Genomic DNA, 72,089 nt, shown 5'->3' on the forward strand with positions numbered 1-72,089 from the left:
TCTATTCCCAGAAGCTGGGAGTTAACGACAAAGGATGGATAACTTGATAATTGCCCTATTCTGTTCATTCCCATTTGAAGCACCTGGCATTGGCCACAGTCAGCAGACAGGATACTGGGCTAGATGGACCGTTGGTCTGATCCAGTATGGCCGTTCTTATGGATCTGCATTTATAGTTATTGTGCCCTAAAGCCACTAGCCAATTGTGGTAACTCTGTGGTTCAGGTAGGTGTACATTTGCAATTGCACACTGAAACTGACTTCAAATCTGACCTTGTGTGCCATTGGCCAAGATGAGCCCTGTACTAGAGGGGTGAAATCCTGGCTCCATAGAAATCAAAGGGAATTTTGCCATGAACCTCAATGGAGACAGGTTTTCACTCAAGGGGTTTATTCCTGGATTTTGGGTGTCAGAAGAAGATAAGTGGTTTCCCCATTTTTGACCCATTAATTCTGAGCTTGCATCTGTGGAGCATGTATGATAGGAGAAGGCTGATTGCTTATCCATGGTTGCACTAGGTCAATCCTGAGCTTCAGAGAGCAGAAGGGAGGAGAAATTCACAGTAAACTGGGTCACCTGTAAAACTGAAACTCACACTTGCCAAATAAGGATCCAGACCCATATTCCTTGGCAGTTCAAAAGTCCTGTTGACATCAGAGGCAGTTCTGAATGTTCAGGATTGGGCCACAAGGACTTGCCTGTATTGTGAAAATTGCAACAATTTAACTAAAATTATTTAAAATTGATACAGTGCAAACCCCTAGTAGAGATGCACTTAAACCTGTTCAACCTTTGCTTAAATGGATGTAGCTTAATTTAATACTTTACAGACACAAGCAAAGGAAAGGGGATGGAACAAAGGGATAGCTCAGTGGTTTGAGCAGCAGTCTGCTAAAGCCAGGGTTGTGTGAGTTCAATCCTTGAAGAAGACATTTACAGATCCAGGGCAAAAGTCTGTCTGGGGATTGGCCCTGCTTTGAGCAGGGGGTTGGACTAGATGAGGTCCCTTCCAACCCTGATATTCTATGAAATTATATAAGTGTTAATGCAGTTTAAATTTGTCTACATGGGGGGGTGGGGTAAACAGGTTTACCCACATTGATTCTATTAAACTGGTACAACTCTTCTAATGCCTAAATCTTTCACAATTCACAATGATGGCTTTTCAAAGGTAACGTAACATGGTTGAATGTTTTAAACCTCCGTAGATAACCACAGACTGTTACTAATCTACATGACAGACTAAAGACCAACTACATACTGGTTTAAACAATGATGCTCTTTATTTTTAATTACAGGATTGGAATAAAGCATCTGAAACTACCAAAAAAAGTCAAATTCTGTTTCTCCTTCTAATTAAAATAAATGACCAGATAAAAACAGCCTTAAAAGAGGAGAAGGTGGCTATTGGAGATACTGACTGAGCCTCTCTCTGTTTTGTTAGGGTATCCCCATAGCATTAGCGGAGTAATGGAAGGGAACACTTAGGTGATACATCACTACATGTGCATAGTCCTCTCATCACCAGTTCTTGCTCTTTGGGGAGAAATCTGAATTAAAGTCAGGGGAGACAATTGTACATGTATTGTAAAGGCTCTGACCTCACCCAAAACATCATAAAATAAGCAATAAAAACCTGGGAGCAAAATGTCTGTGTAAATAACACATACTGGAGTCTACCTGAAAAATTAAGGCAGGGCAACATCATGCTGGAAATGCTACCATATATGGATTCCAATTCTCTGAGCTGGAAGGAAGCAAATGGGGTCAGATTCACCAACTTGGAGAGCTTTGGATAGTTGCTCAGTGGCAGAAAGACTGGCAGAGAAAGAGGCCAGAGGGGCACAAAGAAACAGCATCCTCACATGCCCTTTTAGTGGAAGGAGAAGTTCATAGAAGGCTGATTCTGTCCTAAAAGTGACACAGGGCAGTTCTGTCCAGGAAACCAGTGTAGCCAGAAGGGCCGGGGAATGTGCTGGTTTAACACAACTCCATCAGAAGTGTCCGCTGACTTGGTTTCTACAGAGTCCTGGCCATTTTCAAAGGCAAATATTGATAGAAATTAAAACTAAAGCAGTCTTGGAGATGTCAACACACATGATCTATTAACTTCAGTGCTATAAGTCTCCTGAAGATTATGGCATGTTTAGCAGCACTGTACCTCCCAATACCATGAATGACTGGATCAGTAGAGGCTCTAATGAACCCCTAACACTGCTTCCTCATGTACAGCACCCTGGATCTCCCACCCAACTATTGAGCAGACCAGCTCCCCCCATTTTAGGGACTCTGACAATTTCACAGGGGCCTCATTTTTGTAGTTTAGCATCAATCTAGTCAAAAGGGTTTTGAAAATCAGAGTGACGACATGTTATTTGCCACAGCTCCCATGTTGTATCATGCTGGCCTGCAATAAATTGAAGTCCCTATTAATTTCACTAGACAAGAAATGAAAACCAGAACTGACATCTTTGTTGTTTTTGTTATTAGGGACAAGATGATACATTTCCCTAGGCAATGTGCATTACAGGATAATGCCAAGCTATGCGCAGTCATAAGCCCCATATGTCACAGTGATCTGGTACATTTCAAATCCGGATATGCTGGCAGATTCATTCAGTGAAGTAGTTAGAAGGCTCTTGCCAAGAGTTGTTAAACTTTGTCCTCTTCTCAACAGCCATGGCATTGGCTAGTCCATACTGGACTCAGTGCTTCTGGTCCCAATAAACTGTTAGGAGCAGCTAAAATTAGACAAAGCGGGCTGGATTCTCCCCTACCTTCCACCTCAGTTACACCAGGGCAAAGTAAAGGCAAACTAGGTGTAACACACTGTGCTCTTCATCTGTTAGTGCTTTATATCCTTTCTGCACTGGTGTAAACACCACAAGGTGAAAGATAATAGAGAAACAGACCCCATATCTGCAAGCAATTTTACAACTAGCACACGATTCCCTGGAAATTAGAAATGGATCAGTAATTGTGTATGGATTAGTTCCATTCCTAGCTTCCCCTCCACCCCCTCCTGCTTCAGTTCTCATCACTGTACCCAGAATACAATACTCTCTTCAGAGAAAATTCAGTTTAACAGCTCCAACTTCACAAGAGGTCATCCTGCTTATTATCTGTCATATGGCAGTACCTGGGACCAGGACCCCCATCCATTAGGGGCTGTCCATACCGCTAAATAAAATAAGATGGTCCCTGCTATATGGGGGACAACAGGTGGACATGACAAACAGATGAGAGAACCACTGAGTAACAGCAAGACAATGATGACTGGTGTAATCTGTCTATCTAAGCTTACTTGTATGATCCCTTGTCACAGCACATCAGCTTTTCATTAAATATAAATATTGATATCAAATATACTAGAAGATATTGGGTCAAATCCAGCTCACCTTACACACGAGTTAGCCCTTTGGTATCAACCGGATTACACAGGGTGTATGAGAACACAGAATTTGGGCCTAACTCAGATTGTTTCTTATTGCAGTCTAAGGGTTGGATTCTGGCAGGTTGTTTTGTGAGAGTACAGGAAGTGAGGCATGAGGGAGAGTATTTGTTGCACCTGCTGGAAGGGTGTAGGAGCTAGTATATCTCCCCGAACATCAGGAGACAACAAGAAAGATTTCTCCTCTAATACAGTCCAGTGGCATATAGGCACTATTCAGCTTTAAAGTACCTAGACGTATTCATGGTACATCTCTCAGGGCTAGATGATGAACCTCTTATTCATATTGCTAAGCAGTTACCTATACGAGTAGTCCCAGCGAGGTAAATGGGACAATTCGTGAGCGTAACTGCTCACCTATGTGCATAAGATGTTCCATAATCTGGTCCCATGACAGCTTCTGTGCTGTTATGGAGTGGCTGCACCCAGGCTGAGATTTTCATATTTTTATTTGAATTCTCATTAACTGGAACGGAGAATTTTACACCCACTTCAAGGCCCTTTTACACTGGCAGAGTTGGCCTTAGCATGAATGAGGACCAAGCCTCTCTCTTCCTCTGTATTGTAAAGAACCATGCCCACTGGCAGTGGTGCCAGGTCTGGTTCCAGAGAGAAAACTGAGCTGAGTTTTGCACTGAAAGCTGGGATTCAACCACTTTGTTATATCAGAAGACTCCAGTGTCTCTTCCCCAACAAGAGGCTCTTACTCTTTGAGAACAGAATGAACTTTCTGAGCACCAACAGTTAATTAGTTTACGAGTTAAAATTAAGTTAAAAATGCATCCTGTGGGGAAGCTGGGGCTGCATTTCAGATCTTTTTTTGGCCTTAAAAACAACACAAACTCTTAAGACTTTTCTTGTAGTTCAGATCCATTGAAACTTTGTGTATGGGCTGCATTTGAAGAATTAGTTAATAAATTACCTGAATTATGAATTATCATTGTGTTTAATTGTTATGATTATGTAGACTGCAGACGGGGCCAGGCTAACAGCTCAGCTATAAAAAGGAGCAGAGATTTGAATCTTGACTAGATCTGGTGCAACAAGTAGTTTTTGAGAAAGAAATACAAATCATAATGACAGGCAAGATTATAATTTTTTAAATATCTTTGAATTTAAACTATAGTTATTTGAATGTAGTCATTCATTTTTTAAACTATCGAATGACCCAAGGAAAGAGGTGCCTTTTTGCCTTCATAACAAAGTTAGTGACTGAAATTAGTGATTTAAAAGCCTATTCTGAATTCCTTTTTTATACTTCATTTAGTTTGTTTCAGTTCATTACAAGTATTTTCCCTTCTGGGTATTGCTCAAGCAGATTTTTTAGCAGCACTTCTGTTTGACATTGCTGTTTGACCAACCTGCTATTTTACAGTGGGTTACAGCATTGTATCAGATATGAACAAGTGAGTCTAAAAACGTTAATGTTTGATTAAAGCATCCTGAGAAAATGTATGTTGTGTGAGTGACCTCACTTACCCTTTTTTATAATACGCTTTCCACATTTATCCTGCTCATGAGCCTAAAAAGATCTCAAGTTACAGTGAATTTAAAACAAAAGCACTTAAGAGGCTTCTTAGACCTATTTTACATTTTAAAAAAAGTTATTCACATTGCTTTACCTGAATGAAATACAAGGAACAGAACTTACAAACCAAATGCAACGTGAAGAGATGATTCAGTCATTCTGACTAGCTAATGTAAAGGTAATTAATTCTCTGGAAATATCTGCACATACCAAACTGAAACTGCAACACCCATTAAAAAAATCCATACACCTATATTATTTGTCTATTTTAAAACAGTCCTCCTTAGGTGTGGGGCATTTACTGGGACAGTAGTGGCCAGCGGGGTGTAATGGCTCTAAACCAGGCTTTAGGCCATCAGTACTTAATCCCCAGTCAGTCCTCCCTGCTGAGGACATAGTTGCTCTCCCATCTCCTTGAAGGCACTTGTCACACCCCAAATCCTTCTGCCTCCATTGCAGCACAAGGGGTTGCTAAAGCACTGAGTGACAATCATGCAGCTACTATGGGCAAAAGAGATCTGAAATAGCATGACCCGACCCCACCCACAGAATAGAACCACGTGGAGGCTGCAGGGTAACTTTTTTCTTCCTCCCACCCTGGTAGCTCAGTTTAGGGACCAGGACATGGGCAGTCTGAGCTAATGGTCAGAGAAGGAGCAAGGGCTAATGGTTGGAGAAGGAGCCAGGAGTCATGAAAAGAACTGAGGGTCAGAACCAGAGTCAGAGGTTGGACGCCAGGTCAAGCCAGAGTCAGAGCAGAAATCGGAGCCGAAGGTCAGAACTGGAGTCAGTGGCCAAATACCACAGCCAAGGTCAGAGCTGGAATCAGAGTCAGAGAGACAAGCTGCAGGTTGGTGGTGAATCTGAAGCTGAGAACAGGAACAGGAACCAGGAGCAGGTGAGGGAAGCAGGAACCAGGAGTAAGGTAAGAAGTCAAGGTCCAACATAGCAGCCATGAACTAACCCACACAGACAACTTCCTGTGTTTCTTTTCGGCTTAAATAGCATAGCCCAACCAAGCAGTGGGGCCGGGCCCTTCTCCAATCAATACAGCCATGTGATGCCTCTGGTGGGGCCAGGGTTCCAGCCATTCAGCCCACGAGCTACTAGCAAACTCCCAGATGGCATCTGGGATGTTAAGGTTGGCAGCGGACCTGGGTTCAAGACCTGTGGATCCTCACACACTGCTGGTGGTAGGCCCTGGTGTTGCTCTCTCTCTCCCCCAAATGACAGCTGTTTCAGAGACTTCAGAGAGAAACTCTACATCTAGGTTATGTGACCCTTTGAAATCCTCTAGAGGTGCCGGTCAGACAGACAATGCCCATGCAGAGTACCTGGGCTACCTACCATCCCCCAAGGGTGGTCAGGAGAAAAGGTCGAGTGGCCACATAAAGCCAGATTTTCAAGAGCTCAGCTCCCATTTAGGCCCCATGGATGAATGGCTTGATTTTCAAACAGTGCTTGGCACCCAAAACTCTGAGCTCTTGCCAATCCAGTCAGACCGCCGAGCCCTTTAAGTGCCTACATGAGAGCTGAGCTCTTCTGAAAATTTGGCGTTAGTGGTAGGTGCTGAGCACTTGAAATTCTGGCCCAGAGCTCCCTTGCACATCTAACCCATTGTGGTCAAGCAGCACAGTTAAATTGCAGAGTGCAAGAAGTGATCTGAGCCAAAGTGGCTTCTTCACCTACCAGCCTAAAAAGAAGAGCCTTGCAGCATGTCCTAAATGTCAGATGAGTCAGGCCTTATCTTTCCTGGGGATTTGCCCTAGTCCTGTCCAGCTGTTGCCCAGCCAGCAGTCTGTCTGCACCAGTGCAAACCGCCTTGTGCAGAGAGGAAAAGCTCCCATTTGTGCTGATGGAGCTAACCCCTGCTGGAAAGTGGGGTAATTTGTGGTTACCCTGTCTCCAGTAAGGTTTTGCACTGGAGTGGCTACATCGCTCTTAGACTGTTCAAGGCACTCTACATTCAGAACAAGAGGCTTATAATTGTTTGATCAGTCGAGCAAACAGCTCTAAGTGCCCTATTAATTTTGATGAGAATCCACTACACATTTGTATAGCCACAAAACATCTGGTTGTATAATGAAACAGAACACTACAGACTGTCATAGCAAAGACACAGGGAGATCTGTTTGCTCCCCCGGAGAGGAAAACAAACAATTGGCTTCATACAGGAGGCTGAATTTTCTGTATTAACACGAACGAACAGAATGTCGATTGTTACAAGGTAGCTGGAATCTTTTCAATCATCTCACCTGCCAGTCAAACAGTTGAGCTACATTAGATGAGCCTTGGCAAAAACGACCACATAACTCTCCAGTCCGTGACTGTTCCCAATGGAAATCCATGAACCAGATTCTGAGAGACACAAAGTAAAAGGAAACAGAAAATCTTGTCACTTCCCCTTCCTTGTCACATGCGTTGCTGTCTGCTTGGAGATGCAATTGGGGACAGAGTAGGTGAGGGAATAACTGTGCTGACGTATCACAGCTTCGCAGGCACTGGGGTGACTGTGCCTTAGAGAGCTGGGAAGTTGCTATCAGTCTCCCTTACTCGTGCTGAGGAGGTATCAGCCCCTCTGCACAAGCACTAGGTGGCAGAGCAGGCAGACAATGTAGGAACAAGGCTGTGACCAGAGCCCATTGGGGTAAATTGCTCTGTGTGGTCCATGATGCACACAGAGAAGAAGTATGGTACAGTGGTTAGTGCACTAGCCTAGCAGTTCAATCTCCTGCTCTGCCACAGATTTTCTGTGTGAACTTGGGCAAGTTATTTAGCCCCTCTGTGCCTTACTTCCCATCCGTATGCTGGGGATAACAGCTCCGCCCTACCTCATTGGGGTGCTGGGAGGATGAAGACATGGATACTGTGGTGACGAGGGCCATATAAGAAAGGTAGAACCCAACCCACATGCTGCTTGGAATTGCTTTAGCATTTGCTCCACAGCCTCCCAGCATGCTGGAGGGATCCCCGGAGCGCAGCTGCAGTCTGGCAGCCCAAGGAAAGCATAAGACAGTGGTGACTCCATGGAAGCCAATGGAATTACACCGATGTAAAGCTGTGATAACTGAGAGGAGAACTGATCTGGTGTAAAATCAGGACACTACAGCAGATCTGCAGTCATGTTGGTGAAAGCAAGAGAGAGAGACTAGAGGCCATATACACAACTGGGGTCAATCAGTGTGATTCCACTGAAGCCAAAGGAGCTCCACTGATTTATCCCAGCTGAGAATCTGGCCCTGCTTTGGTGCCATGGCTACAGTGAATTACTGATAGGTCCAATACAGCCTCAAGAGTGAAAGGAGGGTCGTATGATTGGCAAACAGCTTCTTGGGGCTCGAGGCCAAGGACAGTACTTGTCCTTTAATGCTATTCTAACTGCTGCTGGATGAATGACAGGTGTATACAGGCAAAGCCACGCCCCCCGGGGAGCTTCTAGAGAGCTGTATCGGCTGCTTTACAAGCAGCGGGGATGGATAATCTAGAGCAATGGCTTGTAGACTCAGTCACTGTTAGTGATTGCAGTCCTGAGGCTTTCCAGTGCTCTCCCAGGCTGCCTGTTGCCAACAGGTTGGGAGTGTTTCCAGCTGGCTTGTGGGACAGTGTATATCTTGGCATTAGCTGTTTCTTTAATTAGCATTAGAGGATATTACTGAAAATAGTATTAATGATACTGAGTTAACTTTTTCCTCTCTTGCCATCGCCTTTATATGGCATCTGGGTTCAGCAAGCAAATAAAAAAAGCAAGGCAGTTGGGCAAGTAAATAAACTTATCCTCAGCAACTCAGCTAACAACAGCATTGATGTAATAGCAGCTATAGAATTACCTGGTGATCCCTGTGTTTAGAGGCAATTACAGGTCCTGATCCTGCAAGGAGCTCTGAATAGACAGTCCTACGTACCTGCAAACAGCTCCATTAAAGCCAATGGCCCAGATCCTCAACTGCTGTATATGTGCATCTTTGACTTTAGTAGAGTTATGCTAATTTACACCAGCTAAGGATCTGTCCCACATTCTGGATCTCCATCTGGGTGAGAAGGTCCACCAAGATGGAACACATTACAGGATGGGGGGCCGCAGGGGTTCAGCTCATCTCCCTGTTTTTTCCTTCCTCTTGATCTGTTTGAAATGCACTTTCGTTGTGTTTATTTTTTTTCCTCTTGCATGTCAAATTTCTGTTCAGAGCCAGCCCATGAACAGAGGAGCAAAAAAATAAGCAAGAGGGGAAAAAAAAAGAGTTTTCCCCGCTGCTTGCAAAACCTTCTCCGCTGACTGCAAAACCTAGAAAAATATTAATAATATTCCTGATCCAAAATGGAAACAAATTCTATATTTGGCCTTGATTTTTTTAAAGCTGAATTTTATTTTCTGAACAACCTGTTGTTTCCTATCCCCATGTACATTCTTACGTTTCAAGTGAGCCTCACCCCTTCCTTTATGCTGCATATTTTCCATTTTAAGATTTCCTGTTTGAGCTAAAGGGCAAAGATCTTTTAAATATCAGCACGAAACTGGGATTACTCTCAGTGTGTAAAAGGTAGATTCCAGCTCTTGCTCTGCCTGTCGCACCTCCCTTTATCAGGAGAACCTGAGTCCCAAGTTCACTGTCTTCACCCTCTCACTGAGTTGTTAGGTTAAAGTCCTGGCATTCCGTGCAGTCAGGTAGGAGACACTAAAATCTCCGCTCTGTGGCCTTTAGGGTATAATAGCTGGCAGCAAACACACAGACTCCTGTCTTTTGGGAGTTTCCCCCCCTTGCTATCTTCCTGCTTTTTTTCCCTTCTCTCCTTGCCTTATTCTCTACCTGATGTGAACAAATGCTGGTGTCAGAGTGCGAGCGATGGGAGGGAGTAGAGCTGACGAGGTAGAGCTGATTTCATATGTGGGTGTGTGTGCAGAGCAGCTGCAACAATAAAATCTTAATTCATGCTTCAGCTGTCACACAAGCCCCTATCCAACCAAACACGTAAGCACGTGCTTAGCTTTAAGCACATGAGTATTATTATTTAACATTTAATCAGATCCCCCCCATTGAGGTTGGTGCTGGACAAATGCATAGTAAGTGACAGTCCTGGAGCAGTCAGTGGGGCTACTCATATGGTTAGAGTGAAGCATGTGCTTAAGTGCTCTGCTAGATTAGGGCCATAGACATTCTGCTGAGTCCAGGGATTTCCTTGGATTTCACTGGAGTTACACCAGCCTAAAATTGGAGTAACGTAGAGCACCAGTATTTCTATTGAGCTAATGACAGGATAGAATATGATCAAAACTCATACCACATCCCTTGGTTCTGCTTACACAGCCAACATTTTTGAGACCTGCAAAATGAGCTGGTAAAGCTTATTACTGGATGCAAACAAGCAAGAGACCCTTGATTTATGCCCAGGCTCCTAGTAGACTGAGAATCCTATATTACCTTAAGTTCACATTTCTTAGTGGCATGCAGGTGCCTAATGGCAGGACAAAAAGGAAAGAACCCGATAGCATGACTGCCCAACACAATGACGAATGGTGAGGGTGGGCCTCATTCTTCCTTGCTCTAAGGTCCTTTATGCCATTCTGGCAATGGAAAGGGATTTTAGTGTGAATGAGAATCAGGCCCAGCGTCTACTGAAAAATTAATATATCAAATACAAACCCACTACAGGTGTCATGGCTCTCCCTGCACCTACATGCTTATTGCGGCATACTTTGGCTATTTCCCTTCCACGAAGTACTGCGCTCAATCTGCCCTGGTTACTCCCACTTTGAGTTCAGACATTAGAGTTATTCTGACTAGGGTCTGGCCATGCTTAACATCACAACCAACCCTAATCTAATGAAGATCATGTTAAATGAAACCAAATTCATTAGGAAAAAAGAATCCCCAGAGAACTAATCATAAAAAAAAGATAATTCAAAGCAAATATATCTCAGGTTAAATCAGCTAAAAATATCACTAGATTTCGAGAAAAATAGAGTTAACTAGGGGCTAGATCTGGTCCAAATGATTCAAAACATTTTTTGACAAAAAGTGGGATTTTTTTTCCTAACTGAATTTTTTTGGTTGAAAACCCCAGTCCTCCCTTGGAGTTCATGACTGCAAGGCAGCTTTGCACAGGCCCAGCATTCTGCTCAGCAGGCAAGATGGGGGCAGTCTGCTTTCTGTTCTAGTGATCACAGGTACCATTTGTAATAACTGTGTATTATTCTCATGGCCCCAGTGCACCATTTTGGCAGTCCAAGAGGAGCCTTGGACTGAGTGTCTGTAATTATGCTTTACCACTCCTTCATATTTCCAGAATGGTGTAAAAGGAAAAAAAGAATCAGGCTCAGAAGCGATAAAATGATGGCAGAGAAATACGATTGTTCACATTGCCGGTGTCCTGTCAAGCAGTGTAGCAAACTAGCTGCCATTTTAAAGCCAAGATAAAGTGAGTGTTATAGCTTGAATTCCTATAGTCTACCTTCATAAAGAGGAAAAGAGCTTTAGAAGAGCCAGCAGACTCCCCTTATGCTGAGCATGTGAAAGGAAATAGATCTGATAGGGAGAAATAAACTCTTCAATAGACACTAGGGAAGTGGTAGGGAACGTCAATTGATCATTGATTTTCCTTTACGGCACAGGGCTATCTAGGACTGCTGATAAGGTAATTGTTTTCCTCTGAGTCACTGTCATCAAGCTACATTCACAAATGTACATGATTAAGAGGCAAGGGAATCTCGTTTTATCTTAATTTTTTTTTATGAGCCCTTCTCCATTGTATTTACCTCTGTTTCTGTCTGTGCCCATAGTGCAGCTGGGCAGAAAGATCTGCCCAGCACGCTGCAGACAGGCGTCCCTTATCAGGGATATGCTTGGCTTTGGGACAGAGCTGTTTTCCGGATGTTGTTCCAGCCTTGCTGAGACACTCAGAGACTTTGACTGCCATCTCACTGCCAATTTTACAGAGGTTTTAGAGGAAGAGGAACAATCGCCAGAGGAGGGAAAGGGAGACCAATTTCTTCAGTCTCTCTCCTCCCCACCCCAATTAGTATTGTTATTTGTATTACAATAGTGCCTTAAAGACTCCATCCAATATGAGGTCTCCTTGTGCTGAGTGCTGTACATACATGTATTAAAAGGCATTCCCTGCCTTGAAAAAGATTACGGCATAAATGGACAAGCAATGGAGATGGGGAGCATTACAATCCGCATTTTACAGTTAGTGAATTAAGGGCCAGAGAGATTAAATGACTTATCCAAGAGCACACAGGGAAGTCTGTAGCAGAGCTAAGAACTAAACCCACCTATCTCCCAAGTCCCAGTCCACCGCTTAACAATAAGGCCATCCTTCCATTTGCATTAAGAAAGCTAGAGAGGTCCCACTTTATATTAAGGTTTCATTTGCAAATAGTTAATACATGGTTAATGGCTATTACAAGCATATGATAGATAGGAGGGTATTGCACTGTCGGTGGTTACAAGGCCATCAGTGCAAGGTATTACAGATGGTTATGAGCCGTGGTTATAAGCAGCCTACTGATTATTGGACTCTTAACAGCTGAGTAAGAATTTATTAATGGATCCTTAATAGAAAAAGTGACCAATCAAAGCTTACTTGCACTGGCATTGCTTCCCTCTCCAGCCTTTTGGCGACTGATAGGGTGCCATGTGATCAAGTCGTTTGCATGTCCCTGAGAGCAACTCGGAATGTTATTGTAGTTCAGGTTAAGGTTCTGTCCTGGCAGATTTAATTTGCTCTTCCACCACAGAATAACACGCCTACGTTCTTTTTTTTATCATGATTCCATTAATTTTGATTGGAAGCTGTTGTTTTAATAAGCTCATACTTTGTTTTGTAGCCGATTGAGTTTGAAAGACCTTTGGGTTGGCACTGCTCATTAGCGCAACTCTGGCAAGTGCCCAGTAAATAAAGAACGCTTGGTGAACTAGATAGCATTACAGCACGGCTGCATTTGACTCAGTACATATTCCACCCAATGCAATACTGAAGATAAAGGGAATTTCAGTGGCCTGCCTATTTTTGTCCTGCGATAAGATGGTTTTCTGCATAACATAACCCCATGTAAAACTCACCATAAGATAGATAGCAAATTTCTACTTGCATTCAGACAGGCAGCTCCAGCATTTACTTTCCCTTTTGTGGCATCCATGTACCAATTCAAGGTGCCAGAATATGAAACGGACAGGGAGCCTGCCAATGGCAGGCAGCACAGCATGGGAAAGTAAACGGTCCTGTCTGCCAGAATTGGGGGCTGGGAGAAGCACAGAGGATATTGGAAGACTGGCCTCAATTCTCAGGATGCATGCGTTTGCCAGGACATGTCCCCCCACTCCTTCAGTCTTTCCACTGGAGTACCATGCAGTATGGGTGACATGGCACCACTGTGCTCTCTTCCAAGGCTGGAGCATCCATTGAGTCATTTCTTTCCCTCTGCATATTTTGTTTTACATGGGAGGCCTGATTGCTCTGGAATTTCAAATCAGTGAAAATCCATTTTTGTGTGGGCCTGGGTAGTGCCTTCTCTTTGCTCTGTGGCTTGGTGGGGAGGCAAATGGCACATGCCTGTCTTTAGCTCAGTAAGAAATACAAACCCCTCTGAGTTAAGTTTACCCTCATAAATTGAATCCTTTGGAATCAGCTTCTGCCAAGGCTCTCTCTTCCTCTAGGATGTGGAACTCAAAGCCAACTATTAGCTTGGAACTTCTTGTAACCCAAATCTTTGGGCCCAGATCTGACATTCGATATGAACTTATTTCACCTTTTCTGTTTACACAAGTCTCACAGTTTTATTATCTGAAAATATTAGATAATCTCTTCTTAGGGCTCAACCTACCTTTGCGAAAGCCCCCCAAGCTGCCATAATTCCAGTTTCTTTATATGCAGCTTTTACATTTCTTGAGTCTGCATCCCAGTGGGGTTTCCTTCCAGCCTAGCATGATTCTGGAGAATCTGTTTCTAATATACAGAAAGGATGTTTATAGAAGGTAAGCCATTATGAAGCTGGAATTCAAAAAACAGAACTAGAAGAATCAAACAAAAGGTTGTTCCCGGTTCATACCTGTGTATTGCTGGGCAGAAGAGTGGGCTGGCGTCAATGGAGCCTTCCTCTTTCCTCTCCTCCCCCCCAACACACAGGGGAACAGATGTTCACCAAGACCAATTTTACTTCACTGTCAATACATTCATTACTCAAACTGGTCCAAAAATGTTTGATGAAACTTTTTCCCAGTGGCAAATGCCATTTTGTTGAACTGGAAGTGTTTCATGGTTTTGATGAAATTTTCATTGGGAAAGTTTCTCAGGTCCAAGATAAATGTGTGTGTGTGTGTGGGCACACTACAGGGCAGCCCAGAGGATTCAGGGGGCCTGGGGCAAAGCAATTTCAGGGACCCCTTCCATAAAAAAGTTGCAATACTATATTTTTTACATTTCCAAATACATGATACTAACCAGTGAAATACATTCAAAACTTAATTTGTAATAATTGAAAATACATGAAATACATTATTTAAAAACATTAAATGCTTTAATGGCATGTATACATTTGCAATTACATAATGGGTATTTGCTGGGTGATGGTGAGTGCCAATGGGCTGGGTGGTGAGCTGGGCTCTGGGGTGCCTGGTTGGCTCAGAGCCAGGGTTGTGGTGGCGGGAGTCCAGCTCAGAGAGGCTTACAATACTGTTTACTCCTGCCTCCCCCTCTCCCAGAGCCTCAGTGTGCCACCTCCAGAAGCAGTTCTGGACAGAGCTAAAGTGGTGTGGCTCTACAGGACTTGAGTTCCTGCCACTCCACTGCAGCCCTGCCCCATAGAATATCTAGTCCAAACACCTGCTCAAAGCAGGACCAATCCTCAGACAGATTTTTGCCTCAGATCCTTAAGTGGCCTCCTCAAGGATTGAACTCACAACCCTGGGTTTAGCAGGCCAATACTCAAACCACTGAGCTATCCCTCCCCACAACCTGGCTCCAAGTGGGAGGAGCTCAGGCCCCAGTGTCACGCTGCTTTAGCTCTGTCCAGGGCCGCTCCTGGACGCCGCTCGCTGAGGCACTGGGGTATGAGGGAAGGCGGAGGCAGGGAAGAGCCTCCTACATTCTCGTGGGGGCCCCTGTGGGGCCCAGGATCTGGAGCAAATTGCCCCACTTGTTCCCTCTGTCCCTGGCACCCCATCCCAGAATAGCCAATCACCCAGTGCCAGGGCACTCGTCCTGGTTATAGGAGACACCAGTGCAAGTCCTTGCTCCACTTGATGCAAAATTTTTCATCCCAGATCACTCTGAATCAGTCAGAAAGGGGACTTGAACCTGGGTCTCCCAGGTAAGTGCTATAATGATCAGGTAATTCTGGGCACTGTCTCTTAGTTTTGTTCTCTCACAAACTTTTGGTTTCATTCCGAAATTAAATGAAACCCAATTTTGAAACATTTTTCATGAAACGACCTTATTCATTACTCCCAGTTCACACCAGGAGAATTGGACCTACACATGTGTGCAACCCATGTGAGGGTCAAGCAGAAGTGCAGTCCCTGTGATCAGAGAAACACAAGTTCTAATCCCTTCATGTGCTCCCAGGAGAGTACAGCACCACCACAAATGGGGCCAGGGCAAAAGTTACTAGAATGTGCCTGTCAAAAAGGCCTGGAACTGGACTCGGTGAACCAGGAGGTTCTCATCTGTGTAACTGGGAGTGTTGTTTGGTACCTGCTAATTGCCAGATTCATCCTTTCTCTGTGTCACTGCTGGGGTTCTGCCAGCTGACACAATGCACCTAACTAGACGGTGGTGTCTTTACCTGGCATAATGGCTGTGTGATTACAAATCTCCCTCAGAGCTCTTCTGCAATTAGAGCTCATCATATCCTCACAACCCGACAGGCATTAACAATACAATCAGAGGCTACTAGCATTATTTGTCTTGCACCTGAGGCAGGGGGGAGGAGAGGGAATTACTGTGGGAGGGGGTGCCTAGTGCTTACAAGTGTACCCCCCCCAACAGATCTCCACAAAGAGCTGTCTGCCAAAACAAGGCTGCTCCTCATACCATGATCCCAAGCCTCAGATTCAGAGATCTTCAGGCCAGAAGGGGCTATTTTGATCATCTAGGCCCAGATCTGTCAACTGTACTTAGGTGCCTAAATCCCTTTGAGGACCTGGGCTGTAGGATGATCTCCACAATTTCAGCCACCGTTTCCTGCATCAAGCCCATAACTTCTGGTTAGCAGCTACCTTTTTGGCAGTCTTCATTTAAAGACACGAAGAGACAGAGAATCCGCCGCGCCCCTAGATCAGCTGTCTCAGTGGGTAATTACCCTCAAGGTTAAAATGTGCAAAAATTGCACTTTAGTCCCGGCTCAATAATCTTCCCCCTATTTGGGTACTTACAGACAGTGATCAGCCCCCTCTTAGCTTTATCTTTCATCAGCTAAACAGAATGAGATTTTTAAGCCCGTAAGACAGGAGTTCTCAACTTTTTCTTTCTGAGGCCCCATGCCGTAAACATTCCACGCTCCATCTGTGCCACAACAACTGCATTTCTGCATAGAAAAGCCAGGGCTGGCATTAGGGGGTAGCAAGCAGGGAAATTGCCTGGGACCCCACACCACAGGGGGCTTCGGCTTCAGCCCCAGGCAGTGGGATTTTAGCTTTCTGCCCTGGGCCCCAACCAGTCTAATGCTGGCCCTGCTGGGCGGACCCCCTGAAACCTGCTCGCAGCCCCCCCAGGAATATCACTGTAGCTACCCTGAATGGAAGGTGACCCTGTAATTAGTTTGAACCACATATTCTGGGTCTCCTGCTTTGGTTCATATTCCGCTCTCTGTTTTAAAGCTTTTTTCACTTCTCTTTTCTCTTGCCTCAACCTCTGATTCATCCAGAGATAGAATCATTTGAGTGCCTGAAAGCTGTACTTTCCTTTCACTAAACACACACACCCTGCCCCCAACCTCACAGAACAATTATTGCCTCACTGGTATCCAAAATAAAGTTTACTCACATGGTGGAAAATTGTGAAACTCTGCTCCTAGCTCTTTGTGTTTGACAAGGCTCAGCAGCACGACTTAGACATTACAAAGGGATTCTGCCATGCCTTCCAGTTGGCCACTTATTATTAGTTGTGAACATTGAGCAAAGTGACTTGATCAGCTTTATTACTAATATTTCCTCCCACCCAACCATCCTCAATCTGGCGGCTCTCAGCTGTTGAACCTAGCTGCTGTGAAAGAATGATCATCTCCAATCTCACCTTGGAAGCGCTGTGTAAATCTGAGTATTGGGGGGTCTCTCTTTTAATTGGATGGCAGAAAGAAAGCCATCTATGTCTACTGTTTGCTTATCTCTCTCTCTCTCTCACACATATATAAACACACATGATGGCTTTGCCATTTTATTTTGCTTATTTAAAATGTACAGCATGCTCTGTTTTTCTCATTCTGCTCCTAATTGAACTGGGCATATGCTTATGTGGTATCCAGCTGAGCAGGAAGTTAGCATACAAGCATATTAAGTTAAACTCAGTGTAAATAAAATGAAAAGCCATCTAATTTAGGAGGATGCATTGGTCCATTGAACACTGGCTTATCTTGCTACAGACCCGGCTAGTTGATTAATTCAAGACCTCGCTAGGTTTAGATGAATTATATTTGGGTACCAATCCTGCTAAGAAAGCATTAGCTAGGAGGCTGCATACTCTGGGCCTCTTTCTCTTCAACTTACACTGGTGGAAAATCAGTAGTGGCTCCCCTGAAGTCAATGAAGTTGCACTGCCACAAAACCAGTGGAAGTGAGAATAAAGCCCATTATATTATTATTAGCAGAATCACAATCTAGGCCTGAATGTGGTCAGGCCGGCTCCAAGGTTTTTGCCGCCCCAAGCAGCAAAAAGAAGAAGGAAAAAAAAGCCACGATTGCGATCTGGAACTCTACTGCCGTCGCTTCAGTCTTCAGCGGCAATTCGACTGAGGGACCCGCCCCCGAATTTCTGCCCAAGACCCAGACATGACACCCCTCACTGTTGGCCGCCCCAAGCAGCTGCTTGCTGGGCAGGTCCCTGGAGCCGGCCCTGGTTGTGGTAGGTGCCATACATAGCCATAGTAAGAGACAGTCTCTGCGCTTAAGAACTTACAGTCTAAACTGACAGACCAGCAAAGGATGTATTATTACCCCCATTTTACAGATGGGGAACAGGGGCCTAGAGATACAGGCTAGGCCCAGAGCCTCAAAGGTATTCTGGTGCCTAACTCCCACTGCATCTTTGAAGATACGTTTGAGGATCTGAGCCTTAGTACTGGTCCTCCCCTATGCGTAACCAAAGCAGACAAGAAGTGTGGTCAGGCACATATGAGAAATCATGGCGTCAGCACTTTGGAGTACATCTGCGTTCCCACTGATCCTCTCGAGACTGCACCCGATACTACAGCAACATAGAGTCAGTGTTATTATGAAGAGGCACAAGTGTGCCAGCAAACAAACATCAGACTAAAAAGTTCTCCCAGCTGCATACACTAGGAAAAAAATTGTTTTACTTAAACCTCTCTCTTAGCAATGACAAGTACCCACGAAGTACTATAAACACCCAGAGATTGCTGTCTCTGTCTTGTAAAGGGAGGTAGGCCTCACCATGTAAAATACCATGTGACACACACTACTCTAGCTCTAGCAAGGGCCAGCCTGACTCATTAAAGGTCAGATTCTGATAGCCACTACCTAGCACACTGGGTTACCGCAATACAAATAAATAATAGACCCTTAATCGATGAGTGACTAATTACATTGAAACCAATGTGACCATGCACCTGGCAAAAAGCTTCTCAGACTAAGAGCATCTGGCCCTGTTTGAATAGGCAGATCCCTGGATGGTGTAAATTGTCATAGGTGCAGTGGAGATCTATTTACACAAGCTGAGGATCTGGCCACAAGTAACCTTGTGGAACAGTTCTGTTGCATTTGGATCACTACGTTTTTTATTTTTGTTTTTTTCTTTTAAGCAAAAGGTTTTGAATTCTCTAGGGCTAAATTGCCACCCAAGCATCAAACTTTAGCATATGGACATGTTTCAGAAAGGAAACTCCAATTCACATCAGTTCAGAAGCAGAAGGAGAGATCCCAGCTGAATAGAGAGTGAAAAGTTATTTAGAAATATGTCTCCAATCACCTCAGTAACTCGCATTAATCAGTAAAAACAAATCCAATGCTTTTAGATTTTTTTTATTGTTAGCTTCTTCAAACAGAGATGTACAAGTTCTTATTTCTAGTACTGAAGGTTTCCAGAAAGGTTTTGTCCTCTAATGAAACATCCAAAGTTAAACAAACAATCCCCTCATACATCCAGAATGAGAATACCCTAAACCAGCCATTCTCAAACTGTGGGTTTTAATGAGCTCACCAGGGCTGGCATTAGACTTGCTGGGGCCTGGTGTTGAAGCCCAAGCCCCACTACCCGGGGCCAAATCTGCAGACCTAGGGTATCAGTGCTGGGCGGCGGGGCTCAGGTTACAGACCCCCTGCCTGAAGCTGAAGCCTTTGGGGTTCAAGTGGGCTCAGGCCCCCCTCCTGGGTCATGTAGTAATTTTTGTTGTCAGAGGGGCAATGAAGTTTGGGGCAATGTTGTGCAATTAAGTTTGGGAGCCCCTGCTCTAAACTGAAAAATACTAGGTTGAGGTCAGGCTGGAAAATTTCAAAAAATTCGTTTTGAAATTTTCCAATGAAAGGAGAAGCAATACATTTCCACAATTTATTTTGCAAAAACAGTATCTATTTTCCAGCCAGCTCAGAATAGTACTGAAATTTTTAAAGTTGCCTAGCAGGATTTGTACACAGTATAAATGTAATTGGTGTCTAAATCTCATAGGCAGCTTTGAAAATCACAACCATACAAACAGGGAAAGGCCCAAGCTCATTTGGATCAGGGAAGAACTGAAATAAAACTTCATCCACCCTTCAAACTGAACATCAATCTTACATTTCCCCCCAAAAAAATTTGATTATCTTTTTCACTTTCATTTTTGAAACCACTCTCTACTTTCTGGTTCCAGCTGGATCAAGAAGCAGAAATGCCACAAAAAAGCTGTTTTTTCAGCTTAGCATTGCTGCTCTAAAGGAGCTCAGACTGGCATTTTCTGAGTGCTTATCCAAACATTTCAGGTTTTGCTAGCAGCTATTTAATCTGATCTATCTGTCGTATGCATCTAAGCACTCATTGCAATGGTGACTCTGTGCAGAAATAAAGTGGGGGCTGGACTCCCAAACCAAAGTGGTTTCTTCTCACTTCTTCCTGGGGTGCAACTGCTAGTACATGGAATTTTGTTTTCTTTTCACCTCTTAATATATTCAGATAAACGAAGGTATTATTAACTCTTGTCTACTGGTTATTCAGCTACAGCCTAGTGACCTGATCCTCCATCAGCTAACGTCAATGCAGGGGCGGCTCTAGGTATTTTGCCGCCCCAAGCACGGCAGGCAGGTTGCCTTTGGCAGCTTGCTTGCAGGAGGTCCCCGGTCCCCCGGATTTGGTGGAATGCCTGCAGGAGGTCCCCGGTCCCGCAGATTCGGAGGCACGCCTGCGGGAGGTCCCCGGTCCTGTGGATTTGGCAGCACGTCTGCGGGAGGTCCACCGAAGCTGCAGGACCAGAGGACTCTCAACAAGCATGCCGCCGAAGGCAACCTGTCTGCTGCCCTCGCGGTGACTGGCAGAGCACCCCCTGTGGCTTGCCACCCCAGATACACGCTTGGCATGCTGGTGCCTGGAGCTGCCTCTGTGTCAATGCCAAATCTTCTTCATAAGTGCAGGGTCAGGGCCTAGGAGATGATTTGTGGATGTCTCAAAGTGTCAGCCTTCAGTCTCTCATGAGAAAAATGATTCAGTTACTGTGTATTTCATAAATAGATGGACAGATTCTGTGCTATGGTTTCTGGGAGGTGAAACCCAAAGGTAGAAAGGGCAAAGGTAGCTTTGGGTCACTATGATGTTTCTGAGATAGTGTAGTGGCTGAAATAGGCCCTGGTTTAAGTTAGAGAAGCCCTGGGATCACTCTAATTTATTACAGCCTTTCCTGGAATGCACTGCAACCCACATGCTCCGACAGTCACCCTCATCCACACTTTCTTGCTCTCTAACCTATTAATTAATTAATATATGGAGATATACCTATCTCATAGAACTGGAAGGGACCCTGAAAGGTCATCAAGTCCCACCCCTTGTCTTCACTAGCAGGGCCAAGTACTGATTTTGCCCCAGATCTCTCAGTGGCTCCCTCAAGGACTGAACTCAGAGTTCCGCAGGCCAATGCTCAAACCACTGAGCTATCCCTCCCCCGCAACATGTCCCTGACACTGGGGCTTTGGAAGGAGGGATGAACAGGGCTGCTTACGTTGGTCCTACACTACTCCTGCTCTGTGGGAGTTCTCATCTGGTCTCTTGTGGATTACTTGTAGCCCCTAGGTACACCTCTAGAGACATCTGTAGGGGATGCAGCAGAGGCCAGAATCAGCCCTGCAGTTTAGAAAGGGTGTCCAAGCCTGTTTCCATTGAGCAGTCAATGGGAAAACTCCTATTAGTTTCAGTGGGAGCAGAACTGTGGCCTAGCGGACCCTTATCTCTGCCTTAATTTGAATGTAACCATCAGCCTGTTCACGTTGCTCTCAGGTAGGCTGTCCTGGAGAACAGGAAGAAGCTTTCCCTGTGTTAATGAACTCTCCTTTCTCAAAACTGCTCTCAGCCACACCCCGCATCTCCTCTAGGAATGCAAAGAATCTAGTGCTTCCTATCTTTGATAAGGGTTCCCTGAGCAAGAGGAGGTCTTTTGCTGGATTGTGAAAGGAAATAGTGACATGTGAGTTGATATTTGTCCAAACCTGACACAGAGTAGTAAAAATAAAGCCCCTTCTAATATTTCACTCAACTTCTTCACTCCCTGAACCCTTGTCTCAGAACTACCCAATGTGTGGCCTGTTTAGCCTGGGGGAAGTCCTCTTCACAAGGGCCAGAGGTTTGCTTGAAGGTATCCTATAATTATTAGGCTTGTGCCCTTTTTGCTTCTTGCTGATGTATCAGGAAGGCCTGCACTGTTGTTATTACTATTATTTGAAAATAATGTTTCCTTTCTGCTTGTGCTTTTGTCTTAATAACATCAGCAATGTCACGTTGGATCTTCCCTGGCTTTGTGGAAGGATGATTGGGAAGTCCAAGGAATGACTGATGGGAGCTCACAGGCCCAGGTTTTTAAAGGTATTTAGGTACTGCTGCATTCAATGTTGCAATGCCTAACTGATTTACGAGTCTAAAGCTGACCACAACAATGCCTAAATACCTGTAAGAACCTGGGCCTTGCTTTCTCTGTGCCTCAGATCCCCATCAGGTGAAATAAGGATAACAGCACTTCCCTATGACGCAGGCATGTTGTGAAGATCAATACACTGAGATGATGAGGTGCCCCATTACTACAGTGATCAGGGGTGTAAGTATGATAGAAGTCCTTTCCCCTTCTGTCTCTTGGTCACCTTTTAACAATGGAGATCTGCTCTAGATCTCTACCTCAAAACTCTGTTTTAGTTGCATTCATAAAAATCCCCTCCACCCCCCCCAATCATTTTTAATTCTAGAATTTCCATTTGGTTCCTAAGAACCTGAAATCCCTCAGGGCTCATACCCACATGGATAGCAGATCTCATTAGTTATCCTCTATGGCCTACACTGAAGGCCTTTGACCTTAAAAGGATGCACATTTTCTCACTCTTCTTACAGGGCTGCGTGGATATGAATATATTGCCCCTAACTCTTTTGTAGTCTACACTCCCTTCCAATTTTTAACTCTATACAGAAATGTACTAAAATTAATAAATGGCCTATGGGGGTGTGATGGGGGTTACAGACCCCGTGCTAAGGTTCAAAGAGTGGTAGAAGAAGCTCACCCCACAGCAGTTGATAGATATGCTCCCTGTGGAGGACCTGCCTAGAGACGGAGCTCTGAAAGTCAGGCAGGGGGATGAGTGAAGGAGAGGCTGGCTACAAGAAAGCGGACAGGCAGAAGTTGCTGAAGCACAGTGATCTATAGGAAGAAAATGTGGACCATGAGTAAAACTTGTCAGGAGACCGGGGCCTGACCCGACCCCTCTCATCTCCCTGACAAGCGGAACAACTGGACTCTGGGAGCGCGCTGGGAAGCTCCCCCCAGCTGGGCTCTGAATCACTGAGACCGTGCAAGGAAGCGGCTGAGGCCATGCCCAAAACTGAAAGGAAAACAGGGAATTAGGAAGCAGTCTAGGGGAGGCTAATCTAGCGTAGCAGCCAGAAGCGACTGAGCCATCCATTGCCTTTCCCCCCAGGGGCCCTGCGCTGGAACCAGGTGGAGAGGGAGGTCCCAGGTCCCCCTGCACTTCCCTCCTTCCCCTGACCCCCTGAGAGATCCTGGAGAACTCCAGGGGGAGCACTGAATTGTGCCTTGGTCACTGCCCCTGCCCCAGCATGGCCCAGAAGAGCTGTCCCAAGACTTGGAGAGACTATTTGGTCATGGCCTGGCCAATAGGCCTGCTGGCCTTGGCCTGAAGCATGCTACAGGAAGCTAAGCTGCCACATAATCAAATGGGACTCACGTTCAAAGCCCTCCTTGGGACTGGACCAAGTTACCTAAGGAAAGGCCCATTCCTGGCACATTCCACTGGAACAAAGCAGCTGTCAAACACAAGGAGACAGAGCAGTTCTCCGCAGATGTCCGGGAAGAGATCAGAAAGACCACACACCCTGCTGCTTTCAGAACAAAATAAAGGCAGAACTTGCTTAGCTGATGTATCTTCCCCACAACGATAACAAGACGCTAACAAACATCAGACTGCAGCATGCGGGGAGAGGGGGTGGGTGAGAGAAACTCAGCCCTTGGCTACACTACCACTTATGTCAGTATAATTTATGTTGCTCATGGGTGTGAATAAGCCACCGACCTAGCTACCAGCGTTCGTTGGGGGTGGATTAATTACGCTGACAGGAAAGGTCTCCCCCTTCAGTTTAAAGCAGCTCCACTAGACATCTTACAGCAGCTTAGCTCCATGGGTTCAGCTGCGCCTCTGTTATCTCTCTGGCAAAGCCGGAGCCTAAGAAAAAGGAAAATCTTGTGGTCAGATTCTGTAGTGATGAGTATGTTATAAAAACTAGATAGACAGATAGATTGACACAATACATACACTAACCCGCTCTTTATCCAGCATTGTAGGTAGCTTTGTTGTATATTAAATAGACAAATACGCATACAAACAAAAGTAAACCCAGCAACTTCTCCAAAACCAGGAAAGAACAAAACCAAAAACCACCCCAACCACAAATTCCAACCCTCAATGTACCTCTCCTTCCCTAAAAGCTGAGGACAAGAGATAGGTCTGGCAGAAAGAATACCCTGAAGGTCGCCAGACAGAGGTTATTTCAGACTGTCGGCAGGTGGGAATTCCAAAGTGTAAGTTCCCGTGCGGGAAACACCTGCCATATCTCCATCTGAAGTGAACTGATGTGGCTTCAGACCCTCTGTTTTTGAGAAAGGAGTGGTCTCTCAGAGAGACACTGAGCTGCACTGTACCTGTCACTGCTGTATCTGAGCACTGTGCAATCTTGAATGTATTTATCCTCACAATAGCCCTGTGACGTATCTCCATTTTTCAGATAGGTAACTGAGGCAGAGAGAGTGACTTGCCCAAAGTCATACAGGAAGTCTGTGGCATAGGAGGGACTTGAACTTATATGTCTCAGGCTTGCACCCTAACCACTGGGCCATCCTTCCTCTGTCCCAAGATAACAGAACACTAGTTGCAAAGTGTTTAATAAAATATACCTCTGCCTATCCCCGTTGCGCAGTGCAGGGAGGGGATGTTTTCAGTGCTGGCAGCGAGTACATTCATTAATATTAGAGCTGCTTGAAATGTCCTGTTTCCATTTTTTAACTAAAAAGCCACACCCCAGCCTTGACATTCTCATTAACTCATTCACCCCCGCCGGTAGTGTACTGATTTCTTCCTCTTGGATATTCGAGAGTACAGAAATACCCTAATAATTAGAAAAGCAACTGCCCCCTCATTTATTTATATTACAGTAAGAACCCAATCAAAATCAGCTGTAACTAGGGGAAGTTTTTCAGCTGATGCTTTTCTCTACCTAAAAATGCTGATTTGGGTCAAATGAAACATTTTGCAAATTCATGTCAATTTCACCAAATTGACAAAAACCGAACAGAAAGTTCCCCCCTCAAAATCAAAATGTTTTGTTTCTCCATTTTCAAAATGACTTTTTGTTTTGAATCTGACTTCAATTTTATTGAAGAGAAAAAAAACGGTTAAAAGAGCTTGAAAAAGAAATGTTTTGTTTCCTTTTAGATCAAACTAGATGTTTGGTTTGATCCCAAACAATTTTTTTCAACCCTATTTTTTGGTGTGACCACCAATCCTGCAAATCAGTTATTTGCACCGCTTGAGTTAGAGCCTGTTGTACTAGAGGCTGCATATACACATCATGAGAGATTGTTCCTATCCCAAAGAGACAAAACGGACAAAGAATAGAAGGGGAAACAGGAACAGAGATTTGCCCGAGGTCACACAATAAGTCAGTGGTAGGGCTAGGAATAGTACTTCCATCTCCTGACTCCGGGTCCAGTGCTGTATCCACTAGATCATGATGCCTCTCAAACCCTGAATCTCTGTTTCTCACTGAGGGGAAGAAACATCTTACCAAGCCATACTAATGTATAAACACACATATAAAAATTGCCTTGGACAGTCTGGATCAGAGAATTGGAGTTTTGTTGTTGGCCACCCAGGATGTGCAATCGTTGTCTATACGGCCCACTAAATGCTCAAGCCAAAATGTTTACTTAATTTTTATTTATCCAATACATAACAAGATGCATCTGTTCCACTGAGCATTTTAGCGGCCTGGAGGGTTTTTATTATTGGTGGCCGTGGGTGATGAGATCAGGGAGTCTGGTTTTTGTGGCTAGCTGTTGGCCATTGGAAGTGACAGTTTAAAGTTTTTGTTCGCATGCTCAAATAAGTGTTCGAGGGGCACGGTCTGAATCAATCCATCAGTAAGTGAACGGTAATAAGGCAACAAAGGCCGAAATTCCAGATCAATTACTGCAGTGTTCAGATGGCGAAAGTAACCCATTCTTCAGCTTAGAGTCATCTATCAGAAGTGCCTTATGATTGTCCAGAAACGCACTGCTCACTGTGCCTCATTGTTTCATTATAGTGGCTCCATCATACATGATGCTCTTGCTAAAATTGTGCTTGCAGCACTTCTGCTCTAGATCCCCTGAGAAGAGAGGGGGGTCTCTTCTCAGGGGCTTAGTTAGAACCCAGATGTAAGACTTGTTCTGTGTTGATACTTAGCGGATCCCAGCATGAGCATGATACCAGTCAGGGGCAGCTCTAGGCACCAGCAAAGCAAGCACTTGTTTGGGGCAGCCCATTTGCAGGGGCGGCATGGGAGCTGAGGACCAACAGGGGGCTCTGGGAGCTGTAGTTCCTTGGTTAGCTCCCTGCCTATAGAACCAGCCCTGGAGCAGGGAAAGAACTACATTTCCCAGCATTCCTGTGGCCACTACTAACTGGAAAGGAAGGAGGGGGACCCTCATGCAGCAGCCTGCTGTGAGGGCTGTGAATGGGAGGGAGATCATGTTTTACCATTCAAAAAACAGGACACTCCATGGGGAGGGAGGGTAGCCCCACCCTGCCACCATCCACTCCCTCCAACTGCCCCCCACAGAAACCCCAACCCATCCAACCCCCATGCTCCCTGTCCCCTGATCACCCCCTCCCAGGACCCCTGCCCCTAACTGCCCCCCAGGACCCCACCCCCTATCTAAGCGCTGCTGGTCCTTGTCCCCTGTTTGCCCCCTCCTGGGACCCCTGCCCCTAACTGCCCCCCAGGACACTACTCCCTATCTGAGCACCGCTGGTCTTTGTCCCCTGATTGCCCCCTCCTGGGACCCCTGCCCCTTGGGACCCCACCCCCTATCTAAGCCTCCCTTCTCCTTGTCCCCAACTGCCCCCTCCTGAGACCCCCCCAACTTCCTCCCAGGATCCCACTCCCTACCTGTCCCCTGACTAACCCCTGGGACTCCCATGCCTATCCAACTGCTGCCTGTCCCCTGATTGCCCCCTCCGAACCTCCTCCCCATCCAACCCCCCCTGCTCCCTGTCCCTTGACTGCCCCCCTCCGAACCTCCTACCCCTTCTCCAACCCCCCAGCCCCCTTACTGTGCCGCTCAGACCAGTGTGTCTGGCTCCAAGCAGCGCCAGACATGCTGCTGCCATGCTCCCCTGCGGAGCCCACAGCCCCCCTCTCCCACACACACAGCCCAGCACCTGCCTTCCAGATTTGAACACCTCAAAATTCAGGAGTGCTCAAGCTCAGTTTGGGCAGCTCTTACTTCATTTCTCCCAAATCAAACATACTGATCCACTGTAACCTTCTGAAGAAAAAGTAGGATAAAACTGAGCAAGAAATGCTTCCCAGTGGCTATTAGGACTGGAATTACAATTTGCAACAGCCATTGCCTTTGTTTGTTTGAAAGGAAGACAGTGATATCGCATTGGCAAATTCCCCATAGAAAGAAAGAGTGGAACAAAAGAATAATAAGGACACCTCAACTTTTCCTCATTTATGGAAGACAGTTTTATAATATGCATCCAGATATCCTCTAATCACACAAGCTGAAAATTGTTCCACTTTACTGCAGCTCTGTAACCATGTGGGAACCAATCCTGTCGGTGTTTTGTGCACATCCAAAATTCCTGCTGAATGACCTGCCCTGGGAGCGAGTTACGAGTGACCCAGGTCTGCGGCGGAAGGAGGGTGCAGGTGGGAGGGGAAGAGAGCCCAGGTCTGGGGCCGCAGGAGGTGTGTGTGGGGGCACTGGTGGGGAGGAAGGGGAGAGCCCAGGGCTGGGGCGGCAGCAGAGTGGGGGGAGGGCACTGGTAGGGGGGAAAGGGGGAAGCCCAGCCCTGGGGCGGCAGGGGCTGTGGGCGGGGGAGAGCCCAGGGCTGGGGCAGCAGGCGGGTATGCGGGGGAGCCGAGGGCTGGGATGGGGGGCAGCCAAAATTTTTTTCGCTTATGGCAGCAAAAAACCTAGAGCCGACCCTGATACCAGTACATTGGTTGCTAGTTAGTTTTTGAGAGGAGTTCACGTGCTAGCTTAACTTATGTAGGTCTAAATAGCCCAGCACTCGGCATCCAATGAAGTGGATTTTAGCCCTCAAAAACTTGTGCTGAAATAAATGTGTTAGTCTCTAAGGTGCCACAAGTCCTCCTGTTCTTTCTCCAGCTTGTGTGATACTGCGCAGTTGAGATCGTCAAATGTATTTGAGCCAGAACACAATCCATTTAGCGCCAGATTCTGCCATCCTTACTTGATGGAAGAATCAAGTGCTATCAGGAGAGGGATAGCTCAGTGGTTTGCACATTGGCCTGCTAAACCCAGGGTTGTGAGTTCAATCCTTGAGGGGGCTATTTAGGGATCTGCAGCAAAAATCTGTCAGAGGATTGGTCCTGCTTTGAGCAGGGGGTTGGACTAGATGACCTCCTGAGGTCCCTTCCAACCTTGATGTTCTATGATTTGAGTAACTCCTTGCTGTAAGAAAGGCCAGTTTAAATTAATTAATGGAACGGCTCTCAGAGCAAGGTGTAAACTCCCTAGGAGAGTGGTTGGCAGAATCTGGCCTCTCAAGGCTTTGTCTACATGAGAAAGGTGCAGTACTTCAGCTTAGAGAGATTTTTAACCAGGATTTTGTGTTCCTTTATAAACAGAACCTTAATTTAAAGTATGACCAAAATGGTGTCCAAAAATCTTTGGGAGGAGGGAGGAGGGGTGGGGATGGGGGAGAGATTCAAAACTGCAGTGAACAAAAAAATAGAAAATAGAAACCTGATCAGAAGCTTGTAGAAATCAATGGAAACACGTCCATTGACTTCAATAAGCTTTGGATCAGGACTCTGGAAAATCTACCTTGCTGTGTGTGGCTGTGTTACGAATTACATTGATTTAAAGAGTGAAATGTGAGAAGCAGTACGTCCGCACTACAGAGTCATAGGTTCTGATGCCAGAAGGGACCCTTACACCATTTAGACTGATCTCCTGCAGAACATGGGCCATAGACCTTCATCCAGTTACTCCTTCATTAAACCCAATAACTTGGGGTTTGAACTCAATAATTTACTATGTCTTGTTCCTCTGAGTATTTTTTTAAGCATAGCAGAGGTGAGCTACATATTGTTTGAAGGCCACTGAGCATATGTTGGGACTGATCCCCAAAGGATTTTTAGCATGCTTTACTCAATGTCAAAGCCCATATTTACACTGGAGACCATAATAGTTGAGAAAAAAGAAGATATATTTTAAATGGACTGTAATGATGCTCCCTGAGCTTTTTTAGTTAGCACATGAATAATGTATACTTTAGGCGTGCATTTAAGGCATGTGTGCATAATAAACCGAAATGAGCCGTAATGGTCATGAAAGTTTTATAAACGACTTGAAAAAATACTTGCCCAATACATTGTGAAAATTCCAAAGAATCTATGAAGAGGCTATCAGGCCAGGTCACATAGCCTTGCATGGCTAATTCCTCCCCCAGCCCCACCTTCTGTTTCAGTATTGCCAACCCCAAGCTTTTGAAAAATCATGAATCAGCCTCTCCCAAAATTATAACCTTGTCTTAGAAATCAGATTTGTTTAAAAAAAACATATTGTGTTTTTTTGATATGCCTTCTGCTTCCTCACTCATTAGGGGTCATGTTTTCAAACTTTTCTGTGCAGCCATGAAGGCTAAAAAATTCCTATTTTAAAAACTGAAAGCAGAGAGCCTCATGCAATCACAGGACTCCAGGAGCATGGGCTTGATGAAAAACAGCAAATATCATTAGACTCATGATAAAATCACTGCAGTTGGCCACACTTCTGTTTTATGAACAAAACTGAACAAAATTCAAATGAAAACAATGGGAGAACCATCCCAGGCTTACTGGACAAGATGTGTTCAGATTGTGTCAAAAGTGACAAATAACAAAAAGACTCATATTTGAGAATGAAGCTCCAGCCTTTACTTTCTGATGCCTTGCTCTTAACTCCTCAATTCATGTCCAATTACAGTAGCACACACAATAGTCACACTCTGGGCTTTGAGTCACAATAATCACACTCTGGGGCAGATTGTGGGATCATTGACAGAGATGGGCAGATTCTCATCTGATGAAAATCCGTGCCACTCCAATCATGTCAGTGGAGATATGTCTGTTTACACCAGCTGAGGATCACTGGATATTTCAGTCTGACCATTGGATTTTTCTTGGTTTTGTAGTTGTTAAAACTACAACTGGACAAATACCTCCAAAATATTCTGCAAATATTTGTTCTCAAATGAATTGACCCTGAATCTGTTTCTAGCACTTGTGTGTTTGCTTATCCCAGATGCCCTAGCAAATAATCCTTATTAGGGGCTCATTCAACTGTCAGGGAAGTCAAAGAAAATCTGACTGTAGTCTGACAGGGCACTGGACCCAGCCCAAGAAGATTTTAATGAAGAGCAAATATGAAGCCCGAATATGGACAATTTGTGCATTTTACACTCAAATACACACTATTGTCTTTTAGTTACGTAAATCAATGAGTCCAAGAACAGAAACAACATCGTGTGACTTTATAGAACCATGTCCTGAATCCCACGCTGAGTCTTGTGTGTGGCTAACTTTTGTCAGGACCCCATTGACATCCCCACAAAGCTCAGTGCAGGACTGAAGCAGAAGATGGTAGAAATTATGACTCCTTGTAACAAACTGCTCACGAACAAACCCAGGAATTAATCCACGAAGAAATCCAAGAATCATTTTGGTGAAAAAAATCCATTTATTCTTTTTGCAATAGTCTTGTGGACAATGCGTAAATGGGGAAAGAGACTACATGTATCAAATAATGTAACTTCTAATTACTGATGTGCTGACATCTCAGAGCAGAACATTCTAGTGAGAAACACACCTTGGTTTCTTGAAAGTTCACCTTCTCTTTCAGCAAACTCATATCTTCCTCTTGGAAGACCTGGTTCTCTTTCTGTTACATCACAATTGGTAGCAGTGCACATTGTGATGTCACAAACTGAAAACAATAGACAAAATGATCTTCTACAGATGGGAGGGGAAAGATGAGTAAAAATATGCTCTGGGATGCTGGCATGAGAAATAAACTGAACTCTGCTCTTGTTAGGAAGAGAAGAGAAGGGAAGATAACAATGGAGGGAGCATAGGGACATAGCCTATATCCTCAAAGGTAATCAATGGAAATTAGGAGTCTAAATGTCTTTAAGGACCTGGGACATAGGGATTGGCATACTAGATCAGGCCCAAGCTCTGTCCAGGCCAATATCTTGTCTCCAACAGTTGCCAGCCCTAGATGCTTCAGAGGAAGGTGTAAGAACCCTGCAATAGGCTGATATGTGATAATCTGCCTCCAATATAGGTCCCATCCTGACCTTTAATAGTTAGAGGTTGGCTGAACTGTTGAAACATGAGCAACCGATGTGGCCTTGGAACTATGTGAACTATTCCACAGAGAATCTGGGCTCCAATTACCAGATCTCAGAGCATTTGAATAGTTTACCAGATGCCTCCTAGTTGGGTGACTTGATGGCCATGCTGCCATTGCCTTTCCTGTCTTCCTGGTAGCTGGTAGAAACATCAAAGCAGCGTTGAGGGCTGCAAGTAAAAGCAGTAAATAATGTGTCACAGTGTAGCCACCTAACACATGGGAGATCACTAGGGCTATGTCTACACTGGCAACTGAGCGACAAAACTTTTGTCATTCAGAGGTGCTAACCCCCGCACGAAAGACAGAAGTTTTGCCACAGCGTCAGTGTGAACAGCACATTGTCAGCAGGAGTTCGCTCCTGCCGACAACACGAAAGCCCTCGTTAGGGCTGGAAGTATTTTGTTGGCAAAAGTAGGAGTTTGATTTAGCAATATTCTGGTCTAAGAATTAAGGTATCTCTACACTGCAATTGAAGGGGTGCTAGCAGTTTGAGCAGGTTAATCTGTGGTGCCTCTAATCTAGCTAGCATGGCTAAAATTAGCAGTGAAGATATGGCAACATAGACTTCAGTGTGGGCTAGCCACACAAATACATATTCAGTGTTCCAAGTGGGTTTGTAGAACCAGCCGTGAAGCCAGTTGCTTCATTGTCACTGCTCTTTTTAGCTGTGCTAGCTAGTTTTAAAGCTAGTGTGAGTATGCAATCACCCCTCAGAATGCAGAGTTGACATACTCTTGGTAACGAAACTGCAGGTACGTGTTCGTTCTGTGGAGATGGACGACATAGATCCTCACGGCAGTACAACATGAGCATAAGGAAACACCCTATAAATGGCTCACTTGTACCATCCTGCACCTCTACACCTCTGTCACTCTGCAAAGAATAATGCACATGCTTAATTTTACAAACTGTGATTAGTCCTATAGACTTCAGTGCAACTACTTACAGTGCATAATGGTTGCCAGGGGATGACTTAGCTGCAAAGCACTGATCCTGCGCAAAACAGTGTATGTGTTTAACTTGCAGTGTGGCTTTGCAGGATCAAGGTGACTCTTTGGGTGGTGGAACTGAGCCCTTTACAGGCAACCTGGGGGCAGTCCCTAACAGCTTGTATTTGATTGCTGTTTTTATTCACGTCTCCTCGTCACTGAAAGAGTATGTACAAGCAAATGTGCCATTGAGTCTTATACCTGGGCATTGCAAAATCCAACTCCTACTGAACATTACTGCAGGAAAAAAAATCACATTATGGCCATTGAATGTTTCCTCCCAGAACTCAGCTACTTAATTTTATTAACTAGTATGCAACAGGCACCCAGCTAGCTATTTACTTGTCTGTTTTGGAAATGGCAATGTGCGTATCTTTCCAGGGGTAATACCATCTCCTCATTTTTGCCTTGAGTCAATGAGCCCTCTCAGTTGTTGCCTTTTGCCCTATCATCTGCTCTAGAGACTGTATCTGGCTTGTTGGGAGAAGACAATGCTTGTTAAGACCTACAGCTGATGGAGAATTATCAAAGCTCTGCCCCCTACTATCACCCATGTTTCAAATATGAAATGTGCCAGTTTGATCAATTTTGATCAATCGATTTTTTAATCACAGCCCTAACTGACATAGCTAGAACTTTTAAGGGTAGACCAGGCCTCAGTGTTTTTAGTTGGACCCTACAATTGTAACATGAAATCTTATCTCATTGGGCTGGACTTCTGAAACTGCCGTGTAAAGATCTACAATAGTGATCAAAAGCATCCAACAATGTTTCTTCCTGAGGAGCGGGTTATCATTACTTGGTTATCTTAAAGGAGAGTTTTTCTACCAACTGACAGACCTGCAAGGCCATATAAGGATTTAAAATGCAAAATAACATCACTGGTGCTAGCTTTAAAATTGCTTTGCCTTCTTAGATAACAAGTCCTACAGAATTTCAGTCTCTGTTTCAGTAACCTCTTCTTTTGTTTATTTGGTCCTTATATTACTAGCTGATACTAATAAAATATAGCAATGAATGAAATAACAACAGCCTCCCTAATAACTAGATAGTTCTATTAGGATGTATTTAACATATAACAACACCCAAACAAGCATAAATGTAGTTCTGAAATATGAGAATAATTGCCATGATACCTAATGGATCAAAGTATTTCTCCTGAACAACGTGTCTTTGATAGTTTTCGTTTACTTCTGGCAGCTTTTCTGCCCGATACCTATCCTAATACAGGCCCGGATCCTGCAAACACTAATGCATGTGAGCAGTCCCATAACATTCACCTGGATAAAGTCATTCATGTCCCTAAGAAAACGCAAGATCAAGCCCTTATAATCAAATATTACTGCTACACAATGTTTTAGGGCTTGATCCTGGAAAGTCATAAGCACCCACAGTTCCCTCTGAAGTCCATGGGAACCAAGTTGCTCCTGTTGATTTCAGTGAGAACTTCACCTGGTTAAGAAGTACAAGATCAGTGCCTTGTTTGTGACGCTTGTGTAGTTCTAAGCACTGACATGGTTCTCACTGTGTGTGTAGCTTCAGTCTCTGGCAGATGGACTATTTTGTAGAGTTAATTGTTGTCAGTGACTCTAGGAAACATTTGGGACTAACAAGGTTTTCAAAACTCTCAGTAAGGAAACTGATTTGAGATCATGTAGGCCCCAGTCCTGCAAAGGCTTAAACACCTGCTATAACTTTGCTCACACAACATTCTGATTGCAATGGGGCTAGTCACATGTATAAAGTTAAAGGAGAGATTTTCAAAGGTGCTCAGCCTTGGTCTAATTCTGCAGCCAGTGAAGTCAGTGGTAGGCCAATGAGGAGCACTTCTGAAAATGTCATGCTCAGTATTTGCAGGATCTTGCCCTAATTAATTCTTTGGAACCACATCTGTCTTGCAATTCACCAGAACCCTTCTTTGGTTTGAGCAGTGGATGATACCTAGCTTAGTGATTCCCAAATAACTGATCACAGAACTATTGTCAGAGACGTTCAGTGCATACACATTATTGTGCTTATACAATTAGGGTTGGATTCTGTTTTTATTGAAGCCAGTGGTTTTTTTGCAGTTGGCTTCAATGGGAGAAGGATCAGTCCTTTTATAAACAGTGATCTACAACTATGACTGTAACAAACAATGAAAACATAGGCTGAAAATGTTGAGAGCTGCCAAGGGCTATTAGATGTGCCATTCCCATTAATTTCAATGAGTTGTGCATCCAGATCTCCTAGGTGACTTTAAAGCCTCATTTATAGACTCTGCCAATGCTTCCTTACTTCCCTGCATATTCAAATCCATTTCCTCCCACACCAGAGATGCTGAAATTATAGAGAAAGAAACATAGATTGACCTACATCTCTGATGGACAAAAATGTATTTTGAACTCTTGGCAATCTTCAGTCAGCAGAGCAAGTCTCAGGAAAACAATTTGATTTTTTTTTAAAAAAATGACATCATAAATTCAATCCTGTGTCGCATGGAGTCCTACACTTCTGTCTCAAGTTGTGTCTTTATTAAATGGGTCAGAGTGTTGAGTTTGTTTGGAAGCCCAAGCTGCGCTGAGTTAAAATGCATGAAGAAACAATGCCAGTTCCTGTCCTCAGGATCCTTTGTTCTAATTCAGAAACTCCAGGAGGGGACAGGAGATCAGTCAGACAAGGCTGGGAACACAAACTGTCCCCCGCCCCCTGCACAGTGTCTTCTTCTCTAGTAACTGAGGGGGTGTGGGGCAGGCAGGAATCTCAGTGGGAACACATTGAAGACATTAACATTTGATCAGTTTTGTATTGTTCTAGAGCTAGACCGCAACTTACGAGCCTGTTTTAATAAATGTCTGGTCAGGGTCCAATCAAAAGCTGCCAAAAAGGGAGTAGTGCAGCATGTTTCCCACACAGCCGAATCCCTCCCACCATTGCTGGAAATAAGGAGGCCTAGCCGATGCCTTTCTCCCCAGCCCCCCCACTTACTGCCACATATAGCAGTCCATCATTCCAGCAGTGATATTCCCAGACGTGAGCAAACCTACGCTTTCCCCAGGGCAAACTAAAAGCATTCTGTTGAATTAGAATGTAACATATACCGGGGCTGATCCTCTTGCGATGTAAATTGTCCTAGCTGCACTGAATTCAGTGGAGTAATGACCACATGTGAGTGAGGATTTACTCCACTGTTTGTACCTTTATTTTATGTATGGTAACTGTCGGAACCACCCTTCAATGCATAGGACGACATTTCTCCTCTTTCTTTCCTCCATTTTCATCTGTTCCCGTTTTCTCCTTCATGAAGAAAGCTTCCAGCTCCATTAGCTCACAAGAGGTGAGGCGCTTGGGTTATATGAGCTGCCATTTGAAAGAGTGAGTGAGAACCAGAGGAAAAGGACAGATATGAAAAGTATAAAAAATAATAAATAACGGAATGGGCAGGTCTGCCAGGCTACTTGGTGGGAATGAAGGATCAAAGAAGATATCACAGTATGAGATAGGGACACAATTCCTTATTCTTCAGGACTTGTCAGCCACTAAGTGCCTGTGGCTAGACCGGACCTTCCCCACTGCAGAAGTGTACATTACAGAGCTTCTTGCCCCTTACTCTGAAGCATCTAGTGCTCGTCACGGGATTGGGTGACCACAGGTCTAGTTAATGATGATGATGATGATTACAGTAGCCACTCCAAGGCTTCAGCGGAGACTAGGGGTTCCCCACTGTGCAAGGCGCTGAACATATATTTAGTGAGAAACATACCCTGCCCAAGGAGTCTGCAGTCTAAATAGACAAGATAGAAAAATGGGATAAGGGGAAACAAAAAGGTGAAGTGATTTGGCCAAGGCGACATTAAAGGTTAGTTGCAGAGCAGGGATTAGAATACAGGTATCCTGAGCCAGACCTATTTATCAGGCCACACTCCTTCTCTAAAAAAAAATTGCTATGGTCCTATATAGATGTTAGAAATGGGCTAAACTGTGAACCGCAGATCTAGATCTGAGGCCCTGTTATTCCACCATATCCTATGTGTACTTATAGCCTACAGCAGATTTGTGCTCCTGGAAGAGACCAGTGCTTGGAGGGATGGAGAGGAACATACAGTGGAGTTTTAGTTGGTGGCTCACCTTCGTAGCTAACAGGTACACTACAGTGCTACAAAAGAAAACCACTGTGGTCTTGCAGATTTTAAATCAGTTATAATCTCACAAAATCAGTTTGCGACACAGGAGGTGTCTTAAGGCTTTGCTTATTTAAAAAGGCGCGATTGTAGAACTAAGTGAAAAAAGTGTCAGTTCGAAATGGTCAGTAAGAAACAGCTTTGTCAAGCAATTATAACTAGCTACGAGCCTTAAAAATCTGGTGCTAATTAGAGCTGTGTGAAACTTCTGTTCGGAACCTCCAAAGCATGTGAAACTTGTCTGCTTCTGGGTTGCAACCTGGGCTTGACAGGGTGACTGGACCCAATGTCCAGGGCTGTGATAAATTAAGGGGATGGGGTAGCTCCCTTTTATGGACACCTGGTCAGCCAGAACCTATAAAATCCCTCTTAGTAGCTATTGTCTGATTGCTTTACCTGTAAAGGGTTAAAAAGTCTCACTGCTCTGCGTAGGTAAAAGGAAATGAATGGGCACCTGGCCAAAAGAGCCAATGGGAAGGCTAGGACTTTTAAAAATGGAAACAAGACTCCCCTTTGGTTTGTCTGTTGTTCTCCCAGGGAGAGGCGGACAGGGCAGAGCTACGCTGTAAGAAGCTTGGGCCGGGTATAAAAAAATCATCAGTATCATACCTAGAAACTACTCATTTAAACCTCAGACATGGAAGTAGATCAGGAAATATCTAGGAAGACTTGATTAGGTTTATTTCTTTTATTTATTTATGGCTTGTGGATTCCTCTGTGCTAAGCCCAGATGCTTTTCTTTTGCTTGTAACCTTTAAGCTGAACCTCAAGAAAGCTATTCTGGGTGCTTAATCCTTGTAGTTGTTGTTGTTGCTTTTTTTTTTTTTAAATCTAGTAAATGCCTAAATTCCCAGATGTATTTCTTTTTATTAATAAAATTTACCTTTTTTAAGAACAGAATTGGATTTTTGTGTCTTAAGAGGTTTGTGCACATGTTGTTTAATTAACTGGTGGCAACAGCTGATTTCCTTTTTTTTTTTTCCTTTCTCAGCTCTTTCCCGGGGGAGAAGGCGGGGTGAGAGGGTTTGAGGAATTCCACAGGAAGGGAATCCCAAGTGCGCCTTCCTGAGTTCTCAGAGGGGTTCTGCACTTGGGTGGTGGCAGCGTCCACCCACCCAAGGTCAGAGAATAGCTGTAATCTTGGGAGTTTAATACAAGCCTAAAGTGGCCAGTATTAATTTTTAGAATCCTTGCAGGCCCCACTTCTGCACTCAAAGTGCCAGAGTGGGGAATCAGCCTTGACAAGGGCACTATTTAATTAAATAATTTAATTTTAAATGATTCCCTTTGTTTATATGAACAAAGCTTGGTTATCCAAACCCTGGTCACTTGAAGCTCACAGTTATCCAAATCATAAAATTGTAGAAGATTAGGATGGGAAGAAACCTCAGGAGGTCATCTACTGCAACCCCCTGCTCAAAGCAGGACCAACACCAACTAAATCATCCCAGCCAGGGCTTTGCCAAGACCTTAAAAACCTCTAAGGATGGAGATTCCACCACTTCCCTAGGTAACCCCAAAATAGTAGATACAGTTAAGGAGAAGGCCTCTGAACCTCTTTTTTTAACTGGAAGATGACATATTGCACTAAAGCCTATTCTTTCAATAGTTCTGACCTGTCTGGAACAAGGAATTGTCTTGTATCTTTTAAGAAATTGTGGCTGAGATTGTGAATCCCGTACTCCAACCAGGGCTGGTGCAAGGAAGTTTCGCATCCTAGGTGAAACTTCCACCTTGCGCCGCCCCCCCAGCCCTGCAGCAGCTCCCCTCTGCCCTGAGTTGCCTCCCCCCATGGCAGCTCCCCGCCCCCCGTGGCAGCTTCCCACCCCCAGCCCCCGGGGGAGCCCTGCGGTACCTCCCCACCCTAGCTCACCTCTGCTCTGGGTCCTCTCCGAGCATGCTGTCCTGCTCTAATTCTCCTCCTAGGCTTGCGGCACCAAACAGCTGATTGGCGCCGCAAGCCTGGGAGGCGGGAGAAGCGAAGCAGCAACTGCGCGGTGGAACCCCTGGGCTGCTGGTGGCGCACTGACCCCGGGAAACCCCAGGCTGCCGGCGGTGGCCTGCTGACTCAGGGGAACCCCTCGGCTGCCGGTGGCAGCTCAGACTCCCTCTCCCCCCAGGGCAGCAGCTGCTCAAACACTTAAAAAAATTGGAGGGTGCTGCTTTTTGGCGCCCCCAAATCCTGGCTCCCTAGGCAACTGCCTAGTCTGCCTAAATGGTAGCACCGGCCATGGCTTCAACAGGGCAGCAGCTTCCCAGTAGGGGTTACTTGAGCAAGTAGTTCAGCCTTTCATCACAGCTCCATGACTTGCACACGGCGTTCTATCTTTTTCTATATACACATATAATATGGTTCCGATTTCCAAAAGACCTCAGGACAAGACTTTCAAAAGCTCAGCAGGAGCACGCACAGTTAGAGCCAGATTTCCCGATGAGCTCTGCACCCAACATACTGAGCACTTTTGAAAATCCAGACTTCATTTTGATGCCTAAGTGGGAGCTTTCTTGAAAAATTTGAGCCTACCTGTCTCTCATTTTTCTTTAGATTGGAAAGCTATAGCTGAAAGCAAGCACATAATAATGATGAATGACTCTGAACCAAAACTGAGGAGCCAGACACTCTCAATCCTTGGGCAGATTCAGTTCAGTTCTTTGCAGCTGGCCTCAGTTTCTATCCATGGGCGGAACAAAATTCTGGACGTGATTTCAACACCCAACATTTACAGAAGAGTAGCTCCAAGCAAAGAAGTGCTGGGGGATGTGTGGTTTCCATTATATACAGGGTTTACAGTAGTGGTCCCCAAAGTGTGAGGCACACTCTCCTGGGGGGGCATGAAGGGACATTCTGGGGGTGCAGCAGGGCCTGGGCCAGTCCCCATTGGGGGTGGGGAGGGAATTCCGCCCCCAGCTCTGCTCTGGTCACGTCTTCAGCCACAGCCTCGCTCCCAGCCCCAGCCCTGCCCCCAGCCTTAGCCTCCAACCACGGCTCAGCTGTGGTTTCTGCTCAGGCCCACACCCAGCCTTGGCCCCTGGCCCTGGAACTTCTTCTGGCCCCAGACCCACCCCCAGCTGTGGCCCCAGCCTCGGCTCCCCTCATCTCTGTCCCCCACTCCTCCCCAGCTGCGGCTCCACTTCTGGCTCTGGGGGGATGGCAGACAGTGGGAAGGGGGGACATGACCATGACAAGTTTAGGGACCACTTGTTTACAGCTTGGTTCAATGGCTCTCAGCACCCCCACTATACAAATTGTCCCAGCATCCCTGGCTCCAGGTCCAAAATATTCACTGTGGCCCTCTCTCTAACACTAACCATTCCGGCTCTGAGGATGACTGCTGGCCCACTAGGGATAGGAGATTAGGGAGACAGCTCCCTCTAAAGCTCTTTCATCTTGTGGCTGAGTCTCTCAAGGCAGGACTCTTTTGCTTTCCTTCTTACATTTACAGCAGCATCTAGAGGGCCTAACTGAAACAGGTGTGGCTGTGCTCAGCCCCGGACAGCCACATAGTAAGAGACAGTCCCTGCCCCAGAGAGTTCAGTCTGAACAGACAAGACAAAGAGTAACAGGAAGGTGAAGTGACTTGCCCACAATCACACACCAGGTCAATGGAAGAGCAGGAAACAGAACCCAGCCTCATGCCCTATCCACTAGATTAGTCTCATTCCAGTTCCACCCAGTGTTTTTTAAAATCAAGTTGAACCACTGGTTTACAGGTCTGGTGCAGAGCAAAAGCAAAAACAAAAACACAACAAATTCCCAGGCCTGTAAAACACTGCTTTGCAGAGCCTTTCAAAAATGAACAGTCTCCAGAAGGTAGAAAATAAAAAAGGGGCTCTGTTCAGTAACTCGGAGCTCTAGCCTGTGGTGCTGGATTTTTGATTCCCAAACAAGAAATATATTGTACTCGGCTACATTCTGCGATTTGCAGAAAAGGTGCTAAAACCCCAGGAAATGTATCTCCAAACCTCTAATCCTTGAGAATTCACTGCGGTTCCTCACCCCTGACCCCTACAATCATCCAGATCAAAAATATGCTGGATTGGCTTAAACATGACAAGGCTAAATACAAAGCCCCACTAATCAAATTTACAGTGGCTGTACTGTCTATATAGCTGCCTGTGGATCCTATCCCTGCCCGCTGTCTGGAAAGGTCTGTAAAATGCATAGGACTATCACTGGCCTCTTGAAAATACCTTTCCTCTGTTTCGCTAGAATCAGTGTGTTGCTAGAAATAGACAAATATATTCCCCTTGTATTCTTGAGCTCCCTCACAGGGTCTAACTGCTTCACTGCTGCTGTTAGCCACATCTGAGACACTTCACAGTTGCATCATAGACAACACATTAGCCTGGGGTGTGTGCGCAACGCTGGAGCTGATGCTGTGCTAGGGACTGACCAGGCTCACTCTGTGTGTGCTGGGATTCCACAGCCGCCCTTAAATATGCTGGTTATTTTTATCCTCCTACGTAATGCTGTGATCCCACCAGTGGTAGAAGCAATGGCTACACAATGTTTCCCTTTAGTCGGGAAGGGAAATGGAAAGAGGCCAGGCTTCCTGATCACATGATGCTGAAGTCAATGAAAAAAATTAGGAAAAAACTCCTCCCTCTCTCTCACTTTTTTTTTTCCGGTAACAGCCTGGTCCAGCTTAACCCTTGGCACTAAGCATGTCTAAGGGAAAGCAGCCCAGTGGGATATGGGCCAGAAAGGCATCAGGGGAGGAAAAAAAAAACCACCCATAAACATAAGATTGCTGCAGTAATTGGTGGCTCTGAAAAAACACTAAGGAAATGTGAGGCTTGTACGAAACATCAGCAGACAAGAACAGGGGTGATGTCAGACTGCCTTCCAGGATTAGAAACCCTTAAAAGCTCCTAAGCTCAGAGCTGCCCGGGAAAAAAAGCAAGATCCCTTCTCAGTGGAAGGAAGCAAGAAAGATGCAGCCTCGGGATTTTGATTTTATAAAAGCAGTGCAATGAACTCCAGCTCGATGGGGGCAAAGCCCAGCCAGCCCTTTGATTATAGCGTGGGATAATGAACCTGGTACTCGCTGTGATCTTTTATGACCTCTCTCTCGCTTTTTCTGTATTATTAAACATTAATGAGTTTGTGTGTGTGTGTATTCCTAGTATATATATATATGTGATGGATTTATATCAGCTGAAGATCGATTGCTTATTGATCTATTGATTTGAATGGAGCTATGTCAGTTTACACACACACACACACACACACACACACCCCATGTCACTTAAACTGCTGTGTCTATTTTGCTCACCCTTCAGACTTAGCCCTGCTTTACCACTCTTTGTCTTTAAAAACCCTTATTAACATAAACTCAATGAAACAGCTCAATGTCCCGGTGAGGCCAGCCAGGATTATTTCCACCCGTTTTATATCTGGAGAAAGGGAGGCTGAGAAGTTCAGGGTCAATTTCTCCCCTGGTTAGTGTAAAAGTGACACCTCTACTTTCTCCTGCCAGTTCTGTCTGCTCTAGGGACTCTGCATGCAGGGACAGGATTTCTTTGGAGGGGCAGTGGGTGCACTTTGCTGTCTACTTACACAGGAGCAGCATGTGTCTCTGGTTAGTGCTTATGGCTGGGAGCGATACTTTGCTGCCCATGTGTACTTGGGGATTGGGCTGACCTGATATTGACCCCTGTCCTTTTGAGAATGGTGAAATCCCACCTTGCTGCTTGTGCAGCCAGAAGCCAGCTCCTTGAGCACAGCATGAGGCAGGATAAACTGACTTGCTCGATAGCATGACGAGTGAGATTAGAACTCAGGGGCTGCTGCCTTCCAGTTCACTGATGGGGGCTTCATTTCTGACTCCAAACAATCGATGCAGCAATAACGTTTGGCCGAAACTGCAAATAGGATCTGCTGCTCAGACACTTATTGGGGGCTTCCTGCTCTTGCTCATGGTAAGAGCAGGCTGGGGTCAGTTTCCACCCCCCCCCTGCAAGCTGGCCTTATGCTTTGGCCCTTCCCCCCTTCGCAGCTGGCACTGGCCAGGCAGGGAGGCAGGAAGGTGGGCTGGCCTCCCCCTGAGAGTGGTTTTGTCTCCACTCTGGGTAGGCATCCCTTTGAGCAGCAGCAATGGAGATGAGACTCTACTTTCCCAGGGCAGTAGCGACAGGTCTCCCCTCCTTCCCCCAAGCAGCACGGCAGGGTTCCCTGGAGTAGCAGCACTGGTGGCAGAGGACCCCAGCAAGCAACAGGACTGGATCTCTGTGGGCTCCATATGTGTTCCCTGGGCCATTCTCCTGCCTGCTCAGCCTAGTGTTTTGAACTGCCATTGGCCCATGGCTCTGACATCAATTGGAGAGAGAGCAGATGCATTGAGACATTAGGACTCATGAGAGGGAAAACAAAATGGAGCCAGTTCAAAAATATTCCCTGCTCAGCTTAAAGCCTGGCTTGGTCCAGTCCCTGAGCAAAGTTCATCTAGTGCAAAAAGACAGCATTTTATTCACCTCAACCATCTCTGCTCCTTGGTTGGAAACCACATACTGTAATGATTTGCAAACACATGGAGAGCCTGAAACAAACAAGATGAGTTTACCACTAATACCAGTTGCAAACCCTGCCCTCCCATTTCATCCCTCCTCACCCAAATAAATACATGACTCAATTCCAAGTTGTCTGATGGGAATACTTCATAAGGCAAGCTTGTCGTGCTGCGGGCAGTTCCCAGAGACAGATCTCATTGCTACAGATGTTTTGCTCAGTTGTCCTGTATTCATCTTCGGAGGAGCAAAGCACAAATGTTAGTGAGAGAGAAAAAGGGAGAGAGAGAGAGAGAGAGAGAGAGAGAGAGAGAGAGAGTGTGTGTGTGTGTGTGTGTGTGTGTGTGTGTGTGTGTGTGTGTGTGTGTGTGTGTGTGTGTGTGTGTGTGTGTGTGTGTGTGTGGTGGGGAAGAGATCAAGTTTTTGAGACACAAAAAATATAAAAATACCCAGGAGTTAAACACAAACTCATTATACAAACGGAATCAATACAACTCTAATAAAAAGATTCAGTGGAAAGCAATGGCTGTTGCAATGATTCTGGAGCCAAACCGAAAGCAGTTTTGAACAGAAGTACAGAAATACTCTCTCTCTCTCTCTCTCTCTCTCTCACATTATGCCATGTTCCAACTTCCCTTATTCCCCCCCACCCCCTCGCCCAGTGGAAAATAGAAACAAATACAAGCAATAATATAACTGTGTAGACAATAGGAATAGAGTTTTCTATCAACTCCCTTACAGGGCATACAACACAGAGAGAGAGAGATTCTAATGTAAAAGCAACACCATTGAAGGCAACACCGCAGCCATGTGTAGGGGATGGTGCAGCGACACCCCTCCCCAGCATGAAGCACTGGAAAGTCTGTTTGTCAGAGAGGCACAGTTTGTCTAATGCCACTATATAAGTATGGAGGAGAGTGAGCAATCTGCTTGCTCTAACTGGATGGAGCAGACTGGCCCTGCTGCAGTCCCTGGTCTCTGCCTCCTTGCCACCCTCTTTCTGGAGTGCAGGCACTGGGATTGTGCTGCACAACCACATGAATATGTGGTGGGGAAGTTTTGTGCTTACCCTTCTGCCCGGCATGCCTGGCCCTGAGGGATTCTACAGAGCCTTCCCTCAGAGGACACCAAAACATTTCACTCACATTCACAGACTAAGCCTTCCCACCCCACTGTGGTGTATCATCATCAAACTGGAATAACACAGGCACAGAGCAGCGAAGTGCTTTGCCCAGCCACATGGCAAACCCAGGGCCAGAGCTGGTATTAGCGTGTGGGTCTCCAAACTACTCCACAAACCCATGCTGCTGTGCCCTCTCACCTCCATTTCCTCGTTATGCTGGAATGCACCAGCTGTTTCCGAACCATTTGGGAAAACAAAATGGGTCTGATTTCTCGGTTTCATCTCTCTAATTATTCATTGGCACAGGTGGCATTGTACAAATAATGCTACGTGATACCCAGTGGAGGAGTGTACAGTCCATAAGCTGCCAGTGTCAGAAGACAAGCCATGGGCTGAATGGACTCGGACAAATGTCAAAAGCAGCAAATAAATTATTAATCATGTTGTACTACAAACATCACCTACTATTTAAGGATCTGAAAGGACTTTACTAATATTAATGAATGCTTGGAATGTATTCACAGCAATAGCTCTGCAATTCTGATTTACATTAAGCACTAAATCAATTGCCACCTGGAGACAAGTTGCTGATAACACTCCTAGTTAGGGAAGCATTCTTGGCATCATTTTACAGAAGACAACCCCTTGAACTGGACGCAGTATTGGCATAACAGTCTCATTAAAGCCATAGACAATGATGATAACAGCTACCTACTTCCATTCGATATTCCCCTGCTTCACCATCCAAGGATTGCATTCGCTCTCTTAGCCACCATCACCCCCAAGTCCTTTCCTGAGTCACTAATCTTCAAAATACAGCCCCCTCCCATCCTGTAAGTATAATCCAAAGAGATGGCGTTGCCTGGAACTGAGATTTTCAGGATGTGAGTATCTCTACACAAAGACTGCCCCAGTGATCTAATTCATATGTGAATTTCTGTGGCTGCAACTCAAGTGGCCAGTTTTAAATGGTAGGTTCTGTGGCCCATCTCTAAAGCATTAAATTGCAGCGTACTGTATGCCACCCTATTTAGGGCCTGATCCAAATCCCACTGAAGTCAGTTGTCTTCCAGGGATTTTGGATCCAGCCCCAAATGATTCTGCACACACAACTGGAGTTTTCCATGAGGGAGAGGATTCTTTCCTTGCTTTTTTGTCATGTGTTATCCACGTTGCATCTCTGGAAATGACTTCAGCCTTTTGAACAGCTATTCTTTCTGGCTTTCTAAACAATGTCTTGATTTTGTCAAAGGCAAAGGAAAAGAGACTTTTTAAACCGGCAGACTCCCCTTTTGTTATGTGCCATATAAATCTCAACTTATCCTAAGTCAGCCCTTCCGGTCACACTGACAGCACTGTCCCCGACATTGATTAATGGATCAGAGCTCACTTTAAATGGACACTTTCTGGCTTGCTTTTTAAATCACTTTAAAATTGAAACCTCCTCATGGCTGGTTAGGAAAGCGCTGAACGGAAGGCTGTTTTGGAAACATATCTGGCTGCAGTCCTGCTATGCCAAATTAGCAGTGAATCCAAAGGACTGACCACTGGAGGTGGCATCTGACCACTTGGAAGAGACTTCTGGAGTACAGCTGGGACAAGGCACAACCAGGCCATGCAGAACACTAGGAAAATTCAGAGTCAATTTCATGCTGAGCTGGGTTTGTTTATGTAATGCAGGGAACTGGCTCATATCTCAACCTTTCATCACCTTGGCCTGGAACAGTAATATTTTAATAATGTCTAACAGCAAAACTATGGAAAAAATTAGGAGCCAGCTCAAAGAGAAGGAGGTTTTTTCTGATGCAGATTGAGTTCCCTAAATGACAGTCATTGCTTATTTCGGTAGAAAGTCTCCCCCATTCTCATTTAACAGCTCAGACTCTTGTCTCACTCTGGGATTTGGAACCTAGGAATTCAACTGTTGATAGATACTTTTAGTGTTTTGGACATTCTAAATATTGTATAGGAGTTCTTGGCCCTCTACCTGTTGGGTCATTAGAACCTCTGAGTGGAATGTGGCCATCCGACCTCCTGCCAAGCTCATTTGGGGCCTTCAGGATAAAGTGTGTTAGAAGCACAATTGACTGTTGAATCCTTGTGGGATGGGACTCTGGAAAACAATGTTTTGGCTGAGGATAGGCAAAATATCATTTTGATTAATATCATTTCAGAAGGCCTGCATCTCATGCGATGGGAACATGTCACTGACAATAGACCTGGGTCTTTTAAAAAGAAACAACACTCTCAATCTCAAGTTCAGAGGGACTCAGACTAAACTGCTTGAGAGAATTAGGTAACCATGCCACGGTGCTGGGAAATAGTTTACTGTTGAGGCTCGTGTTGCCATTTTACATCCAACTTCTGACAATGAATTGGTGAAGTGAGGGAGACAGTACCACATGATAATCAAGAGATATAACAGACTAGGCAAGCAAATCCCTTCCCTAAGCACAGATCTTGATTTTTAGGACAGGGAATGTCTTTGTTCTGTTTGTACAATGCTAAACACAATGACGCCCTGGTCCAGGAGCAGGGCTCCTAAGCTCTACAGAAATATACATAATATTACATTTATTACAGTAGAATCATAGGACTGGAAGGGACCTAGAGAGGTCATCTAGTCCAGTCCCCTGCACTCAAGGCAGGATTAAGTATTATCTAGACCATCTCTGACAGATGTTTGTTTAACCTGCTCTTAAAAATCTCCAGTGATGGAGATTCCACAACCTCCCTAGGCAACTTTTTCCAGTGCTTAACCACCCTGACAGTTAGGAAGTTTTTCCTAATGTCCAGCTAAATCATCCTTGCTGCAATTTAAGCCCATTGCTTCTTGTCCTATCCTCAGAGGTTAAGGAGAACAATTTTTCTCCCTCCTCCTTGTAACTACCTCTTATGTACTTGAAAACTGTTATTCCCTTCTGTCTGCTCTTCTCCAGATTACACAAACCCAATTTTTTCAATCTTCCCTCACAGGTCATGTTTTCTAGATCATTAAATCATTTTTGTTGCTCTTCTGTGGACTTTCTCCAGTTTGTCCACATCTTTCCTGAGGCCTAATCAGTGCAGAGTAGAGCAGAAAAATTACTTCTTGTATCTTGCTTCCAACACTCCTACTAATACAACCAAGAATGATGTTTGCTGGATTTTTTTGCCAACAATCTTATACTGTTGACTCACATTTAGCTCGTGATCCACTATGACCCCAGATCCCTTTCTGCAGTACTTCTTTCTAGGCAGTCATTTCCCATTTTGTATGTGTGCAACTGATTGTTCCTTCCTACATGGAGTACTTTGCATTTGTCCTTATTGAATCTCCATCTGATTTACTTCAGACCATTTCTCCAGTTTGTCCACATCATTTTGAATTTTAATCCTATCCGCCAAAGCTTTTGCAACCCCTCCCAGCTTGGTATTGTCCACAAACTTTATAAGTGTGCTCTGTATGCCTTTACCTAAATCACTGATGTACCTACTACATCAGTGTTACATGTTTAAATCATTACATCTTCACAAAGTGCAGTTCATTCCCAGCTGCTGCAACTTAGTTTCACATGGAGCAAAGCCTGTTTACACCAGCTGAGCATCTGGCCCACTGGGCCAAATTCTGCTTTTAGTGAAGGGTTGCATTGCCATAAGAGAGGACAGTCTGGGCATGAGTTTAGAAAGTGACAGTGTAGTTAAGAAATGGCACTGCAATACTCCCTCAAATGGAAATTTGCCAGAATGGCACTTGGGGACCAAACATGGAACATCCTTAGAACTCAGAATGAGATGTTCCTTCAGAACAGCCTTTTATATTAAAAAGATAAATTATTCAGTTCAGAAGAGCAAGCAGGTTAATAGTTATTATCAGCACCTTCAGATATCATCAAGCCTTAAAAAATAATCAGCGGTCTGATTTGACCTTTCAGTGAGCCAGACTCTGCATGCTTCCCTAGCCACCAGGGGCAGCTCTAGGCATTTTGCCACCCCAAGCATGGCAGGCAGGCTGCCTTCAACGGCTTGCCTGCGAGAGGTCCCTAGTCCCTCGGATTTGGTGGCAGCCTGCGGGACATCCATAAAAGCCGAGGGACCAGTGGACCCTCTGCAGGCATGCTGCCGAAGCCATCCTGCCTGACGCCCTTGCGGCGATCGGCATAGCACCCCCCATGCCTTGCCGCCCAGGGCACGTGGCTTGGCGTGCTGGTGCCTGGAGCTGCCCCTGCTAGCCACACAGGCTAACCCTGCAGTATTGCCAAGCCCAAATGTTCAAAAATCATGAGTCATGAAATCATTTTAAAAATGAGATTTCATAAAATAAATATATTGGTGGTTCTGTGTATTTGCCTTCTGCTTTTGGAGCTTTTGGTACCCTCAGGTCACATTTTCAGGCTTTTCTCTGCAACTACAAGGGCTAGAGATTTACTGTATTAGAAAGAGAAGGGGAAAGAAAGGAAAAAAGAAAGCTGGTGTTCTCACGTAACTGCTTATCTGCAGGATATTAAATAAAATATCAAGTACTGTTGGTAACATTACACTGGAGCATTATTTCCATCATCATATTTACCCACAGCAAGAATGAGATTTCACAACACCAGCGAAAGAAGAAACAACTCAGATGCCAGATTCCATAGCCATTACTCATGGACAAATCTCTTTCTATTTCATTGAGAATTGCCTGCACAAAAAGAGGCAGGTTTTGGCCACAGAAGACCATTGCAACTCTCTTTCATACAGGTGTAAAGCATTTGAAGGAGAATGCAACAATGAAGAGTGAACAATGTATGGTGACAATGCACAGATGGAGCCAGAGCTTTACCTGATACAAATTGGCGCAGCTCCACTGATTTCAAGAGACCTGAAGTTTGAGCCCTGAATGTTTGAATACATATTAAGAATACTTCAAACTTACTACCATAGTGTGTATGTAAGCAAGGTCTGCTGAATTCTTCCCTGACAGCTAGCTGGGAGGGGGAGAGACTTCAAGAGCAATCTGTATTTACATAAACACACCTACTCTGCTTAGATACCCAGCAGATAGAGCAGTGTGCTGCTCAAAGTGATCAACTTTGGCTGGTGTTGGGTTACAAATCACCTTTTTAATGAATGCAGAGGTAGAGAAATGCTGTTAGCAATGTTATTATTGTGAATGAAAGGGAGCAGAAGTGTACTTAACCTGTCCCAAATGATGGGGGTCACCCTCAGCTGAAAGGACCTTATTAAGCCAGGGGCTCGAATGCCAGAGCCCCATGAATGGTAAAAGGGTGAGGATAGGTATCCTAGCTAGGAAAAAGAAAGAGCTAAATAGGCTTTATTAGGAGCCTCTTCTGTTATTTTAAATGCTCAATCACTAAGAGCTGAAATTACTTCAGATGGGGCAGTGTCTGTGCCCAACCTGCAAACAACTGAAAATCACTGAGACACTGATGTGTGGAGCTCACAGCTGGGTGGCAGTAGAAAGTAACTGATGGTCGGCTAGCGAACGAGTGGCTGGTGAGGTGGTAAGCAGATTGAGTGGGTGGCTGGCAGAGAGGCACAGTGAGAGGACAGCAGGGCAGCTGGCGGGGAGGGGTGGCGATCGAGTGCCCGAGCAGCAGAGTGATTAAGGTGCCTCCTTACCTCCACCCAGGGGGGAGGTGAACTCTGCAGCTGAATCTCTGAACTCTGGGTCTGTACTGACCAAGGACAGCAACTGAGAGTGGGGTGCAGAGAAGGGACAGGCCCGTTAAAGGGACTTTTGGGTTGCTGGATTTAAGAACCTGATGGAAAAAGGACTGTATCCAACTTACTTGGGGGTGGATCTTTTACTCATCATTTATGTTTGTGAACTCTGTTTGAGGTGTTTTCCCAAATTAACACTAGGTTACTTCTCTCCTTTTATTAAGTTTCTTTTTTATGCACAGACTTTGTGCTTACGAGAGGGGAAGTATTGCCTCTCAGAGGCGCCTAGGGGTGGTTTGTAAATTTCCCGAGGTCACTGGGTAGGGGCTCATGCCAGTTCTGTGTTGTATCAATGGAAAGGAGCCCCTAGATATTGAACCTAGCCCTGGTTGCTGCTGGTTCTGCCTGGCAGAAGAGTTACACTTATATGGCCCCCATTACTGTAGTATCACAATCTTTAATGTATATGTTCTTACAAGACCCGTGGGAGGTAGGCAAATGTTATTATCCCCATTTTACAGATAGGGAAATGAGACAGAGAGATTAAGGGTTAGATACACAAAGACTTTAGGCACCGCAATTCAAAATTTAGATCCTCAAAACCTCTGCTCACATGCTGCCTAACCCTGTAGGTGCCTAAATTTTCACTGGTAATGTCCTCAAAGTGCCTACAATACTATCAGGGTACGTCTCCACTACCTGCCGTATCGGCGGGTAGCAATCAATTTCTCAGGGATCGATATCGCATCTAGATGAGACGCGATATATTGATCCCCAAACGTGCTCCTGTCGACTCCAGAACTCCACCAACACGAATGGCGGTAGTGGAGTCGACAGGGGGAGCCGGGGACGTCGATCCTGCTCCATGAGGATGGTAGGTAACTCGATCTAAGATACGCAACTTCAGCTACGTGAATAGCATAGCTGAAGTCGAAGTATCTTAGATCAATCCCCTCCCCTAGTGTAGGCCAGCCCTGAGTGTACATATGCAAAACTGTCCAAGTCCTGATGCCTAGTTCATGACTAAGCGCTCAATATAATCCAGGCAGGCATTCCCCTGCCTGTTTTGCCTCTGGGGACCCAATTCTGTGGATGTGCTCAGAGACCACTTACTGAATAAGGACCTGCACAAAACACAGCCACTCCCTGTACACTGATGGGAGTGTTCATCCAGGTGTAGTCAGCAAGCATGTAGCAGAGTAGGGAATTGAACCCATCTCTTCCAAATTAGCAGTCTCACAACTGAACCATCCTTCCGCTTTCCCTGTCAGTAATAGAAAGCACTGATTTCACTGAAGTTAAATTACTATGACAGTTGAGTGAGGCAATGGTGAATCAGGCCCACAGGGATGAAGGGACCAATCCACAGACCATTGAAATCAATGGAAAGACTGATTTCAGCAGGAGGAAGGGGCATGCCGAAGGCAAGAAGGAGTTATGAAGAAGCTCTGCTCTGCTGACCCTCCATTAACAGAAAGGCTCATACAGACCATATTCCAGTAGCGTAAGCAACTAATGCTGGAGCTGGCATAGACCAATTCCCAGTATCCAGGAGTTGTAATCAGCTCTTTGCTGACCCTGGCCCTCCCTCTTTGCTGTGCTGAGCAGAGCTCAGATGCAGGGGAGAATCTGTCCCGGTTTCAGAAATTGAAACCCATCTCCTCAATCCCAGCCCCCTGTGGGCAGCCGCCTGACCGTGAGAATTCAGTGAATGACACGCACTCCTTTGGACAGCCTGATGAAGCTGAGGAAGCTTTAGCCGTTGAGAGAGAGGACCCTAGTTTAGAAGAAAAGTGCTAATTTTGGGCAATGGAAATGAAACTTGTGACTTGGTTAGATATCAGCCCATCTGCAGGAACAGCTGCGGGTGTTTCACAACTTGATACTGTTACCAGATAACTGACTCACTCACCACAGCTAGACTAGAGGACAAACTTATCCCTTGCTCAGAGACTTGAAGCCATTTTTATTCTCTCACTTACTGGCTGTTTTCTGCTGCCTGCAGCCAGTCACAGCTGCTAGCATAACAACAAGGCCCTGGCAATACCAGCTTTTAACAATGATAAGGATCAGATACTAGTCAACCTAGTAAGCAGCAAGCAAACTCTGTCGTTACATGAGGCTATTCATGCACTATTATTTTTCTCCATATCATTTAAATGGGGAGGAGGGGGAGGAATAGCTCAGTGATTTGAGCATCAGCCTGCTAAATCTGGGGATGTGAGTTCAATCCTTGAGGATGCCACTTAGGGATCAGAGGCAAAAATCAGTACTTGGCCCTGCTAGTGAAGGCAGGGGGCTGGACTTAATGACCTTTCAAGGTCCCTTCCAGTTCTAGGAGATTGGTAATCTCTTATTATAAATTGTGATTCTGCAAACAAAGTTATAAATATTCTCAAAGAATCATTTCCTCTTGGAGAGATGCTTGCAGCAGGGCATGAAGAATTATTTTCTCCTGTTTTGGGTCTTTATTTGATTAAATATATTTTAAGAATACTCTTTTCCCTCACCTCACCTAGCTGCATGTTCTACCTCCATTGTGAACCAATACTGTATATGTGCCAGATCCTCAGCTTGTGTAAATCAGTGAAGCTCCATGATTACCATGATCTACACCAGCTGAGGATATGGCCCTATATGTTTAAAATGCAAAGGGTAAGTTCTTCTCACTTCCTGTAAGTTACAGGTTCTTACCCCCTCACCCTGTTCTTGAATCACAGTCCCATGAAATCACACCTCTCTCATGTTTCTGACACTGCTATTCCTTTGAATGGAGGACTCTGAGAAGACAGGGTGGAGGGGCTGTATCATGCCTGGTTGAGGTACCCATATTAACTCCCCCAAAAGGAACCAGATGAGAGCCTAGCCAATGAAAGGAAGAAAATTCACATGAGCTCCTTCTCCAGGGTTCTCCGATCCATGATCACTGCTCATGAGCAGCACCGACAGACTTCAGTGGGAGCTACTCCCACCAGAACTGATCCAAAGCCCATGGAGATCAATGGGAAGCTTTCTCTGGACTTCTATGGGGCTTTGGATCGGCCTATGCTGCATTTGTAGAAATAAAGGCCCAGTATTTGAATCATTGGCAAGCGGAGCACTGCAGTTCCAAATGAAACCTGACCCTACAACGATAAGAGATCATCGAATATTAAGGTTGGAAGAGACCTCATGAGGTCATCTAGTGTAACTCCCTGCTGAAAGCAGGACCAATCCCCAACTAAATCATCCCAGCCAGGGCTTTGTCAAACCTGACCTTAAAAACCTCTAAGGAAGGAGATTCCACCACCTCCCTAGGTAACCCATTCCAGTGCTTCACCACCCTCCTAGTGAAATAGTGTTTCCTAATATCCAGCCTCGACCTCCCCACTGCAATTTGAGACCATTGCTTCTTGTTCTGTCATCTACCACCACTGAGAACAGCCGAGCTCCATCCTCTTTGGAACTCTTCTTTCAGGTAGTTGAAGGCTGCTATCAAATCTGCCCTCATTCTTCTCTTCTGCAGACTAAATAACCCCAATTCCCTCAGCCTCTCCTCGTAAGTCATATGCCCCAGCACCCTAATCATTTTTGTTGCCCTCCACTGGACTCTCTCCAATTTGTCCACATCCCTTCTGTAGTGGGGGGACCAAAACTGGATGCAATATTCCAGGTGTGGCCTCACCAGCGCCGAATAGAGGGGAATAATCAGTTCCCTTGATCTGCTGGCAATGCTCCTACTAATACAGCCCAATATGCTCTTTGCCTTCTTGGCAACGAGGGCACATTGACTCGTATCCAGCTTCTCGTCTGCTATAATCCCCAAGAGCTTTTCTGCAGAACTGCTGCTTAGCCAGTCGGTCTCTAGTCTGTAGCAGTGCACGGGATTCTTCTGTCCTAAGTGCAGAACTCTGCACTTGTCCTTGTTGACCCTCATCAGATTTCTTTTGGCCCAATCCTCCAATTTGTAGAGGTCATGCTGGACCCTATCCCTACCCTCCAGCATATCTACCTCTCCTCCCAGTTTAGTGTCATCTGCGAATTTGCTGAGGGTGCAATTAATCCCATCATCCAGATCATTAATAAAGATGTTGAACAAAACCGGCCCCAGGACTGACCCATGGGGTACTCTGCTTGAAACCAGCTGCCAACTAGACATGGAGCCGTTGATCACTACCAGTTGAGCCTGACAATCTAGCCAGCTTTCTATCCACCTTACAGTCCATTCATCCAATCCATACTTTAACTTGCTGGCAAGAATACTGTGGGAAACTGCATCAAAAGCTTTGCTAAAGTCAAGATATATCACATCCACCGCTTTTCCCCATATCCACAGAGCCAGTTATCTCATCACAGAGGGCAATCAGGTAGGCCAGGCATGACTTGCCCTTGATGAATCCATGTTGACTGTTCCTGATAACCTCTCTCTTCTCCAAGTGCTTCAGAATGGATTCCTTGAGAACCTGCTCCATGATTTTGCTGGGGACTGAAGTGAGACTGACCGGTCTGTAGTTCCTTGGGTTCTCTTTCTCCTCTTTTTTAAATATGGGCACTATATTTGCCTTTTTCCAATCATACGGGACCTTTTCTGATTGCCAAGAATTTTCAGATAATGGCCAATGGCTCTGCAATCACATCAGCCAATTCCCTCAGCACCCTCGAATGCATTAGTTCTGGACCCATAGACTTGTGCATGCCCAGCTTTTCTAACTAGTCCTTAACCTGGCCTTTCACCACTGAGGGCTGGTCACCTCCTCCCCATACTGTGCTCCCAGTGCAGCAGTCTGGGAGCTGACCTTGTCTGTGAAGACTGAAGCAAAAAAAAAAGCACCGAGTACTTCAGCTTTTTCCACATCCTCTGTCACTAGGTTGCCTCCCCCATTTAGTAAGAGTCCCACACTTTCCCTGACCTTCTTCTTGTTGCTAACATACCTGTAGAAACCCTTCTTGCTACCCTTCACATCACTTGCTAGCTGCAACTCCTATTGTGCCCTGGCCTTCCTAATTATACCCCTGCATGCTCTAGCAATATTTTTTATACTCCTCCCTAGTCAACTGTCCAAATTTCCACTTCTTGTAAGCTTCCTTTTTCAGTTTAAGCTCACCAAAGATTTCATGGTTAAGCCAAGCTGGTCACCTGCCATATTTGCTATTCTTTCTGCACATTGGGATGGTTTGTTCCTGTGCCCTCAATAAGGCTTTTTTTAAAATAGAGCTAGTTCTCCTGGACTCCTTGCCCCCTCATATTAGCCTCCCAGGGGATCCTGCCCATCAGGACCCTAAGAGAGTCAAAATTTGCTTTTCTGAAGTCCAGGGTCCGTATTTTGCTACTCTCTTTTCTTCTTTTTGTCCGGATCCCGAACTCGATTATCTCATGGTCACTGCTGCCTAGGTTGCCACCCACTTCTACTTTCCCTACCAATTCTTCCCTGTTTGTGAGCAGCAGGTCAAGAGGAGCATGGCCCCTGGTTGGTTCTTCCAGCACTTGCACCAGGAAGTTGTTCCCAACACTCTCCAAAAACTTCCTGGATTGTCTGTGCACTGCTGCATTGCTCTCCCAGCAGATGTCAGGGTGATTGATGTCCCCCATTAGAACCAGGGCCTGTGATCTGAAAACTTCTGTTTGTTGTCCAAAGAAAGCGGCATCCACCTCATCCCCCTGGTCTGGTGGTCTGTAGCACATACCAACCATTACATCACCCTTGTTGCTCTCGCTTCTAAACTTAACCCAAAGACTCTCAACAGGCTTTTCTCCAGGTTCCTATTGGAGCTCTGAGCAGTCAGGCTGCTCTCTTATGTACAGTTCAACTCCTCCACCTTTCCTCCCCTGCCTGTCCTTCCTGAGCAGTTTATACCCATCCATGACAGTGGTCCAGTCATGTGAGTTATCCCACCAAGTCTCTGTTATTCCAATCACATCATAGTTCCTTGATTGTGCCAGATCAGGTGGAGCAGTTGGATGTTTTCCAGGGGCGAGGGTGAGATTTATATACAACTTCAGCAGAGAGAAAGACACTGTTGTGTCAAGTCTTTTAATAAAGGCCCTATCCTCCTTCCTCTCATCTAGTGCTATGTGCCTTGAAATCCCACCCATCCATTGTTTGCCTTGGGGCTCTGTCATTCAAAGAACCCTCCCATCTTCCTATAGAATCCCCTTCACCATGAGATGAATAGTTTGGGCCAAGAAATCTGTGGCCTGGGTGGAACCACTGCCTTCATGAAGACCTTTCCCTTAGCCATTAAGACCCCATTCTCTCCACTCTATTCTGTGCTCTAACTGGGAAACATGAACATAATTCCCTTCAGAGCTCCATGCAGGGTTGGAAAGCGCTGCTGTGGAGCAACACAAGGTGTAACCCCTCATCTCTTGTTGGTAGATGAACCTTGATCTGGGGTCTGGCTGGGAAAGTATTTGCAAAGGTGGTTTCTGAGGAACAAAGATGTTGCACCATATGGTGGAACTGACACAGTGGACTCCTTCTGAGTCAGGGCTGTACCACCCCCAAGTATGGGGCAAAGGGGTAGGGTGCTGCCATTCAGATAGATGGTCAAACCATGGTTTCAAATACATAAGAATGGCCAAACTGGGTCAGACCAAAGGTCCATCCAGCCTAGTATCCTGTCTACCGACAGTGGCCAATGCCAGGTGCCCCAGATGGAGTGAACCTAACAGGTAATGATCAAGTGATCTCTCTTGCCATCCATCTCCACTCTGTGACAAACAGAGGCTAGGGACATCACTCCTTACCCATCCTGGCTAACAGCCATTAATAGACTTAACCTCCATAAATGTATTTAGTTCTCTTTTAAACCCTATTATTGTCCTAGCCTTCACAACCTCCTCAGGTAAGGAGTTCCACAGGTTGACTGTGCACTGTGAGAAGAAGAGCTTCCTTTTATTTGTTTTAAATAGCTCCACATTTAGCTAATCTGATGCCTTGTGGGGCATCCTGTGGTGCCACACCAGCAGCTTGCTTCCATGTTGGGCCCCACCTTCCACTTGGAGTGGCAGTGACATGGAGCAGTGGCATGGGCACCTCTTCTCAGACCCAAGAACAGTAGCAGGGTGCCCCCCTTTCCTCCAGAGAGGCAAAAATATCAGCAGGGAGTGCTAGTACCCACCCCAGAAGCCAGGGTGTATTTGATGGGTGAGTGGGCCCAGTCACACACAGAGTCTGCTGCTGGCATGTGTTGGCAGCAGCCTCCAGAGCAGCGGGTATAGAACTTAAAGCTCTGTGGAGATACATGGAGCCGTCAGAGCTATTGTTCTATGCTCTCTGGAGATGCAGGCAGATAATGCTGTGCTGGCTATATTCAGGTATGTTTTCAAGCTTTTCTTTGTAACAGCAAGAGCCAGAAACGTACTTTTCTTTTCTTCTGCAAAATGAAAGCAGAGATTATGTTGTAGTCACATGACTGCAGGGAATAGAGACCCAGGTATGGGCCTTTAGTGCCAATACCTTAGCTCAGCCCTAGTTCTGACTCCTTAAAGATCCCCTAACACTTTTTGCAGCAGTAGGTAGGTGAGTTCAACCTATGATCCTTGTAGATTGTTTGCAGATCATCTTGTTAAGTCTGTAAAGCACTTTAAGATGCTATGTGATGAAAATTCTATATAAGCCCTTTTTTAGGGGGCTACTTTCCTAGAACTCCCATCCATTGCATGCCCAGGGAATAGGCAACTGCAATTTGAACCTAGATCTCTATTTGCTAATGCAAAACTCCTACGTACACACCAGTGAGCTACTTTACTGAGTGAGTTCTAAGAGGCAATGGTATTCTCTTGGTGAAATATAGTCAGATTGTCAAGGTCCTTTAATATCAAAATAATCCTGGGATCAAACCGAATCATCCTGTGGACCATTACAATTCTCTTCTCTACCTTACAAGATTCTTGGGTCTGAAGAAAACCCCAGAGAGAGGGATGTGTTTCCAATATTAGCTGTGAAGATTCAGTTCTCTCTATGGCAATGAGAAAAATAGTAGTTGCTTCCTAAAAGAAAGCAGATATTGAAAGGTGAAGTAAGCACTGGCATTGTATTTAGAGGAAGCATGCCTGAGAAGGAAGATAAAAGGTAACTAGGATGGTAAGAACTATTTTCCAAGGTCTCTGTCCTGCATCCAATGAAGTGAATAGGAGGATTGTCATTGGTATCAATCAATCTTAAGGTCCTGATCCTGCAAACACACACTTAGGCATGTCATAACTTTATGTGAACAGTTCCATTGACTAAGTGCATGCATAAATGTTTGCATGATCAGGGTCTAAGTGATTTGTAGCATTGCAACTTTCATCTGCCAAGGTTACTGCTAGAACTGTAAGAATATTTTACATGCAGTAATTTATTGGATGAATTCCACCATTTTTCCCCTGTTCACAAATTGTTTGCAAACAGATTGAGAATCCCAGATGTACTCATCATTCAAAATCATTCACAGAGTTCTTCAGTGAATAACACGTGGTCTGCAGCTCATTTGTGAACAGTTCCTTGTGGATATTTGTAATTTGTACTATGTGGGCTAATTATGCCAGTCACATGGTAGCTGTTCCTTGTTGGGTTTATGTAAACACCCAACAAAGAGCAATCTGTGAACTGGAAATTGCACAGTTGGATATATAATTCAAACCTCACTTTCAGCACATAGTCAAATTTAAATTCATGTTTTGCCAGGGTTTGTATGGTCCCACTTTATATTAAAGTTCTAGTCAAAATGGTTAATAAGCGATGACCAAATGTTATAAGCATGTTACAGACTGAATAGCATCTCTTATAGATTGATATAAGCACATCAACAATGGTATTACAGATGGTTACAAACCATGACTATAAGCAACCTCTTGATTTGCTGGACTCTAACAATTGATTAACCACGTGTTAAAACATCTGATTCATTTATGAACCTTCTATATTCAATGGGACCACTTGTACTAGCATTGTTTGGGGCCCCATTTCAGTAAGATTCTCAGGAAAACCAATACACTGCTACCTCGATATAACGTCACCCAGTATAACACAAATTCAGATATAATGTGGTAAAGCAGTGCTCCAGGGGGCAGGGCTGGTGCAACCATTTAGGCAACCTAGGCAGTTACCTAGGGCGTTAGGATTTGGGGGGCGCCATTTTCTTTGGCAGCGACCACGGCAGCTGGAACTTTGGCTGTCCCGGTCGCTGCCAGTATTTAGGCGGAAGGAGCTGGGGCAGGGAGGTGCAGGAAGGGCCACCTGCAGCAAGTAAAGGGTGGGGTGGCACGCAGGGGAACTCCCCGCCCCAGCTCACCCCTGTCCCACCTCCTTCCCAAGCACGCCATCGCTGCTTCACTTCTCTCACCTCCCAGGCTTGTGGTGCCTAAGCTGATTGGTGCCACAAGCCTGGGAGGCGGGAGAAGTGAAGCAGCGACAGTATGCTTGGGATGAAGGTGGAGCAGGGGTGAGCTGGGGTGGGGGGAGGTGCCTCAGGACGGAGGGGGGAGCTGCAGTGGGGGGAGGGGGGGCACCTCAAGGTGGGGGCTCGGGGACAGGGGAGGGTGCAAGGTGGAAGTTTCACCTAAGGCGCAAACCATTCTTGCACTGGCTCTACCAGGGGGGCAGGGCTGTGCACTCCGGTGGATCAAAGCAAGTTCAATACAACACGGTTTCACCTATAACAAGGTCCCAAGGACAGCGTTATATCGAGGTAGAGGTGTACTTCAAAAATCACAACCTTAGCTTGAAACTGACATTTGAATTTGAATGAATCGTCTTCTACATTTTTCCCCACCATTTGCTCAATGTTGGCTATTACAGTTGAAGCCATGGTGGGTGAGTGTTAATATGATAGGAACAGGGCATGGACCTTAGCCCAGACAACGAACCAAACTATCATTAATATTTGGCTAAGTACACTCCAGATTCTCCTCAAACTTTCTGTACCTTGCTTTGGCTAGGTCTACACTGAGTGGGGTGGGGGTCGACCTAAGATACGCAACGTGGCTGAAGTCAGCATATCTTAGGTCGATTTACCTGGCCGTGAGGACAGCAGTGAGTCGACTGCTGCCGCTTCCCTGTTGACTCCACTTCTGCTTCTCATTGCAGTGGAGTTCTGGAGTCAACGGCAGAGCGATCAATTTTATCACATCTACACTAGATGTGATAAATCGATCCCCAATAGATCGATCACTACCTGCTGATTTGGTGGGTAGTGTAGACACACCCTTTTGCTTGTGTCTACTGCAGTCTCAGCAAGCCTGGCAGCTGATTTTGTTGAACCAGCTGCTGTCTCCAGAATTCCTCCACTCCAGGGCTTCCCTGGACTCAGAGCTGCATCGATGTATTCTGGGTTACCTCTGCCTTACTTGAAGTTCTCAGCCAATGGGAGCTGCAGGGGCGGTGCTTGGGGAAGGAGCAGCGAGTGGAGCCCCCTGGCTGCCCCTATGCATAGGAGCTAGAGGGAAGACATGCCAGCTGCTTCCTGGGAGCTGCGTGGCATGGAGGCTAGCAGGGATCCTGCCAGCCATGCTGCACGGTGCCACCAACCAGCTGGCTGTTTTTAACATCATTGCCCCTTTTCCATTCCCGGAATGTCAGGGGCAAAAGGAGCAACTGCCCCAGGGCGGAGGATTTAAAAGGGCATAAGAACGACCATACTGGGTCAGACCAAAGGTCCATCCAGCCCAGTATCCTGTCTACCCACAGTGGCCAATGCCAGGTGCCCCAGAGGGAGTGAACCTAATGGGTAACGATCAAGTGATCTCTCTCCTGCCATCCATCTCCATCCTCTGACAAACAGAGGCTAGGGACACTAGCAGAGGCTGGAGTCACAGGCCTTTTTTAATTGCCGCCGGAGCCCTGGGCAGTGTGGGCCAGGCAGCATGACCCCCCAGTCCCGCCCTTACCACCCGAGGCCCCGCCCATACTGGAAAGAATTTTATATTGCTTTCACCCCTGCTGACACCCCCACCCGTGAGAGACGGCCATGCTAATATCCCCATTTTACCAGCTTTTCTGACGCTGACTGCGATTCAGGAAAGGAAACATGTTTAATTGCTTCCCTCAACAGGAATGCTTTATGACTTGAAGCCAAAGGCTGAAAATTTGCTTTTGACATCTCGTAAAATAAAACTCAGCAATTGAAACAGTAGCTTTCCCATTTTTGTTGAAACCTGAGATCAGGGCTCCAGTGGGCTTGGAGCTATACAAACACAACAGGTCAGTAGCAGAGCTGGGATTGCTCAGTTCTCCTGACAGCCAAGCTAGCAGCTTAGTCATTTAACCACTCTGCCCTCAAAAACATATCTGCAGTTCTCAGATTCAGCTTTTCCTTTGATTTTGTTACTGAGCATCTCCTCCTCCTCCTCTCCCATTCTGAATAAAATCAAACAAGGTACAACAATGTTACTGAAGGTAAACATGTTGCATAAATAGCAGACAATGTGCTTTTCTTGGCAGTTGCATCACAGGCACATATTACAAAACATGCTAATACTTTGTCTGGGGGATGAATTCCATACAAACGAATGGAAACAAACAAGACAGACAAGCAGGGAAGAGAGTCGAATGGATTGGCTGAATAAGGCTCCAGCCTGGAAGCCTTTGGTGAGGTATTTGGACTGCAAAAGAACAAAACTACAATGAAAACTTTGGTGCACTGGCTACTCTGGGAAAGAAGGGATCTGCAATACAGTTGGAGGAGGGGGCAGTGATTATATGGTATCTTCAGGGAGCTAGTTTCCATCTGTTTGCAGGGGCTCTCCAGAACCTCATAAAAAGGAGTTAACTATGTTTCCTCCATAATGTAAGTCTAGCTTGTTTCCCCCGACTTTTCTCTATGTTCTGGGCAGAAGCTGTAGCTCAGATGAAAAGGTAACAGGTATCTGTGGTGCACACCACTACAGTTAGCCCTTTATCTCCTCTTCTACCGCCATTTGTGTGCTCCTGGTGTTTTATTAACAACCAGTTAAAATCGATGGCTGGCCTAGCAGCCAGACAGATGCATACTACCTAGTGATGGAGGAAGCTGAAAAGATTCAGAGGTCCAACTTGGTTAAGCCCCCACCAGCTAAGACATAGACCTAATCCATTCTGATCTGAAGAATTAGCACAGCAATTTCCTGAGTTAAGAAGAGGAATCCCATTGTCCTTCTATCTGGAGAGTGGAATCTGGAGCCTGATTGCTAATCTGCTTGTGTTAAAACAGGACCACAACATGGGGCAGTGACTAGAATATAGGGCTGGAAGTGGGCCACCCTCCTTGCTTTGTATGTGACTCATTGTGAAGCCTTGGGCAGTTCAGCTAAGGTGTGTTCCAGTCACTGGAACGAGCTTTGGCCATGAATGTTGCAGTTAGACCCGGCCAAACTTCCTCACGATTTGACTTTCAGATGAGATTTTTCAATGTTTCAATTTTAACCAAAACGAGGAATACAATGTTATGAATGTTTTGGTGTATGTTCTCCTCAGTTTGCTGACCAGCTCCATCTCTATGGCTCGCAGTTACTCCATCTGGGAGATGAGTCACCTACTTCCTAACATGGGTGCTGTGAAGCTAAATGCAACGTGTCAAAAGGGTCTTGAGATCCTCAGAGGGAAATTGCTGTTAAAGTGCAAATTATCCTCCTCATTTTATAGATGCAGAAACTAAGGCTGAGGGAGAGTAAATGACTTGCCCAGCATCACAGGACCACCTCCAGATTTGTTCTTCGGACTGGTGAGAGTGACCCGGGCTGGTGAGAGTGACCCAGAGGTGGTAACTTTTTCTGCCTCAGGCTAAAATATAGCTTGGCGAGCCAGTGGGGGGCGAATGGGCTTGAGGGTGGGGGAAATGCCCCGAGAGCCAGTGGGGGGGGGTGGATGGGCTGGAGGGGAGGGCAATGCCCCGAGATCCAGTGGGGGGCTGACAGAATGCCATGAATACCTGTGGCACCCAGGTGACGGGGGTCATTATGCCAGCACAAGGCGTCGGCCTCAGCCAGGAACTGGAGTCGCATGCTCAGCCACAGCAGGGCTACCCTGTCCAACACCACAACCCTGTGCTCTTGCCAGCACTCGCTGGTGCCCAGTTAGGGATGTGGGACCCAGCCTATCAACACTGCCAGCTTTCCCCACTGTGGAGCTCTGGCAGCTCTGTCAGTTGTCTGAGGGTGCACTGATGGGCAGGGGGAAGGAGGGCCCTGCACTCCCCTCCCCCACCAGTACCAGCCTGATTTGTCCCCTAGCTAGAGCTTTTTGTCACAGACCCCCAGCTGGTTAGTTGCAAACAGCTCCACTCCACTGTCTAATGCTCCCTGCCAGCTAGTGGGCTGGGCCACGAGCTAGTCCGTTTTCAGTGTCATTATCACAGGATTGTAACATTCTTGTGCTGTGGGTGCTGCTTTAACCAGAGTAATAACAAGCAAATGACCCAGAGTTGGGCTGAGGAGAATACCCATGGCTGCTTGTTATCGTCATATGCTACTTATAGTATGTGCTCAGTTCCTGTCTCATTTCAGGCTGAATCAAATCCATTTGCCCTGTGGAGGCACAGTCTGAATGAGCAGCCCACCGTTCTGCACGACTGGGGAGTCTCAGACAAACAAGTCCCCTAAGGTCTCAGGCCCCACATTATAATTAACAACCAGTACTAATTGTTTGTAAGTTGGGAAATGAGTTGAAGTGGTGGAGGGAGGGAGGAAAGTTGTTGTGTGAACATGAAGGGGGGTTTGGCGGAGCTTGTCAGTTTTAAATTGTAGCAGGGCTGGAAAGCAGATTTGCGAATCAGCTGTTCAATCCAACTCAATCATGGTCTTTCTGACCTCCCTACATTTGACAAGCAGTTTATTACCAGCACATAGGTCCAAGTATCTGTATGCAGCTGACTGTTATCTGTCTTAGATACTTCTATGGCCCCCTTTCTGTACTATCCCCACAGCTCCCAATCTTCAGTGAGTTTATCCTCAACACCCCTGCTATTACTTCTATTGCATAGATGAGAGAGACAAAGACAGACTAAGTGATTTGCCCAATGTCACATGAGAAGCCTATGGCTGGGTAGGAAACCAAACTCAACTCTACCAAGCCCCAGGCTAGCACCCAGCCCAGCTCCTTGCTAGGTGGGTTTTTTTTACCATTATGAATAAAATCATGCATACAGCTGTATTCTACAAGAATGATTCAAACCACTATGGGTTCACTATTTTAAGCTAGAGCAAGGATTCTCAAATGATTTCATAATGTGGACCACAGCTTAGTAGCTGTGTCATGGACCCTCTGTGATGCTCTGTACCTCGGCGGAACACCATACACCGCCAGGTTCATCTTTATAAAATGATTGTGTGGTATCCAATGCAAAGTTTGTCATGTCGGGTATCTTCGGAAGGCTCATGATGCACAGAGTATGGTGGTTATAGTAATTGTTACAGTAATGTTATAAGTTATAATTTCATGTATGTAGTTTGTATCCTCATGGTTCAAAATAAACCTAGCCATAAACTCTCCAAGAGCAGAGAGGCAGTTCACACCTCATCAGGGCAGGTATGTGACAAACCCTGCCCATCCTCACAGGAACGAAGGACGCTGGCCTAGGCAGCAACAAAAGAATGTTAGACTCTCAACGGAAGCACTTCCCCTCCCCTTGGTCAGACAGGGACTACGATGAGGTAATGCTCCCCTGAATCTCAAGTGGGGAAGGGGTGGCAAAGCCAAGAGAAAAGAAAGAACGTGATAAAAGGGAGAGATGTTTGCCATGCTCTCTCTCTTCCACCTCCATCTACAGACACCACACCAAGCAACTTAGTGCTGATCAAAGAGGATCTCCTGGCTGAAGAGCAGCCAGACAGCCTGTGATGAGAAGCGTCTAAGTTTGTAAGGGCATTGAAAGATCAGCTTAGAATGCATTTTGCATTTATTTCATTTGACCAAATCCAACTTGTTATGCTTTGATTTATAATCCCTTAAAATCTCTTTATAGATAATAAATCTGTTTGTTTGTTCTACCTGAAGCAGTGTGTTTGGTTTGAAGCATGCAAGAGATGCCCCTTGGGATAGCAAGCCTGGTACATATCAATTTCTTTGTGAAACTGACAAGCTCATATAAGTTTGCAGCATCCAGCGGGCATAACTGGACACTGCAAGATGGAGGTTCCTAGGATTGCGTCTGGGACTGGAGACATTGGCTGGTGTCATTCGGTTGCACAATCCAAGGAGCAGCTTACCTGCCAGAGGCTGTGCGTGACCAACCTAGGAATGGAGTTTCTCACAGCAATGTTGGGTAAGGCTGGGAGGAGTAGTAGATATGCTGGAGGGTAGGGATACGATACAGAGGGACCTAGACAAATTAGAGGATTGGTCCAAAAGAAGCCTGATGAGGTTCAACAAGGACAAGTACAGAGTCCTGCACTTAGGACAGAAGAATCCCATTCACTGTTACAGATTAGGTACTGAGTGGCTAGGGAGCAGTTCTGCAGAAAAGGACCTAGGGGTTACAGTGGATGAGAAGCTGGATATGAGTCAGTGTCCCCTTGTTGCCAAGAAGGCTAACAGCATTTTGGGCTGTATTAGAAGGGGCACTGCCAGCAGATCGAGGGACGTGATCATTCCCTTCTATTCGACATTGGTGAGGCCTCATCTGGAGTATTGTGTCCAGTTTTGTGCCCCACACTACAAGAAGGATGTGGAAAGATTGGAAAGAGTCCACCGGAGGGCAACAAAAGTGATTAGGAGGCTGGAGCACATGACTTATGAGGAGAGGCTGAGGGAACTGGGATTGTTTAGTCTGCAGAAAAGAAGAATGAGGTGGGGGATTTGATAGCTGCTTTCAACTACCTGAAGGGGGGTTCCAAAGAGGATGGATCTGGACTGTTCTCAGTGGTACCTGATGACAGAACAAGGAGTAATGGTCTCAAGTTGCAGTGGGGGAGGTTTAGGTTGGATATTAGGAAAAACTTTCACTCAATGGTGAAGCACCAGAATGGGTTACCTAAGGAGGTGGTGGAATCTCCTTCCTTAGAGGTTTTTAAGGTTAGGCTTCACAGAGTCCTGACTGGGATGATTTATTTGGGGACTGGTCTTGCTTTGAGCAGGGGCTTGGACTACATGACCTTCTGAGGTCCCTTCCAATCCTGATATTCTATGATTCTAAGGCTGGCTTCTAGGGTCAAGGATTGAGTCACCTAGCAGATCATTGGTCCAAATAACACCAAAGGGGAACATCACGCCATCTGTCCTCATTTGCAAGTGTATGGACCACCTCTGCATGTCCCTGGGCTGCCACTTCACCTCCCAGACAGGTAGGTGGAGAGTGGATCAGCACCAGAAGGGGCAGAGCTTGACTCCATTCCACAATGAACCAGCCAGTGCAGCCAAGCTGGGATGGAGGGGGAAGCATTCCACTGGCAGGGCTGGCCCAAATTTCCCCCACTGAGCAAGTAACTCTCAATCACAGTCTGGGCCTTGTTTTGCTCGCCAGACACTGCTGTTTCTAGCAAAGCCGCAGTAGACCCCATTAGTAGGTTAGTAATTTATTTGTTCCTTTAACACGACGTGCTAGCTGACAACAAAGAGCCAACACCATATGACCGGCCATTTCTCTGCAAATTACTGGTGACCTACAGAAAGTACAGTATGAGGACTGCTGCTCCAGGGTCTTTGGGGCCATTCCTGAAGGACTCCATAGTGTGTTTGTTCAGTTTGGTTAGATACATCCACCCCATACTTCAGCCATGGGGCCAAAACCTAGTCCTTAGTAAGTTTTCACTCAGAGCTTATGCAGGCAACACTCCTGCTGAACTCAGGGGGAGTTTAGCCTGAGTCAGAGCTCAGCAAGGCCTCCAAGATTTGGCCCATCACCAAAGACATGGGTTCTAATTCTGCTCTCACAAACGGCTTTGAAGCAGGAGTGACTGATGAAATCAATGGAGTTACACTGCTATAGAAATGAGTCAGAGGAGAATCAGGCCCTATTCCCTATCCCAAAGTGATTGCAATCTAAGGGCTGGAATTTGCCCTTATTGAGTAGTCCTTTACAGCTGCAAGCCAACCCATTGAAGTCAAAGTTGCTACTCCGGAAGCAAGGTGAGTAAGGGTGAAAGACTGTCCCTCAGTGAGACAAGGCAGGATGGCAGGGGAGACTTTAGGCAGTGGTGGGTGTGTGGATTACTGATGATGAGAAATAGGTAGGAGGGATGTTTTGAGGAGGCGGATTTCTGCTGCATGTGCAAGGAGCAGCCTAATTCATAAGAAAAGGAAAAGCAACCTGCCTCGTTATCACCTGCTGAAAGAAATTCCATTGCCTCTCAGCAGCCAGCGCAATGCTCAGCCTCCATGAAAATGAGACTCGGGGATTTTTGGAAGCAATTAATCTGATTTCAAATAGCACTCATCACATAATGGAGCAGCATTAGTGCCCCAGACCAAGACTGTGCCAACATTGCTGAGGATGTGCAAGGTAATCACCATTCAAAGCTCCAGGAAAGTGGAGAGCTCCTTTGTCCTAGACTTTAGCATTCATACTTGAATTACATTCTGATTTTTTCAGAGGACATTTCCATCTCTTCCCACTCCAGCTAGGCATTTGATCAATACAAATGCAGTCAGTAAATTAAATCCACAACTGCCTGCTGAGCTACCTATCTGTCCTTTAATGATTCATCTGAAAAGAAATAAAATTAACAGTAGAAAAGTAATAAAAATCCCTCTTGTCTTTTTCACTTGTCATTGAAAAGGATTAAAGTAAGTTTGCTGTGGAATTTCTCTCTCAGTTCATGTGCCTGCTGTAGGCAGGCATCAACCTATTGCCTTTACCTACTTACCCCAGGGCTTCATGCCCTAGTACTGGTTGATGAAAAGCAGGATGTTTTTGTGAGTAAGTTACTAGAAGGGGAATCAGAAGATCTGGATTCAGTTCCTGGCCTTGCTCTGTGACCTTGGACAAGTCACCTTGGAGGGTCAGATTTTCTGTTGCTCTGTTACCTTGGACAAGTCACCTTGGAGGGTCAGATTTTCTGAGCTCTCGGTGCCCCCTAGATTTTCAAACTCAGCTCCTATTTAGACACCTCAATAAGATTTAGATGTTCAAAGATGATCAGCTTCTATTGTAATATTTATGGCCAGATTTCCCAAAGAGCTCCACATCCAATATGTTATCTCTTGAAAATCTGACCACTTACTTGGGTGCCTCAGGTGGAGCAGAGACCTTTGAATAATCTGGCCCTGACTGTGGGTGCTGAGCACTTTTCAAAAGTTGGTCATTAGTCTCACTGGCTAAAGTTTTCTGAAGAGCTCAAGTGACTGACAATGGGACCTCTGCTCCTTTCAATAGGGTAGATGCTCCTTGGGGTAAAAAAAAAGACCTTTAGAAAAAATTTTACTTTTGCTATCTCAATTTCCCATCTGTGAAACGAGGATAAAAGTTCTTCTTCCCCCTGCCCCAACTTTGTTGGTCTTGTTTATGTAAAGTGTAAGCTCTTGAAGGGAGGTGCTGACTTCCACTGTGTGCTTGTACAGCCTCTAGCACAAATAGACCCCATTAGGCCAAGATTAGGGACCCAAAGCATTAGTCTAATAAAAAACTGTTATTAATTCTGATTGCAACTCTTAACGTCCATTGATGTTAAGGGCAATTTAATTGGAGACACAAATACAACATTCTTTCTTTAAATGGTATAAGGTGAAAAATACCTGGAGGAATTAAATCGAAAAATGTTGCCACTCCAAGGGAGAAACACACATCAGCAGTAAAGTGTTTCCTGTTTCTCACTCCACCTTGGAAATATTTCAGAACTCCTTAGAAATAAGTATGCATTTGATGGCAATTTGGGTGGATTTAATAACTGCATAGAGACCAAGGGAATGACACACCAACACACCCTTGGTAAGATTAGTGTATGTATTGAAATAATTCCTTAACATAAACAATCCTATGTAATGTATCTGTTCTTTTTGGTTCTCCTCCTGGGAGAAAGAAGAAGCATTATAAGCTCAAACCCTGCTTCTTCTGATAAATCTGTCCGGGGTTATGGATGACCTGCCTTTGGGGTTGATAAAACAGGCTTTATTACAGCACACCAGATGTGTTCATTGTGGCCTTTACATTTGAATATTTTTAAAATGTATATAAAAATTAATTATGGGAATCTGTATGCAGACCTAAGAACTGCAAATACTTACTAACAATAAAGGAGGCAGAATAATACAGAAGAAGGATGAGGTCTGGCTAAGGCGGAGGGCTGGAATTCAGGAAATGTGGGTTCAAGTCTTTGCTATGCCATCGAGTGTGTGTAATCTTGGGCAAATCATAGAGGGGCATGTTCTTTCTAAGAGCTCAGGGCCAGATGGTTCTCTCAGTACCCACAACTGGGGCCAGATTTTAAATGGAGATCAGTTCCTGACTAAACAATGAGCAGACTTTTGGAAGCACTCAGTACCCAATACATGGACATGGCTGACAGCAGTCTCAGGATTTCCACACTGTGAAGTGCACTTCATACAAGAATGACGGTGACAAAGAAGGATCATCTCTCAGCAGTCACATGAAATCATAGGTCCAGAAGTAAAGAGTTTAACATAAGATTTGCAATTTTTTAGTTACAGCACAATGGCTCTTATAACAAATATAAAAAGCCAAATTTATCTCTGGTGTAATTCCAGTAATTTGACCAAAATCAGATCAGAAGGTATGGTCCTTTTGTCTTCTTATATTACAACTAGAAGATGGACAGCGTTAAGTGTATTAATTAAAAAGAGTCCTGTTTCCTGAGATGCAAACTGATGCCTGCTTGAGGGGAGTTACAGGCATGCACAGAATGAGTGTAAAATGCTACTAGATTAGCCCACGAAAGCTTATGCCAAATAAATGTGTTAGTCTCTAAAGTGCCACAAGGACTCCTCGTACTAGATTAGAGTGGTAGCATTTTACAGCCACTTTGCACAGGTGTTAACAATTACACAAGGTGGAAGGGAGTGGGGAATCAGGCCTAAATTCTTGAGTGGAACAACACTCAAGGCCTGGTCTACACTTAAAATTAAATTACCTAGTTATGTCACTTTGGGCTGAGAAAAAGTTTGCACACTGAGCACCAGCGTTAGGTCATCCTAACCCTCAGTATAAACACAGCTAGAAGTTCTGTCAACCTAGCTACCATCTCTTGGAGAGGTAGATTAGCTACCTTGACAAAGCTCTGTCCTTGTCTCCATGGGTCTCACGTTTCCTGGCAGATTTTACTAGCCTCAGAGGCTCACTGGGAGCCTCCATGTAGCCCTTCTCTCTCTAGAGGCAAGGGTCACAGCCAAGTGAGCCATTTTCATCATAAGCCAGTGAGGGAGATGAGGAGAAACTAGCCTGCCATGCACAGTCTCTGTTGTCTCCCAGTCTCAGTGATTAATCAGGAAGGGAGGTAAAGGGGGGTGCCCAGGCCCACCCTCTACTCCAGACTCCAGCCCAGGGACCCTAATAGTATCAGCTATGATAACTTTTAGAAACAGGACACATACAATTCCCTGGGCTACTTTCCCACAGCAGCCCCCACTTCATCAAGCTCCACTTCACCCTTACCTCAGGGCCTCCATCCTTGTGTCTGATATGGTGTCTACTGCTCAGTCTCTCCAACAACACAACTTTCTCCCACATCTCCTGACATGCACACCCAGCTGACTAACTGGGAGGTTTTTTAACTAGTTTCAGCTAGCCCCTGATTGGCTTCAGGTGTCCCAATCAACCTAGCTGTCTCCATTGTTTTCTGGAAGGATCTTAATTGGCCCCAGGTGTCTTGATTAACCTGGAGCAACTGCCATTTGGTTACCATGGTAACAGGGATTTGTTTAGCCTGGGGTTAACACACCTGTTTCTCACTATTTTCCTATAGCCATCTGGGCTTGCCCCGTCACACTACATTCAATTGCTATAGGAAGTATCTATTCTGCTATAGTGGCATAGCTGCGGGGCTATCACTGTGCTGCTATAGCACTTGTAGAGTGTGGACATAACCTGACATTCTGCATTGCCTTGCAAAGGAATGGGGGCTGTGATGTAGGTATAATACAGGAGCGAGGTATTTGCTGTCCATACCATAGTGTATGGAAAACACTGACTAAACCCTGGATCTCCTTCTTCAGCCCTGGATGATACAATCCATGGAAAGACTTTGAAAGCTATCTTAACAATTTAACACAGGCAAAAAAACTCCTCCCACTTACTTCAGTGAGCCTTTTTCCTTCACTTAGGGCTGGTCCACACTACGGGGGGAAATCGATCTTAAATACGCAACTTCAGCTATGTGAATAACGTAGCTGAAGTCGAATATCTAAGATCGGATTACTCACCCGTCCTCACCACGCGGGATCGATGTCCACGGCTCCCCCTGTCGATTCTGCAACTCCGTTGGGGTTGATGGAGTTCCGGAATCGATATAAGCGCGCTCGGGGATCGATATATCGCTTCTAGATGAGACGCAATATATCGATCCCCGAGCAATCGATTTTAACCCGCCGATACGGCAGGTAGTCTGGATGTAGCCTAAGATTGTAGCATCAGATCTTGGAAATGTCTTTGATGGAAACCCATTCATAGTCAGTGGGGAAATCACCTCCCACACAGAAAGTGTGCTCATTTTCACATACATTTTCAGTGGAAAATTTCAATTCCCGTAAAAAAAAGATTCAGATTTCTGATGAAAAAAAATTATAAAATTAAGCAGATACTTTCCGTGAAAATGCTAGTTAAATCAAACACACAATTTTCCATCAAAAGAAAATTTTGATGGAGAGCTTTTGACCAGCCCCAAAGCCATTCTCTCTCTCCTTTTTGTTTTAGGGAGGCAAGTGAGAGGTGAATTTATGGAAGCCGTTTATGCAAGTAGCACTTAACCATGCAGGGCACTGAGCACCTGCATCTTCCTTAAAGTTTGTGAGCCTGATCTTGCTCTCCTGGAAGTCAGCTGCAGAACTTTCATTGCCTTCAAGGGAGACTGTGTCAATTGGGATCTGATAACGATCTATACGAGGCATACGGCATGTATAGGTCAAGAAAAGGGCCATGCAAGGAGACAGCCTGCACGAACGAAACAAATTCATTCGCATAGTCTTTTGCTGAGTGAGTGAAATAATGAACCAGTCTGCATCTGTCCTGCTCTTTTCTTGGCAAATGTCACTATGGCAATGGTACTGCATAACTTTTTTGTTTTTGGAGACGCTATAAATCATGCATTAGAAAAGATGCTTAAAACAATA

This window comes from Gopherus flavomarginatus, chromosome 3 (assembly GCF_025201925.1).
Source record: "Gopherus flavomarginatus isolate rGopFla2 chromosome 3, rGopFla2.mat.asm, whole genome shotgun sequence".
In the NCBI taxonomy this organism is placed as follows: domain Eukaryota; kingdom Metazoa; phylum Chordata; order Testudines; family Testudinidae; genus Gopherus; species Gopherus flavomarginatus.